Source organism: Zingiber officinale, chromosome 2A, assembly GCF_018446385.1.
Source record: "Zingiber officinale cultivar Zhangliang chromosome 2A, Zo_v1.1, whole genome shotgun sequence".
In the NCBI taxonomy this organism is placed as follows: domain Eukaryota; kingdom Viridiplantae; phylum Streptophyta; class Magnoliopsida; order Zingiberales; family Zingiberaceae; genus Zingiber; species Zingiber officinale.
The window spans coordinates 145,802,434-145,874,522 of record NC_055988.1 but is presented as its reverse complement, the minus strand read 5'-3'; the positions used below and the strand labels follow the sequence as shown (position 1 = coordinate 145,874,522).

General features: G+C 38.5%; 3 protein-coding genes across 5 annotated transcripts in view; all 3 read left to right on the top strand.

Annotated features, from left to right (window-relative positions):
• Nucleotides 1-32,780: 32,780 nt before the first annotated feature.
• Nucleotides 32,781-36,550, top strand: LOC122042543 (COMPASS-like H3K4 histone methylase component WDR5B). 2 transcript variants are annotated; one of them, XM_042602710.1, is made up of 2 exons: nt 32,781-33,519; nt 36,076-36,550. In XM_042602710.1, exons 1-2 carry the CDS (start codon nt 32,842-32,844, stop codon nt 36,358-36,360), a joined length of 963 nt encoding a protein of 320 aa, XP_042458644.1. In that variant the 5' UTR covers nt 32,781-32,841; the 3' UTR covers nt 36,361-36,550. The 2 variants fall into 2 exon arrangements, with proteins under 2 accessions (XP_042458644.1, XP_042458645.1); XM_042602711.1 differs by lacking the exon at nt 36,076-36,550 and adding an exon at nt 33,736-33,936.
• A 10,668-nt stretch (nt 36,551-47,218) lies between these two features.
• Nucleotides 47,219-51,805, top strand: LOC122042541 (COMPASS-like H3K4 histone methylase component WDR5B). 2 transcript variants are annotated; one of them, XM_042602708.1, is made up of 3 exons: nt 47,219-47,962; nt 48,179-48,398; nt 51,326-51,541. In XM_042602708.1, the coding sequence occupies exons 1-2, from the start codon at nt 47,285-47,287 to the stop codon at nt 48,362-48,364; spliced, it is 864 nt and encodes a 287-aa protein (XP_042458642.1). In that variant the 5' UTR covers nt 47,219-47,284; the 3' UTR covers nt 48,365-48,398; nt 51,326-51,541. The 2 variants fall into 2 exon arrangements, with proteins under 2 accessions (XP_042458642.1, XP_042458641.1); XM_042602707.1 differs by lacking the exon at nt 48,179-48,398 and having other exon boundaries at nt 51,326-51,805.
• A 20,073-nt stretch (nt 51,806-71,878) lies between these two features.
• LOC122042542 (COMPASS-like H3K4 histone methylase component WDR5B) overlaps nt 71,879-72,089 on the top strand; it is a 3,070-nt gene continuing 2,859 nt past the window's right edge. The window contains exon 1 of the mRNA XM_042602709.1: nt 71,879-72,089. This exon is cut by the window's right edge and continues 520 nt beyond it. Coding sequence (XP_042458643.1) covers nt 71,932-72,089 — 158 coding nt within the window. The 5' untranslated portion in view covers nt 71,879-71,931.

Below are 72,089 nucleotides of genomic sequence, written 5' to 3'. Positions count from 1 at the left end.
ATCAATATAGATTGATCCGAAATCTGATTCAAATATATGGGTACATAAAATGTATCTAATCGATTCTTTTAATGAATAGATCTGATTACACATTCGTCTGAGATTTTTCACTACTTAGAATTACCTCTCCTTAGGATTTTTTTCTTACCTAACATCCAGTTAGAACTAATCAATCAATAGACTTCTCACCCTTCCCTTGCCTAATCTTTAGTTAGGATGACTAATCACTCGGTAAACTTCTCACCCTTGTCTAACCTCCAGTTAAGACTTTCCACTTGATTAGGTCAATCTTGACTAAACTCCATTAAACATGTTGACAAATATCAAAACCCTGAAAGTCGATTGCACCAACAAATAAAGCTTTGACATCATTGTCCTCTAGTGCGAGGTGGATTTCTACCATTGTATTTGTTGATGCAATCGACCTTAGGTCAAAGTTGATTAAGTTGACCAAGGTTGGGTTGACTCGAATTTGAGTTTTGATATTTGATTAATATGTTTGTAAGAAGTCAAGTAGGTCAAGGTTGACCAAATACTTGATAGAAATCAAAAGTCCAATAAAAAGTTGGCAAGAGAAAAGTCCAAGTGGATTACGGAGGACCGGACACTTGCTGATCGAAAGTTTAATGGAAAATTGATAAGGAAAAAATCCAAGTGGATCATAGAAGGCTGAACACTTAAAGATCAGAAGTCCAACATAAAGTTGGCAAGAGAAAAGTTCAAGTGGATCACGGAGGACTAAACACTTGATGATTGAAAGTTCAATGGGAAATTGGCAAGAGGGAAGTCTAAGTGGGTCAAGATTGATCGGACACTTGGTGATCAAAAGTTCAAGTAGGATAGGACACTTGACATGGGTGAGAAAGTCCTGGCAAGTCAAGTTTGACCAAATGTTAGGCAACAGCGAAGTCTTGGTAGATTGAGGTTAATCGGATACTAGGAAACGAAAAAATCTCAATAGGTCAAAATTGATCAGATATTGGACAACAAGAAGTCCGAGTAGGTCATGAATGACAGGATGTTAGACAGAGGAAATCCTGATAGGTTGAGGTTAACTGGATACCAAGTAAGAAACGAATTCAACCTTGAAAAAGCTAAAATTAATGTTGACAATCGAGTGGTTGGTAAACCCTAAACCTGACATTCCGAGTTTGTTGCTTGAGCAATCGATTGGTTCAATAGATTCAAGTAATCGGTTGAAGCAATCAATTGATAGCTTATTTCGAGCGGACAAAACACCGTGGGGCAATCTATTGGTGGCTAGCAATCGATTAACAAAAGGTGGTCGGGGAACAGAAAGCTTAGAAATCATTAGCCTAAACCAATCAATTGCAAGAAGGTGTCCAGTGAACAAAAAGTAATTGACTTAAAACAATCAATTAGTAGAAGGTGGCTAGCGAATAGAAAGCTTGGGAATCAATTGGCCTAAAATAATCGATTGGAAGAAGGTGGTCAGCGAACAGAAAGTGATTGACTTAAAGCAATCAATTGGAATGGTTAAGCAAATTAATCATTTTACAAGTTTAAACGATCGGATCTGACATGACAATCGATTGGTGAGTAAACCCAATCGATTGGAGGTAAATTTCAGCCCAATTGCAACCTTAGAAAAGGGACTTGTATTTTGATTTGAAGTTATCAATTTTTGGAAGTTAAGGACAAAGCGTTGCTACATTTCCAGACTAACAAGAGATATTCCAAAGCTACCAACAAAAATCAAATTGAAGTTATCATCTTATAAAGTTGTTTTGCTTTCATTTGTAAGTTATATTCATTTTCATTATTGTATTATTGTGAATTTGTTGTAAGAGACTTTTTCGCCTCTGGAATATATCTGAAACGAAGAAGTTCATAGTAAAGGGATATCACTAGGATTATGCCATAGATTAGTCGCCTAAAAGAGATAGATACCAAGTAAAAATTTGACGTTATGAATGTGAAATCAAGTTTGAATCATGGTTTTCGTTGCACATTCAAATGGCTAACACAAGTGATCCTGTCCGAACCAGGGGTCAACGAACGCTGGGGATGTGGCGCTCCCTGCTGGATCCTCGAGTGCTCCGGCGAACCTGCAACAAAACCGAGCCGGGGGGGGGGGGGGGGTCCCGACGACGGCCCTCCGACGCTCAAGTCAGGCAAGAAATAGATGAAGAAGGTGGCTGCAAGATGAAGACTCGCGCGTACCTGCGGCGAAGTAAGAGGCTCTATTTATAGAGCGAGGAGAGAACTAATGCACGTTCACCGAGGTGTAGACGTTGTTAGGGTGTATACTAAATGCCTAGCTTTTGGTATAAACATTTATTTAGTAATAAGAATCACATTGGTCAAATGTCTACATTTATGATAAATGTAGTTGTTCAATTAATTTATATTGTAGATAACATGTTGTGTGGTGTCACACACAGAGGATCATGTTATCAGTACCTTATAAATTATAAACAGTAGCTCACGACCAAAATGGAAAGGAACAAACCATTAGAAGGTCGTAGTGTAATTAGGTATCAGTTTATTTTGACTGTATAATTACACTAGTACACTTAGAGTGTATTGAGTAGGACCATTTGAGGTCGTTTCTTTTATACTGATTTTATAAAGAAACAAAGACCTCGGTTATTATGGAAGTGTGTGCTCTTAATCCTAATATAATAACAAGCACATATATTTGATATTTATTTCTTTAATTTATCAATGGGTGAGATTTAGTTCGATGAATCAATAAGCCCGATAAGTTGGGAAATGGTATCACTTATAGTGTGTGTTGTTGATTATAGAAGGAAACTGTGTCCTAGAGATACTAGGTTGGTAATGTCCTCAAGAGGAGCTCATAAGGATTGTCATGTTAAACCCTGCCGGTGGACCTAGTCCGACATGATGATAAGGTTGAGTGGTACTACTCTTGGACTAAGATATTAATTAAATGAGTTGTCAGTAACTCACTTAATTAGTGGACATTCGATATCTTAAACACAGGAGACTAACACACTCATGATAAGAAGGAGCCCAAAATGTAATTTGGGATTGGTGCGTAGTTCAATAATAGTTCTCTAGTGGAATGAATTATTATTGATAAAATTAAGTTGTGTGTTCGGGGCGACACGGGATGCTTAATTTTATCGGAGACCAAAACCAATTCCTCCTCTCGGTCCCTATCGTAGCCTCTTGTATATAGAGATTTATACCCACCACATACCCACCTTCTTACCCAACCAATAGGGGTCACCAAGCTAAGCTTGAAGCTCGAGCTTAGGGCCGCCAAGCCTAAAGGTTGGCCTTAAAGGTGGTGGCCATAAGCTTGGAGCCCAAGCTTGGGTGGCCACATCATATTAAAAGGATTTTTATTAAAATTATTTCTTATGTGGATATCATAGTTTTAAAGAGAGTTTAAAAATTAAATCTTTCCTTTTAAAGCTTTCTAAAAGATTAAGAAAAGATTTGAAATCTTTCCTTATTTGTAGATTGAAAGGAGATTTTATTTTTAAGAAAAACTTTCCTTTTAACCATGATAATAATTTAAAAGAGAAGTTTAAAAATTAAATATTCTCTTTTATTAGTTTCTACAAAAGATTAAGAAAAGATTTGATATCTTTCCTTATTTGTAGATTAAGAGATATTTTAATTTTTAGAGATAACTTTCTTTTTATCCACATGTTTAAAAGAAAGATTTTAATTTATTAAATTTCCTTTTATTAACCACCATGAAGGGAAAAATTATTTGAGAAATTTTTATAAATTTTGAAGCAAATAAGGAAGTTTTAATTCTTGTGTGAATTAAAATTTCCTTGATTAAAGGGATTAAGGTGGCGGACCATTACAAATAGAAAAGAAAATTTATTTTTAATTAAATAAAATTTCCTTTTAATGGCAAAAGAATTAAGGAAGTTTTAATTAAATTTCCTTATTTGCCAAGACCAAGGATTATAAAAGAGGGGGTAGAGGTGCCTTCATGGGTGATCAACTCTATTTTATTCTTCCTCTCTTTTCCTCCTTGGTGGCCGGCCCTAGCTTCTTTCTCTTCTCTTCTTCTTGTGGCTGGTGGCAATCCCTCTTGGAGCTCTTGATGGTGGCCGGTTCTAGCTAGAAGAAGAAAGAGAGAAAGGAGGTTTTGTTTCTTGCATCCCTTGGAGCTTGGTGGTGGTGGCCGGACCTCTACTTCTCTTGGAGAATTTTGGTGGCCGAAACCTAGAAGGAAGAAGAAGGTGCTTGGTGGTTCTCATCTCGGAAGATCGTTGCCCACACAACGTCCGAGGTTAGAAGAGGAATACGGTAGAAGATCAAGAGGTCTTTCTAGAAGGTATAACTAGTATTTTTTCTTTCCGCATCATACTAGTTATTTTTGGAAATAATACCAAATACAAGAGGCTTACGTTCTAGTATTTCGAATATGTTTTTCGAAGTTGTGTTCTTTTGTTTTCTTTCTTTTCCTTGTGATTTGATTGTTCTCTTTGGTTAACCTAAAGTTATTTTAGGAAATTAAATATTAGCTTTCTATTAAAGGTTTTGTCTAGTCGGTGGTGGTTGCTCCCATATCCAAGAAGGCCATGTGCCTCGCCACGTCAGTACTGGGAACCGATTATGGAAATTAATATTTAATGGAGTTAATAACTTAAGGTGACTTGGGTCGAACGTGTTAAGTTCCGCAGGAGATCCAAGTCAAAACCTAAAAGAACAAATAGATTAAGTTTTGGATCAAACGTGTTAAGTTCCGCAGGCGATCCAAAATTTAATTTAAAAGAACACATGGTAGCTAGGAAAAGGTTCAGACCTTTGTACAAAATTTTTTGTACAGTGGAACCTCTAGGCTTTCCGAGTAGCAACCAACAATTGGTATCAGAGCTAGGGTTTAGCCTCTGTGTATTTGGTATTAGTTTAATTATGCACATGTCATACATAATTTAGGCAGGATAATAGTAGGATGTGCTAACTTTGTGGATGCAGGATCCAACTATTATGGCTTATAGTTTTATGTGTGTGATTGGACCCTTGGACATGTCAAGGGCATTTATATGTGTGCATGATTGTATTAAAATACAGCAGGAGCTGTATTTAGTTTTATTAGGATTTTATTTTGATCTAGATACATGTACATTCCTTTTATGGAATATAGGATCAAAATTGTAAAATTCTATTTATGTCGCGGATCGAATCTTGCAAAGCGTGGAACCTTCTAAGGACCAGAGGCGCAGCGGAACAAGGAGCAAGATAGAGGCGACAGTTAGACCCGGTGGCGGTGGCCAAATATGGCAGCAGCTTGGGATGACAACACACGGAGGACAACTAGAGATAAAAGTCATAATAGTTGAAAATTAGATTTTCTATTTATTGCTTTTATATTGTGCTGTGTGTGCATGTTAGTTTACAAGTTTAGTAGGCTAGCATAGTTAAAATTCCTCATTAATAAATAACTAAGTGGGAGAGGGATTTTTAAGTAAATCCCATGGTCTCCATTACTGGTTTGTAAGTGATGCAAAAAGCTTGCGTTGGCTCTGAGTGCCTTCCTCCATAACGGATGAGCTTGTTTGCGGATCACTAGAACAGACTTCCATTTTGGATGACTATAGGAAGTTAATTAAGGCGTGTGATCTTCCCAACGGAAGGGGCATAATCTTATTAATGGACTTAGTGTCAAGTAATGGTATACACTTAGACACATCTAATAGTATCCTGCCCATCGGAGTCACTGCTATTATTTGTGTGACCAAATGAAACCAACTATTAATTTGTCATAAAACTAGGTTGATAAGATAATAAAATTAAAGGGTTAAAACCCCTCTTACAAATGATTGATTTTGTATACGTCCACACTAACGTGGCATACAAAATTAACGGTGTTTGAGATAATTTTATTTGTCATAAAGTTACGTTGACAAGATAGTTAATGGGTAAAACCCTCCTCTTACAAATGTTGATTTTGTATACGTCCACACTAACGTGGCATGCAAAATTCACGGTGTTTTGAGGTGTTGGTAAATTTAAATAGTATTGTTAGAGGAATCAATATTATTTTAAATTTAGAGTCTTGACCAAATATTTGATTAAAGATAGACCAACTATTAATTTTATTCGTCATAAAGTAAGGTTGACGAGATAATAAAATTAAATGATAAAATTTCCTCTTTGAATTTGTATACGTCCACACTAACGTGGCATACAAAATTCATGGGGATTTTTAAGGAGTTGGTCTTAACCAAATATTTTTGTGATTCTTATAAAGATGGTCAATCCCTAGCTGATATACTTTAGGATAGACTTAGTGGTCCCAATTATAATTAATTGGAAATAGAATTTGGACATTAAGGTAGACTGTCCTCTTAGAACTAAGAACAATATAGGTGTATTTTATTCATTAGTTGATACATGTTTAGTGGAGTTATCTACCGGTACCTAGTGTGTAGATATGGGAGCCACTGATCATGTCTGCAATTCATTGCAGGGTTCCAGGAAACCCGACAACTAAATGAAAATAAAAAACACCGTCCACATGGGCACTACTGCAAAAGTAGCAGCTGTTGCAGTGGGAGAGGTTTATTCTCTAATAGGAATAAAATTTGGATTATTAGGAATTGTCTTTACATACTAAGTTTAGAAAGAACCTGATTTCAGTTTCTAAACTATTATAGAATAGATATTGTGTCTATTTTGATAACAAAGTTGTTATCAAGAAAAATAGGCAAGTTATCTATTCTGGTATGTTGGTTGACAATTTATAATCCAATAACTCCCATGATGCAACAAATGGAAATTAATAACACATCTTCTAACTTAAGAGAAAGCAACCTTCGAAAATGAACCAATTATATCTTTAACATCTAAGGCTAGGTTATATTAACTTAAGTAGGATTCATTGGTAGTTGATGAACTTTTGGGTTCATTAGTAGTGGAAATCTTTCCAACCTGCGAGTCTTACTGGGAAGGAAAATAACCAAGAAGCTTTTAAGTCCAAGGGGTATGGAGTCAAAGATATGTTGAAATCGGTTCATTCTGATTTATGTGATCCTATGACTATCCAGACAAGAGGTAGTATTGAATATTTCATCTATTTTATAGACAACTATTCAAGATACAAATAAATTTACTTAATGTACCGCAAGACTAAGTACTTTGATTAGTTCAAAGAGTACAAGGCTGATGCGGAGAAATGTTAAAGTAAATGTCACTATGGTAAGATCATAGTGGCAAGTACCTCTTGAGAGATTTTAGGAGTCACTTATCAGTAGTTGGATTTCAACCCCAACTAACTGCACCTGGTACACCCCAACAAGGATGGTGTAGTAGAAAGAAGGTAAAAGACTCTTATGAAATAATTAGATAGATGATGAGTTATTCAGAAAATTACCAAATTTGTTTTAAGGATAAACTCTGATAACAAAAGTGAACATAGTACCTTCCAAGTTAGAACTCTCTACTCATATAGAATTGCTGAATAGGTGAAAACCTATTTTGAAGCATATTCGGATTCGGGTAATCCATCACATATGTTAAAGAGAGACAATGATAAGTTGGATAGGAGTTCACTTGTTTGTAAGTTATCCTAGATAAACAAAAGTAGGTTTATAGTCTTAAAAATCAGAAGGTCATTGTTAGCATCAATGACTGATTTTTTAGAAAAAGACTATATAATGAACCACGCGCTCATAAGTAAATTTGTTCTTAAGGAAATAATAAAGGACATGTCTAACCTAGTACCAACTGTACAAGATGAGATACCACAAGAAAACTGCAACACGTATCACAAATTGATACACAATTACAGAAAGTGTCTTGTTGTAGTGGGAGGATTGTTATGCAACTTAAATAGGTTCATGTTTTGGGAGAGTTTTTGGACTCGATCCCTGGAGGACATGAACCTGATCTCCGGTCATATGATGAAGCACTCCAAGATAAAGATGCAGCATCTTGGCAAAGAGTAATGAATAAAAGAATTAGAATATATGTATTCTAATAAAATCTGGAAGCTTGTAGAATCACCAAATGGTGTAAAAGCCGTTGGGTGTAAAAAGGTCTATAATAGGAAAAGAGGGATAGACAGGAAGGTAGTAACTTTCAAAGCAAGGCTTGATGAAAAAGGAAACTTTTTCACTGGTAGTCATGCTTAAGTCTATCCGGATTCTTTTATCTATTTGGCAAGTGGATGTCAAGACAGCATTCCTTAATGGAAGTCTTGAAGAAAACATCCATATAAAGCAACCAGAAGGGTTCATTGCAAAGGGCTAAGAGCATCTTGTGTGTAAGCTCAATCAGTCTATGGATTGAGGCAAAGCTTCAAGGTCTTGGAATATCCGGTTTATCAAAGTAATCCAGATCTATGGATTTAGTAACCAGATAAGTCTTGTGTATACAAAAGATGTGATGGAAACGTGGTGGTATTTCTTGTACTATACTTAGATAACATTTTTGGTAGTTGGAAACAATATCAAAATATTGTCAGAAGTAAGGGTATGGTTGTCCAAACAATTCGATATAAAGGACTTGGGAGAATGTATATATTCTTGAGATCAAAGTAATAAAGGATCGCAAGAAAAGAATATTTTACTTATCCCAAGCTTCATACATCGGAAAAATCCTTGTTCGTTTTAAGCATACAAAACTCCAAGAAAGGTTTCTTACCTTTTCAGGATGGAGTAACTTTATCTAAAGATATGTCTCTGTAGACATCAAAGGAGATAAAGGAAATATAGGCAGTTCTTTATGCTACGGCTGTTGAAAGCCTAATGTATGCTATGCACGAGATCAGAAATCTGTTTTGCCAAAGGCATAGTTAGCAGATATCAAAGTAACCCTGGACAAGGACAGTGGACTGCAGTAAAGCATATATTGTAGTACCTTAGAGGCACTAGAGATTATATGCTAGCTTACAAGACAGTTAATTTGGTCCTTGTGGGTTGCATGGATTTTGACTTCCAATCGGATAGGGACAATAATAAGTCAACCTCGGGGTTTTGTGTTTACTTTAGGAGGTAAAGTCATAACTATGGAAGAGTGATAAGCATAGGTGTTTTTCTGGACTCTACCATAGAAGCTTAGTATATGGCAAGCCTCTGAGGTAGCTATAAAAGCTGAATGACTCAATAATCTCAAGATAGACTTAGATATGATTTCTTGTTTGTCCAAAGATTATTACAATTTATTGTAATAATATTGGTGTAGTAGCAAACTCGAAGAAACCATAAGTCTATAAAGACAAGTAAACACAAAAGAGCGCAAGTACCACCCAATACGAGAAATCGTATAAACGAGGAGAAGTTGTTGCTGCCTAGATTGCATCAGGTGATGACCTATAGATCCTTCCACCGAGGTCCTTAAGGTAAGAGCTTTTGATGGACATGTTGAAGGGTTAGGAATCAGATGTATGGCAGCAGATATGGCAGCTTAGTCTTTTAGTATAAGTGGAAGATTGTTAGGGTGTATACTAAATGCCTAGCTTTTGGTATAAACATTTATTTAGTAATAAGAATCACATTGGTCAAATGTCTACATTTATGATAAATGTAGTTGTTCAATTAATTTATATTGTAGATAACATGGTGTGTGGTGTCACACAGAGGATCATGTTATCAGTATCTTTATAAACAGTAGCTCACGACCAAAATGGAAAGGAACAAACCATTAGAAGGTCGTAGTGTAATTAGGTATCGGTTTATTTTGACTGTATAATTACACTAGTACACTTAGAGTGTATTGAGTAGGACCATTTGAGGTCGTTTCTTTTATACTGATTTTATAAAGAAACAAAGACCTCGGTTATTATGGAAGTGTGTGCTCTTAATCCTAATATAATAACAAGCACATATATTTGATATTTATTTCTTTAATTTATCAATGGGTGATATTTAGTTCGATGAATCAATAAGCCCGATAAGTTGGGAAATGGTATCACTTATAGTGTGTGTTGTTGATTATAGAAGGAAACTGTGTCCTAGAGATACTAGGTTGGTAATGTCCTCAAGAGGAGCTCATAAGGATTGTCATGTTAAACCCTGCAGGTGGACCTAGTCCGACATGATGATAAGGTTGAGTGGTACTACTCTTGGACTAAGATATTAATTAAATGAGTTGTCAGTAACTCACTTAATTAGTGGACATTCGATATCTTAAACAGGGAGACTAACACACTCATGATAAGAAGGAGCCCAAAATGTAATTTGGGATTGGTGCGTAGTTCAATAATAGTTCTCTAGTGGAATGAATTATTATTGATAAAATTAAGTTGTGTGTTAGGGCGAGCACGGGATGCTTAATTTTATCGGAGACCAAAACCAATTCCTCCTCTCGGTCCCTATCGTAGCCTCTTGTATATAGAGATTTATACCCACCACATACCCACCTTCTTACCCAACCAATAGGGTCGGCCAAGCTAAGCTTGAAGCTCAAGCTTAGGGCCGGCCAAGCCTAAGCTTAAGGTCGGCCAATAGCTTGGAGCCCAAGCTTAGGTGGCCGACCACATCATATTAAAAAGGATTTTTATTAAAATTATTTCTTATGTGGATATCATAGTTTTAAAAGAGAGTTTAAAATTAAATCTTTCCTTTTAAAGCTTTCTACAAAAGATTAAGAAAAGATTTGAAATCTTTCCTTATTTGTAGATTGAAAGGAGATTTTATTTTTAAGAAAACTTTCCTTTTTAACCATGATAATAATTTAAAAGAGAAGTTTAAAATTAAATATTCTCTTTTATTAGTTTCTATAAAAGATTAAGAAAAGATTTGATATCTTTCCTTATTTGTAGATTAAGAGAGATTTTAATTTTTAGAGATAACTTTCTTTTTATCCACATGTTTAAAAGAAAGATTTTAATTTATTAAATTTCCTTTTATTAACCACCATGAAGGGAAAATTATTTGAGAAATTTTTATAAATTTCCGAAAGCAAATAAGGAAGTTTTAATTGTTGTGGGAATTAAAATTTCTTTGAGTAAAGGGGTTAAGGGGGCCGGCCATTACAAATAGAAAAAAATTTTTTTTAATTAAATAAAATTTCCTTTTAATGGCAAAAGAATTAAGGAAGTTTTAATTAAATTTCCTTATTTGCCAAGACCAAGGATTATAAAAGAGGGGGTAGAGGTGCCTTCATGGGTGATCAACTCTATTTTATTCTTCCTCTCTTTTCCTCCTTGGTGGTCGGCCCTAGCTTCTTTCTCTTCTCTTCTTCTTGTGGCCGGTGGCAATCCCTCTTGGAGCTCTTGATGGTGGCCGGTTCTAGCTAGAAGAAGAAAGAGAGAAAGGAGGTTTTGTTTCTTGCATCCCTTGGAGCTTGGTGGTGGTGGCCGGACCTCTACTTCTCTTGGAGAATTTTGGTGGCCGAAACCTAGAAGGAAGAAGAAGGTGCTTGGTGGTTCTCATCCCGGAAGATCGTTGCCCACACAACATCCGAGGTTAGAAGAGGAATACGGTAGAAGATCAAGAGGTCTTTCTAGAAGGTATAACTAGTATTTTTTCTTTCCGCATCATACTAGTTATTTTTGGAAATAATACCAAATACAAGAGGCTTACGTTCTAGTATTTCGAATATGTTTTTCGAAGTTGTGTTCTTTTGTTTTCTTTCTTTTCCTTGTGATTTGATTGTTCTCTTTGGTTAACCTAAAGTTATTTTAGGAAATTAAATATTAGCTTTCTATTAAAGGTTTTGTCTAGTCGGTGGTGGTTGCTCCCATATCCAAGAAGGCCATGTGCCTCGCCACGTCAGTACTGGGAACCTTTTATGGAAATTAATATTTAATGGAATTAATAACTTAAGGAGACTTGGGTCGAACGTGTTAAGTTCCGCAGGAGATCCAAGTCAAAACCTAAAAGAACAAATAGATTAAGTTTTGGATCAAACGTGTTAAGTTCCGCAGGCGATCCAAAATTTAATTTAAAAGAACACATGGTAGCTAGGAAAAGGTTCAGACCTTTGTACAAAATTTTTGTACAGTGGAACCTCTAGGTTTTCCGAGTAGCAACCAACAGACGTGTCAGCAACCCATACTTTGGTATGCGATTGTCAAATAGCTTACCTGACACCATACTGCTACAGTCCGAGCATGTCTTCGATGGGACAACAGGACACCCCGTTACCAGAGTAGGAGTATGATGTAGCCATGCGACTTAACGATTGTCAGAGGGTGTTCCCTTCCTTTACCCACCGCCCGGCTAGGACATCCGTCCGGCCGACCGGGCAAAGAACGGCGTCCGGACGGCCTTAACTCCCTTCGTCGGCCGGGCGGCGCATCCCTCCGCTCGGTGATTATGTACTGTTTCGTTGAGCGTCGGAACCCTGGTCCTTACCAGGGTGCTTTTTACTATCAGATGTCCCTTTCTTCTAAATCCGGTCGGCTCGTCCTTCTCCAGCGAGCCACTGGGCCTTTTGACCTCCTCGTGGCATTGACCCCTCGTTATGGGGTTCCGGATTCTTACCACCGGATCACTTGCCTCCCCCTCGAGTCTAGTCGAAAGAGGCGAAGTCCGACTGACTGGACTGCCGATCTGACTGAGAAATGATCCGCTCGGCCAGGCATAAGGATACTTATCCGTTCGGCAGTGTCTTGCCCGTGCCTTGTGCTTCTCTCGGAATCCATGTCCCATGCTCCCCCCCCACTATTTATCACGTGCCCTGCACACGATAAGGGGAGCTCATTAAATGCGGCCAGTAAGCAGTTGACACGTGGCGATCGTGCGCTTGACAGTGTATGGCGGTGGCGTCACTTCCAATGGGACAACCGCCGTTCGAAATGAACGGCTGGATGATGATCTGGGTATCCGTGACCTGGATCGGACGGTGGACAATAATGGCGGCCGTCCATATAAAGCTCCGACCCATGTTCCTCGCCGCATTTCACCCTCCTCATTTCCAGACACCTTGCTGCTCCTTCTTTCGCCGGCCACCTTGTGCTCAGGCTTTCCGGCGACCACACGGCTTATTCTGACCATCTCCCTCGCTTGTAAGACCCTTTTTCTTACTCTCGACGTTTTCTTCTTCCTGTTATTCGTCCCCTTCAGTCGGTTTCCTTCCATTCTCTGCTTGAACCCTCCTTTTTTATCCCGCATTCTCGTCTTTTGATCATGACCAGCACCTCGCAGTCGGCCGGCGGCGCTCTGGGTCTGTGGTATACGACCATGGAGAGCCGTTTTGACGAGGAAGACGCATTGCGTCTCGTTCGAACTTACGACCTGCCGACCGACCATCAAATAGTGCTAGCCACGCCGGCCGATCGGCCTAGCCGGCACTGTTCTTTTCTTCCGAGACCAATTCCTGGCCGGACTGCGTTTTCCACCCCCTAAGTTTTTCTTAGAAATTTGCAACTATTTTCGCATTCCGCTCGGCCAAGTGGTTCCTAACTCTATTAGGCTGCTGAGCAGAGTGATAGTTTTGTTCAAACTGAACGGCATCCCCTTAACTCCAAAAATTTTCCACTACTTCTACTATCCCAAGCAAGCCGAGTGGGGTACCTTTGTTTTCCAATCTAGGATAGGCTTCATCCTTTTTTACCACATGCCGAGCTCCAACAAACATTGGAAGGAGCATTTTTTCTATATACGTTTCCCAGAGCGGCCAACTTTCCGCACCAAGTGGCAGACGGCCATGCCCGCGCAAACGGAGCTCGGCGAGTTTAGAGGTGACACGGACTATCTCTATGCAGCCGAACGACTAGTCGGTCAGCGCTATCATATTGACAAGATGCTCCTTCCGGGAGTAATGCATATATTCGGCTTGTCTTCTACCCCAGCCGATCTGCCCTGTAGCATGAGTAAGTCCCCTTATCTCCCCCTTTATTATGTTCTAACTGATTTATTTTCTGCTTCTGTAGCTGAAGTCATGTGGCGCGCCAAAGCTACCGAGAGGCTCAAATTGAAGGCCGCTCAGATTGAGGCGGTGATGAGCAAGGAGGCCGCCGAACGGGGCATTAATCCGGTTGATCCGGCCGGCGAAGAAAGTGCTGGGACACCAACTGTCCCTGAAGCTTCAGACGTCCCCGCCCCTCCTGATGAGGCCGCGGGCGGCATAGAACCTCCTACCGAAGCTGTGGTGGAGGACCGCTCGGCCGATGATGTGCCGCTACGCACTCGGAAACGTCGACGCCCGGATTCCACACCCGCCTCTACATTTGACGAGCCACTGTTAGGACCAAAAGTAGCTAGAGGGGGGGGGGTGAATAGCTCGTCGTGCTTCGTTCGGTGCTCGGCGTTGCTTGTTTCTTCAAGAATATGCAGCGGAAAATACAGAAACAAATACAACAACGCTAACACGGTTGGTTTACTTGGTATCCACCTCACAAGAGGTGACTAGTCCAAGGATCCACACCACGCACGCACCCTCCACTATGAAAACACTCCTTTTCGGTAACTACCGAGGGCGGAGAAGCCCTACAAGACTCTCAGTACAAGAAGAAAGGAAAGGGAAACAAAATACAAGCTTACAAGCTTACAATGAGTACAAAACCCTAACCCTAGCTTCTCTTCTTGCCTTTGATCCGCCTCTTGACTTGGAAAGCTTCCAAGATCCTTCAAGAACTGGCGATCTGATCTTTGAGAGCGCTGTGGAGGAGCTGCCGAGTAATCTGGAGTGAATCGGTGAAGTTCTTTCGCAGCCATCGAACGCCTGCAGCTATAAACGACGCCAACGGTCGGATCCCGATCGATTCGAATGTTCCCAATCGATCGGGGAGGCTTTGGATCGATCCACGGATCGATCCAGAGCGCCTCTGTGCTCTGGAAAGCGCTGGATCGATCCACGGATCGATCCAGCGCTTATCGCAGCGTCCCAATCGATCCATCGATCGATTGGGACATCTGGATCGATCCACGGATCGATCCGAAGCTCGATTGGGGCAGTCGGATCGATCCAGCGATCGATCCAGACCTCGGATCGATCCACGGATCGATCCGACGTGGTTTTGTCCAAAACCAAGTCCCAAATATCCCAAACCAACATCCGGTCAACCTTGACCTGTTGATATGTCATGCCTAGCATCTAGTCACTCCCTTGACCGCTAGGACTCCCTTACCAAGTGTCGGTCAATCCTTTGACCCACTTGGACTTTTCTCTGTGCCAAGTATCCATCAATCCCTTTGACCTACTTGGACTTTTCTTTCATGCCAAGTATCCAACAATCCTTTGACCTACTTGGACTTCCCAACACCGATGTCCGATCATCCTTGATCCATCTGGATTTTCCTTGCCCGGCTTCACTCACGGGACTTTCACCTAGCTTCACTCACTAGGGTTTTCCATCCGCCTAGCTTCACCACTAGGACTTTCACCGGCTTCTCACCGGGTTTTCCATCCGCCTAGCTTCACTCACTAGGACTTTCACCGGCTTCACTCACCAGATTTCCATCCGCCTAGCTTCACTCACTAGGACTTCCTTCACCGGCTTCACTCACCAAGACTTTTCTTCTGGCTTCACTCACCAGACTTTCTTTCTGCCTCACACCAGGACTTTTCTTCCTGGCTTCACTCACCGGGACTTTCATTTTGCCTAACATCCCGGTTAGGACTTCCTCAATATCCAACAACCTTGACCTACTTGACTCTTCTTCAATCAATATCTTATTGTCAAACATCTAAACCCAAACCAAGACTCAGCTTGATTACCAGGTCAACCTTGACTGAGGGATATTGCACCAACAATCTCCTCCTTTTGATGTTTGACAATACCACAATAACACTTACAATCCCATATGTAAGTTAGGCTAATCCCATAGCCTCCTTCTTCATGCCACTAGGTAATGAAAGCATAAATTAAGCTCTTCATTCTCCCCAAGAGGGCAAACTCCCTCTAGGTAATGAAAGCCTAACTTACTCCCTTTCATGAGTCCTTTCATTCTCCCCTATGACCTTCCCATAGGTAATGAAGGACTAAGCTTAACCATACATTCTCCCCCTATTGGCACACATCAACCCATCGTTGGACACACATCAACCTATGCTCCAATTCTGGGCACACTTCAACAAATCCATTTGTTGAAGACTCTCCCCCTGAAGAGTTGCTCATCGTTGTTCACAACATCACTCGTTGTGATCAACACGATAATGAAGGTCCCATACCCTTCATTTATCCTTAACTTCTCCCTCAATGTAGACAACTACCCAACCTTGAGCATTATCTACCACATGAGTGTCCACTTGAAATAATGAGGATATCCACTCCCCATTTCTCCCCATTTCAAGTTTAAATGCTCAACCTTGAGCAAGTTCACAACAGAAGGTTAACCACCTTCCAAGGTTCATGAAAATAATTTTCATGTCTTTAAAGAGTCCCTCCCCCTAAAGACATGGTGGTAACTTCTGTCATTGCACCAACAATGACTTGGAATCCCTAAAACATTAGGAAACCCAAATTTGGAAGTTTTGAGGTTCAAATATTCAAAATTTGAAACATCCTCAACCTAAACTTCTACTTAGTCTTCGTTAACCAATCCATCCTTGTTTTCAACATGAAAACACCCTTTGTATGTATACAAATGTATTTAAGGGGTTTGGAATGGTTACCTAGACTCAAAGAGGTTCAAAGATGCTGAAATCAGGCCTTCCCAGCCAAAATCAGCAACTTGGATCGATTGGAGTTGGGTTCCAATCGATTGAACCTTTCTGAATCGATCCACGGATCGATTCAGACTCCCTGGATCGATCGGCTGATCGATCCAGCGAGCTTTTGCTCGCGGGAATTGCCGTTTGAATCGATCCATGGATCGATTCAGGAACTCCAATCGATCCATGGATCGATCGGAGCTCTGATAGTTGCTGAAATTCCATTTCAGTCAACTTCAGAAACCCCTAGAAAATTCTACAAAAATCCAAAAATTATAAAATTTCGTGTAGACATTATTTAGGGCATACTTAATCATGGAAAAATAGCTTTCTATGAAAATACATCATATTTTCAAAGATTGACACAAACTTGAAAACTTGCAAAAACTTTAGTGTTTTTCTTCAAGTTTGTGTCTAACTATTCAATGATGATTACTATCAAAAGATAGCCTTCACCAAGGTTTTCCAAAAACATTTTAAAAACATTTTCAAAACCAATATCCCATCATGTTCCTTGGGCATAATGCACATGACTTGTACATTAGCTTTCCCAATGATGGGAAAACACATAACTATGTGTTTTGATGAATTTAAAACTCAAAGGAATGCACTAAATCAACATCTTGAGCTTTGTTCATCATCCTAACATCTCACTTGTATATAATATGCACTAAAACACATACAAGTCACCTTATAGTCTTTGTGAGATGTAGATTTTGGTTTTTGCCCTAATCTAGGGATCATGCATATTTATCTAGGCATTTTAGAAATGTTAGACATCCACTTAGGATGTCACTTGTCAATAAGTGTCGTTAACTGCCATTTGTCCTTAATTACAAGGAATTAAACTTAATGCATGACTATGTTATGGCATACATCAAAAGAAAATAATTTTCAAAAGAAAATATCCTATTGCTACATGATGTATGAATGTCATGACATGGTATTTTTTGGATTTTTCATAATAAAACATGAATGTAAAAATAGACATGATGTCATGGCATATGATGGGCAAACAATCATGGCAAGATTTAGCATAAATAAAATATACCTAGATTAACTATCTAAGTATCCTTAAAGTCTTAGCTAAACTTACACCTTAAACCTAGATTGCCCTAAAGTGCTTCAAGAAAATGCCAAAGCCTAAGTTTGCATTTCTTATTCCCTTGATTAATTTATGCCAATTAAAATAAACATGTCCTCAAATGTTGGCATATTTCATTTCATTTTCAAAGGTTAACAAAAACCTTGAAAATGCTCCTTGAGTGTCAATTTCCTCAAAGTTGGGTTAACTACCCTTCTAATTGGAGTTGACACTCTCTAACCCATCTATGGGGTAGAGAAGATGCTCCTAGGAACCCAACACCTATTGGTGCTCCTTGGATGCTCTAGGTACTCACTAGGGATAACTTCCCTAGATACCTTCCTGGTGACCTTGTTGGGCTTCTTAGAAGCCTTGGTCACATTTTCTAGGTCAACTCTAGGGATAACCTCCCTTGTGACCTTGTTTGTGACTTTCTTAGACTTCTTAGAAGTCTTAGTCACATTTATTGCAAAAATACTCTTAGGGATGACTTCCCTAGCATTTTTGGCTTGACCTCTAGACTTAGGGTTCGTTCCATAACTATATGGAACTCTATGGTAAGAGGACACATCCTTCTTAGCCTTTGGTTTGTATCCCAAACCTCTATGGCCATTGGATGGCTTTTGTACCCCTAAACCTAGGTTATGCTCATTTTGCCCTAATAGGATATTTTCCATCCTTTTTAGGGTCTTTTCCATTTTATCAAGTCTTGACCTCAAGACTTGATTTTCTATCACTAAGTCCTTAGTTTTAGGTTTTTCATTTGATCCATGAGCATTTTTGTTTCTAGGCTTGTATCTTACATCCTTAGGGTTATTGCCTAGGTTTTTACCTACATTCCTAGCCTTAAGGATAGTAGTTTTGGCATGTAGGGCCACATGCTTTTCCTTAAAGCCCTCATGCTTCCTATTCTTATGGTAAATCACATTAAAATGATAAAAATTTGACCTAGCATGCTTTTTACCATTTTGCAAGGGAATAGGCTCAATGAAAGTTACCTTCCTTTTTACCTTGGAGGCTCCCCCTTGACTAGTGCCTCCTTGAGCCTTGACCATCTTCTTCCCCTTGGGGCATTGACTTCGGTAATGCCCTTTTTGTTGACACAAGAAGCACACAATGTGCTCCTTGCTCTTCTTTGTCCCGGGGGTGGTCTCCTTGGGCTTCTCCTTGCCCTTTTGTGCCACTTGGCCCTTCTTCTTGGCCAAGTTGGGACACTTGCTCTTATAGTGCCCATGTTCCCTACACTCAAAACATATTATATGATTTTTATTATTAATTGAAACATTTATACCTTCTTGTATAGGGATGGCACTTGCTCCTCCATTTGATATTTCTTGAATTTCGGAGGTGGCACAATCTTCTTCTTCTTCACTTGACCCGGATGTAGAAGCTTCTCCTTCTTCTTGATCCGGCGTCACCAAGAATTGCTCCCCCTCAATCCTAGAGGTGGAGGCTTCATCATCTTGAACATGAAACAAGGAGTATGCTCCCTCCTTGTTCCCTTCGGTGCATTCCCTTGAGGATGAAGCTTCTTGGATTTCCTCTTCTTCGGAGGTTGAGTATCTCTCAACCTCGGGGTCCTCCTCTTGGTCTTGCTCCAAAGAGTCACCCTCTTTGGATTCTTCATGATCTTGTACAGTGGAGGGGATCTCTTCATGAAGCTTGGCCAATTTGCTCCAAAGCTCCTTGGCATCTTCGAACTCTCCAACTTGAGCCAAGATGTGGCTAGGCAATAAGTTGACCAGAAGCTTGGTCACTTTGTCATTTGCCTCGCCCCTTTGAATTTGCTCTGAGCTCCATCTGCTTTTCTTTAGAAGCTTGCCCTTGGAGTTTGTTGGAGCTTCAAAACCTTCCATGAGAGCAAATCATTGCTCTATCTCCAACATAAGAAAATTTTCGATTCTTGATTTCCAAGAATCGAAGCTTGTAGATGAATATGGTGGAGCCACCCTTGTGTCAAATCCAAGTCCATCTTGGAATTGCATCTTGAAGTTGAGCTTGATAGAATCTTGAACTTGAAGAATTTGCTCCAACTTCTTCACCCTCTAGCTTTTCTTGTTGTACTTGACCCTTCCGGCGATGATTCCGGTGAAGAGCGGCCTTGCTCTGATACCACTTGTTAGGACCAAAAGTAGCTAGAGGGGGGGGGTGAATAGCTCGTCGTGCTTCGTTCGGTGCTCGGCGTTGCTTGTTTCTTCAAGAATATGCAGCGGAAAATACAGAAACAAATACAACAACGCTAACACGGTTGGTTTACTTGGTATCCACCTCACAAGAGGTGACTAGTCCAAGGATCCACACCACGCACGCACCCTCCACTATGAAAACACTCCTTTTCGGTAACTACCGAGGGCGGAGAAGCCCTACAAGACTCTCAGTACAAGAAGAAAGGAAAGGGAAACAAAATACAAGCTTACAAGCTTACAATGAGTACAAAACCCTAACCCTAGCTTCTCTTCTTGCCTTTGATCCGCCTCTTGACTTGGAAAGCTTCCAAGATCCTTCAAGAACTGGCGATCTGATCTTTGAGAGCGCTGTGGAGGAGCTGGCAAGTAATCTGGAGTGAATCGGAGAAGCGCTTGCGCAGCCATCGAACGTCTGCAGCTATAAACGACGCCAACGGTCGGATCCCGATCGATTCGAATGTTCCCAATCGATCGGGGAGGCTTTGGATCGATCCACGGATCGATCCAGAGCGCTCTGCTCGAAAGCGCTGGATCGATCCACGGATCGATCCGGCGCTTATCGCAGCAGCGGCGTCCCAATCGATCCACCGATCGATTGGGACATCTGATCGATCCACGGATCGATCCGAGCTGCTCGATCCAGAGCGGATCGGTGCTCCGGAAAGCTCGGATCGATCCACGGATCGATCCAGACTTGGTTTTTGTCCAAAACCAAGTCCCAAATATCCAAACCAACATCCGGTCAACCTTGACTGTTGATATGTCATGCCAGCATCTAGTCACTCCCTTGACTGCTAGGACTCCCTTACCAAGTGTCCGGTCAATCCTTTGACCCACTTGGACTTTTCTCTGTGCCAAGTATCCGGTCAATCCCTTTGACCTACTTGGACTTTTCTTTCATGCCAAGTATCCAGTCAATCCTTTGACCTACTTGGACTTCCCAACACCAGATGTCCGATCATCCTTGATCCATCTGGATTTTCCCTTGCCTGGCTTCACTCACCAGGACTTTCACCTAGCTTCACTCACTAGGGTTTTCCATCTGCCTAGCTTCACTCACTAGGACTTTCACCTGGCTTCACTCACCAGGGTTTTCCATCTGCCTAGTTTCACTCACTAGGACTTTCACCTGGCTTCACTCACCAGGATTTCCATCTGCCTAGCTTCACTCACTAGGACTTCCTTCTGCCTGGCTTCACTCACCAGGACTTTTCTTCTGCCTGGCTTCACTCACCAGGACTTTCTTCTGCCTGGCTTCACTCACCAGGACTTTTCTTCTGCCTGGCTTCACTCACCAGGACTTTCATTTTGCCTAACATCCCAGTTAGGACTTCCCAGTCAAGTATCCAGTCAACCTTGACCTACTTGACTCTTCTTCAATCAATATCTTATTGTCAAACATCTAAACCCAAACCAAGACTCAGCTTGGTTACCCAGGTCAACCTTGACCTGAGGGATATTGCACCAACAGCCACAACCCGAGTGGGGCGTGGATGTACCGGTGCTGTCCGGTACGGTTTCCCTCGAGAGTGCCCCGACCCCTCAGGGTTCTCCGAGGGCCAGCTCGGAGGTGCCGCCCCCCAGCCCTTCAAGAACTTTGCGCCGTATCAGGCGTTTGGGCGAGCTTCCTTCTTCGTCCACCGGCAAAGCCGATACTTCCCAGAGCGAGCCGAGCGGCCAGAATTTAATAAAGACCGTTCTGCGCCTCCCCTCAGAGGCGTACATGGCTGCTGCCGATCGGCCAATGGTCCCCGAGCAGCAGATTACTCTGACGGGCCCTCTTGCACAAGCTTGGATAGATGCTCGGCGTCGAATAGCCAAGATGACTCCCGGGCAGCTTGGTGACAGCAACCTACTGTTGGTTGCTACTCGGAAAACCTAGAGGTTCCACTGTACAAAAATTTGTACAAAGGTCTGAACCTTTTCCTAGCTACCATGTGTTCTTTTAAATTAAATTTTGGATCGCCTGCGGAACTTAACACGTTTGATCCAAAACTTAATCTATTTGTTCTTTTAGGTTTTGACTTGGATCTCCTGCGGAACTTAACACGTTCGACCCAAGTCTCCTTAAGTTATTAATTCCATTAAATATTAATTTCCATAAAAGGTTCCCAGTACTGACGTGGCGAGGCACATGGCCTTCTTGGATATGGGAGCAACCACCACCGACTAGACAAAACCTTTAATAGAAAGCTAATATTTAATTTCCTAAAATAACTTTAGGTTAACCAAAAAGAACAATCAAATCACAAGGAAAAGAAAGAAACAAAAAAACACAACTTCGAAAAAACATATTCGAAATACTAGAACGTAAGCCTCTTGTATTTGGTATTATTTCCATAAATAACTAGCATGATGCGGAAATAAAATTTACTAGTTATACCTTGTAGAAAAACCTCTTGATCTTCTACCGTATTCCTCTTCTAACCTCGGACGTTGTGTGGGCAACGATCTTCCGAGATGAGAAACCACCAATCACCTTCTTCTCCTCCTAGCTAGGTTCGGCCAACAAAGAGGAAGCTTCACCAAGGAAGAAAAACAAAATACTAACCAAGCTCCAAGAGATGCTAGCTTTCTCTCCTTCTTCTTCTTCTTCTCCGAGTAGTATCCGGCCACCACAAGAGCTCCAATAGAGAGGGAGAGGTTCGGCCACCACAAGAGGAAGAGATGGAGAGGTTGGCCGGCCACACCAAGGAACAAAAGAGGGAGAGGAATAATAGATGTTGTGTCTTGTGAAGGCACCCTCACCCCTTCTTTTATATTCCTTGGCCTAGGCAAATTAGGAAATTTAATTACAATAAATTTTCCTTAATTTCCTTGACATGATTTAATTGAGAGAAATAAAATAAAATTTCCCAATTAATTTCAAGTGGCCGGCCATCATTGGATAACAAAAGAGGACAAGTTTTAATCAACAATTAAAACTTCCTAATTTGTTTCCGGAAATTTTAAAAAATAAAATTTCTCTTTAAAATCTCTTCATGGTTGATAAAAGGAAATTTCTATAATTTTAATTTTATCAACATGTGAATAATTTTTAAAGAAAAAATAAAACATCTCTCCAATCTACAAATAAGGAAAGAGATCTAATCTCTTTCTTTAATCTTTTGTAGATTTTTTACAAGAGTGATATTTTAATTTTTAATTCTCTTTAAAATATATCTTCCACATAATAATAAAAATTAAAATTAAATTTCTTTTTAAATTTATTTGGCCGGCCCTACTTAGCTTGGGTTCAAGCTAGGGCCGGCCACCCAATCTCATACCTAGGCCGGCCCTAGCTTGATCCCAAGCTAGCTTGGCCGGCCCCTATTGGGTGGGTATAGAAGGTGGGTATAGGTGGGTATAGAACTCTATAAATAAGAGGCTACGATAGGGACCGAGAGGAGGAATTGGTTTTGGTCTCCCGATAAAATTAAGCATCCCGTGTTCGCCCCGAACACACAACTTAATTTTATCAATGATAATTCATTCCACTAGAGAACTATCATTGAACCATCGCACCAATCCCAAATTACATTTTGGGCTCCTTCTTATTATGAGTGTGTTAGTCTCCTGTGTTTAAGATATCGAATGTCCACTAATTAAGTGAGTTATCGACAACTCATTTAATTAATGTCTAAGTCCAAGAGTAGTACCACTCAACTTTATCGTCATGTCGGACTAAGTCCACTGCAGGGTTTAACATGACAATCCTTATGAGCTCCTCTTGGGGACATTATCAACCTAGTATCTCTAGGACACGTTTCCTTCTATAATCAACAACACACACTATAAGTGATAGCATTTCCCAACTTATCGGGTTTATTGATTCATCGAACTAAATCTCACCCATTGATAAATTAAAGAAATAAATATCAAATATATGTGCTTGTTATTATATTAGGATTAAGAGCACACACTTCCATAATAACTGAGGTCTTTGTTCCTTTATAAAGTCAGTATAAAAGGAACGACCTCGAATGGTCCTACTCAATACACTCTGAGTGTACTAGTGTAATTATATAGTCAAGATAAACTAATACCTAATTACACTACGACCTTCTAATGGTTTGTTCCTTTCCATTCTGGTCGTGAGCTACTGTTTATAATTTATAAGGTACTGATAACATCATCTTCTGTATGTGACACCACATACTATGTTATCTACAATATAAATTAAATGAACAACTACAAACAAATGTAGATAATTAGACCAAATGTGATTCTTTTATTCATAATGAATGTTTACAAAGCTTAGGCTTTCAGTATACACTCCAACACCTACAACAGGCCATCGGGGTATGTTCTCCTTTTCTTGGTTGACCTATTCGAATTATGTTTTTAACCTGCGCACATTTGCTGGCAGAACTGGGTGGAGCAGATCGCTATTAGCGATCGATTGGCCGAACTAGAGGACGAGTTGAAAAAAGCTGTGGGGGGCAACGGGCAGTCGACGGCCGCTCTGGAGAATGCCAAAAAACTACTGGACGCCGAACGGAAGAGGGCTACCGATTTGGCGAGCAAGGTCGTCCGGCTTGAAGCGATGATCAAGCAACGAGATAAAGATATCAAGACGGCGATCACCCGGAAGCTCCAGGCCATCGATGATATGGATCGGATGAAGGTGGAGATCAGGGGGCTGGAGCAATGCATCAAAGACTTGGACGCCTTGCTGACCACCGAGAAGGAGAGCCGCTCGGCGGATCTCCAAAGATTCGATGGAGACTTGAAAGAGCTCCAAGCCGCCAGTGACGCCGCTCACGCCACGCTCAAGGAATACAAAGAGGGGGAGTTGGCCCGCTCGGCAGAAGTGAGGAAGGCGTTCCTCCGCTCGGAAGACTTCGGAGAGAAGTTCACCGACAAGATATCCCTCACGTTCGAGGAGGCGATCAAGGCGGCGGTGGGCTATCTGAAGACCAAAGGTCACTTGCCTGCCGAGCTGACTATCCCCTCCGAGGATCTAGCGAGCGTGATGGACACCATCCCCGACGCTCTTTTTGATTTTGATGTGTGAAGCGCGTTTTTATAAACTTTTTTATATTCCCGCCGTTCGGCCCGGCTTATCTCTGTAATGACTTTTTTGGCTTGCATAATAAATAATCTTCTGTTCCTTTCACTTTTTATTTTAGCAAGAAACTATTCCCCATCACGACTGTGTTCCTTAAAACTCTTCCGCTCGGAATCCGCCATGCCAGACATGATCTGTCTTTAATGTCTTTCATCATGCGACTGAGCAGCCGCTCAGCGCGCAGACGTCGCTTGTTTGTCTTTTCCATTCCGATTAACCATCTTTTGCTTCGCGCCTCACCTCAAAGGGGTTTTCGCTGGATTTTCGCATGCGAGCCGCTCGGACGTTATAGACGCCGGCTCGTCTCTCGATTTTTAACGTCGGAGCTCGACGGCGCGGATATTTATAGCCGGTCGGTGCGGCACTCGATTTTTAACGACGGGACTCGTCGGCCTTCCGCTCGGACGTTTATAGACGCCGACTCGTCTCTCGATTTTTAACGTCGGAGCTCGACGGCGCGGATATTTATACCCGGTCGGCGCAGCTCTCGATTTTTAACGACGGGACTCGTCGGCCTTCCGCTCGGACGTTTATAGACGCCGGCTCGTCTCTCGATTTTTAACGTCGGAGCTCGACGGCGCGGATATTTATAGTCGGGCGGCGCGGCTCTCGATCTTTAACGACGGGACTCGTCGGCCTTCCGCTCGGACGTTTATAGACGCCGGCTCGTCTCTCGATTTTTAACGTCGGAGCTCGACGGCGCAGATATTTATAGCCGGTCGGCGCGGCTCTACGGTTTAACGTCTGGGCTAGACGGCCGTTAAGGCTAATTTTAACGCTCCCGTTCGACGTAGCTTAAAATATATAGAATTAGCGCCATATTACACCACTTTGCTTCCCGCACGTGGCCTTCGGTTTTTGTGTCGATGCTTGGGTATCGTACGCCCGGCCGAACGGCACGGGGTCTTCAGCATTGAGCATTTTGGCTCGGATAATTTACCTCCGTCCAAACGGTACGGGGCCTTCGATTCTCAAGCTCCTGACTCAACCAATTTACCTCCGGCCGAACGGCGCGGGGCCTTCGTTTCTCAAGCTCCTGACTCAACCAATTTACCTCCGGCCGAACGGCGCGGGGCCTTCGTTCTTTCTTGACGATGCCTTATATTTATTCTCTAGATTTTTTGTTTCTGCATTTCAAACATTCAGTCGAAAAAAGTATACAGGCTGATTTACATTGGCACACCTTTCACCCCGCCCGGTAAGGCTGGAGGTGATTTGCGCTCCACGGCCTATCTAGCTGCCGACCGTCCTCGTCCTCCAAATAATACGCGCCTGAGCGGAGCTTTTCGATGATTTTGAAGGGACCTGCCCACGGAGCTTCAAGCTTTCCAACGTCGCCGACCGGCTTGATTTTCTTCCAGACGAGGTCGTCGACCTGGAAGGATCGGGGAATGACGCGCCGGTTGTAGTTTTGCTTCATCCGTTGACGGTACGCCATCAGCCGAACGGCTGCCTTGGCTCGCTCTTCGTCAATCAAATCCAGCTCCATATTCCTCCGCTCGGCGTTGCCTTCATCGTAACATTGGACCCGGACGGACTCGACGCCGACTTCAACCGGAATGACCGCTTCGACGCCGTATACCAGATGAAAAGGTGTGACGCCCGTTCCTTCCTTAGGAGTCGTTCGGATGGCCCATAAAACGCCCGGTACTTCATCCGGCCAACTTCCTCCCAAGTGGTCAAGCCGAGCGCGCAGAATACGGAGAATTTCCCGATTGGCTACTTCAGCTTGACCGTTGCTTTGGGGGTAAGCCACGGATGTAAAGTGTTGCTCGATGCCGTAGCTTTTGCACCAATCTTCTAGCACTTTCCCTGTGAATTGTCGCCCATTGTCGGAAACCAATCGGCGAGGGATACCGAACCTGCAGATGATGTGTTGCCATATGAATTTTTTGACCATCTGTTCGGTGATCCTGGCTAGTGGCTCGGCCTCCACCCACTTGGAAAAATAATCGACCGCCACCAGCAAAAATTTCCTCTGCCCGGTCGCCATCGAAAATAGACCCACAATATCCATCCCCCATTGATCGAACGGACACGAAACGGTTGATGCCTTCATCTCCTCTGCCGGTCGGTGGGAGAAGTTGTGATACTTCTGACACGAAAGGCACATAGATACTGTCCGAGCGGCGTCAATTTGCAAGGTCGACCAAAAGTATCCAGCTAGCAGGATCTTCTTAGCTAGTGATCGTCCGCCCGGATGTCCCCCGCACGATCCTTGATGTACCTCTTGGAGGATGTAAGCCGAGTCTTCCGAGCTCACGCATTTTTACAACGGGTGAGAGAAAGCCTTCTTGTAGAGCTGATCGCCGATGAGTGTGAACCGACCGGCCCTCCTCCCGAGTAGCTGGGCTTCATCACGATCGGCCGGTGAGGCTCCCGAGCGGAGGAATTCTATGATGGGTGCCCTCCAATCGCTTGGAAATGTGAGGCCTTCCATCCGGTCAACGTGCGCCACAAGCAATACTTTTTCAATTGGTTGCTGAATGGCGACTGGCGTTATAGAACTTGCTAGTTTGGCCAACTCATCGGCTGCCTGGTTCTCCGTTCGGGGAATCTTCTGAATAAGAACCTCTCGGAAAGTAGCTTTAAGTTTTTCAAAGGTCTCAACGTAGAGTTTAAGCCGAACGCTGTTGATTTCAAAGGTGCCAGAAAGTTGCTGAGCGGCCAACTGTGAATCCGAATAGAGAGTCACCCGACCGGCTCCCACATGCCGTGCTGCCTGCAATCCGGCTATGAGGGCCTCATACTCTGCTTCATTGTTGGTGGCTTTGTAGTCCAGCCGGACGGATAGGTGCATCTTTTCTTCTTGAGGTGAGAGCAGCAATATTCCAATCCCACTTCCGAGTCGAGTGGAGGACCCATCCACATATATTCTCCACATAGCTTCCGGCTCTGGCCTTTGCACTTCGGTCACAAAATCAGCCAAGGACTGCGCTTTGATCGCCGAGCGGGGATGGTATTGGATATCGAATTCACTTAGTTCTGTCGTCCACTTGATGAGCCGTCCGGACGCTTCTGGATTCAACAGGACTCTTCCTAGTGGACTATTCGTCCGGACAATGATGGTGTGAGCCAAGAAATATGGTCGGAGGCGCCGAGCGACTAGAACCAAAGCAAAGGCTAACTTCTCGAGCCCAGTGTAACGAGATTCGGCATCTTTTAAAATGTGGCTCAGAAAATACACCGGCTGTTCCTCGCCGCTGGACCTTACAAGTGCCGAGCCTACAGCATGCTCGGTTGAAGACAGGTAAATATAAAGTGACTCACCCCCGATCGGCTTGGCTAGTATAGGCATAGAATTAAGATATGTCTTCAATTCTTCAAATGCTCGGTCGCATTCCTCGTCCCAGTGAAATTTAGTGGCCTTGCGCAAAATTTTGAAGAATGGTAGGCCCCGGTCGGCGGTTTTGGAGATGAATCTGGACAAAGCAGTTATCCGACCGGTCAACCGATGCACTTCCCTTGTATTTCTTGGAGACGGCATGTCTTGCAGAGCTTTCACCTTGCTGGGATTAGCTTCGATTCCTCGCTCGGTCACTATGTACCCCAAGAAACGTCCTCCTTTTGCCCCGAACAGGCACTTTTGGGGATTTAGCTTGACTCCATATTTGCGCAGCGTTCGGAAGGTTTCTTCCATGTCCTTGAAGAGATCGGCCGCTCGGACGGACTTGATAAGGATGTCGTCCACATAAACTTCCAGATTCCGCCCGATCTGCTCCCTGAACACTTTGTTCATCAAGCGCTGATAAGTGACCCCGGCATTCTTCAATCCGAACGGCATCACATTATAGCAATATGTGCCATTGGCCGTTACGAAGCTTACTTTTTCTTGATCTTCCCGGGCGAGTAGCACTTGATGATAGCCTTGGTAGGCGTCGAGCATACAAATTAATTCGCAGCCGGCCGTAGAGTCTACCAGCTGATCTATCCGGGGCAGGGGATAAAAATCTTTGGGGCATGTTTTGTTTAAGTCCCGAAAGTCGATACAGACTCTCCACTTGCCGCCCGGCTTGGAGACTAATACTACATTAGCTAGCCAGCTCGGGAACTACACTTCGCGTATATGGCCGGCCTCCAGAAGTTTCTCTACTTCCGCCCGGATGATAGAGTTCTGTTTTGCACTGAAGTCTCTTTTTCTCTGCTTTATCGGCCGAGCGTCCGGTCGGACATGCAACTCATGCTGCGCTATGCTTGGCGAAATTCCAGGCAGCTCATGTGTCGACCAGACGAAGACATCATGATTCCTTCGGAGGCATTGGATCAGCTCCTCCTTCTGCTTCTCCTCCAGATCAGAGGCAATAAAGCTTGTAGCCTCCGCTCGGGTCGGGTGGATCTGCACTTCCTCCTTTTCTTCATAAATTAGAGATGGTGGCTTTTCAGTGATGGCATTTACCTCGATTCGAGGCGCCTTCCGAGCGGAGTTGGATTCTGCTCGGATCATCTCGATGTAGCATCGCTGAGCTGCTAACTGGTCTCCCCGTACTTCTCCCACCTTGTCTTTGACGGGGAACTTGATCTTCTGATGGAAGGTTGAGACTACCGCCCGGAATTCGCTGAGCGCCGGTCGTCCCAAAATGACGTTGTAGGATGAGGGAGAGTCGACCACCACAAAGTTTATTGTCCTGGTCCTCCTGAGTGGCTCTTCTCCCAGCGAGATAGCCAGCCGGATCTGTCCGATCGGCTGAACTTCGTTGCCCGTAAACCCGTAGAGCGGGGTCGTCATGGACAGCAGCTCGGCTCGATCAATTTGCAGCTGATCGAACACCTTCTTGAATATGATGTTGACCGAGCTCCCTGTGTCAACAAATACGCGGTGAATAGTATAATTTGCTATTACCGCTTTAATGAGCAGAGCATCGTCGTGGGGCACTTCAACTCCTTCTAAGTCCCCGGGCCCGAAAGTGATTTCCGATCCACTTGCCCGCTCTTGGCTGCAACCGACTGCGTGGATTTGGAGCTGCCGGACGCTCGCCTTTCTGGCTCGGTTAGAGTTTCCTCCTGTCGGCCCGCCAGCAATAACATTGATCTCGCCGCGGGAAGTATTGCTTTTATTTTCCTCTTCCCGAGTGGACGGTCGGGACCATTCTCTGGATGCTCGGCGATTCTCCTGTCCTGGAGATCGGTGCCGATCGGACGTCTGTTGATGTCGCCTCTCTGTGCGGGTCCGGTCGGTTTCATGGGTCCTTTGTCTCCTGTCGATGGAAGGAGACCGTCGTTCGGCATTTCTGGGAACGGGATTAGCCACGAAGGGAAGACTTCGACAATCCCTCGTGTTGTGCGTATCCGTCCGGTGGAAGGAGCAGAACATAGGGGTCCATCTCTTCTTTGGCTTGGGCCGAGCGGCAGCTACCTCTTGTACTTGGGACCTCACACGAGGAGAGCGGATTGCTTCGGCCCTTGGTCCTCTCGGCGGTTGATGAGCGGCCAAGGATCTCCGCTCGGCAGGAGGAGCCCGTTCGGTTGGTGTTTCTTTTTTCCTGGCTGCATGCGCTTCCTCCACGTTGATATATTCATTGGCCCGGTGCAGCATATGATCATAATCTTGGGGCGGCTTTCGGATGAGCGACCGGAAGAAGTCCCCATCCACAAGGCCTTGCGTGAAGGCATTCATCATCGTCTCCGATGTGGCCGTTGGAATATCCATCGCCACTTGGTTAAATCGCTGGATGTAAGCTCGAAGCGATTCTCTCGGCTCTTGCTTGATGGCGAACAAGCTGACACTTGTCTTCTAATAACGCCGACTGCTGGCGAAGTGGTGGAGGAAGGCCATTCGGAAGTCCTTGAAGCTAGTGATGGATCCGTCCGGCAGCCTCCGAAACCACCGTTGAGCCGATCCCGAGAGAGTGGTAAGAAAGACTCGGCACTTTACTTCATCTGTATATTAATGGAGCGTAGCTGTGTTATCGAACTTACCCAGATGATCATCCGGGTCTGTTGTTCCATTGTACTCGCCGATCGTCGGAGGCACGTAGTGCTTGGGCAGAGGGTCTCGTAGAATAACCTCCGAAAATTGGCGATTGATCCGCTCGGGAGATGAGTCCGCTCGGGGAGCTTTCCCCTTTCTGTCGTCTCGCCTAGGCATTTCGTCAGAAGAAGATCCTCTATCTCTCCGAGCTGGTACGACTTCAGGGGTGCGGAATAAGGCCCGATGGAATGCGACGGTGGCTTGAGGTGCTTTCGCTCGGCCACCTGACGCAGATGTTGCTTGTTGCTCCGCCCGCTCGGCTGATGCTTTTTGTTTTTGCTCCACAAGTTTGGCGGCCCTCATCTCGACCAGAGCGTCGAGTTCTTCTGTTGAAAGCGCCGCCGTGTGTTGTCGTCCAGCCTCGTCCATCGTTCCCGTTCGGATGCAGGAACGTTCCCACAGACGGCGCCAATTTGATCCTGTCCGAACCAGGGGTCAACGAACGCTGGGGATGTGGCGCTCCCTGCTGGATCCTCGAGTGCTTCGGCGAACCTGCAACAAAACCGAGCCGGGGGGGGGGGGGGGTCCCGGCGACGACCCTCCGACGCTCAAGTCAGGCAAGAAATAGATGAAGAAGGTGGCTGCAAGATGAAGACTCGCGCGTACCTGCGGCGAAGTAAGAGGCTCTATTTATAGAGCGAGGAGAGAACTAATGCACGTTCACCGAGGTGTAGACGTGTCAGCAACCCATACTTTGGTATGCGATTGTCAAAGAGCTTACCTGACACCATACTGCTACAGTCCGAGCATGTCTTCGATGGGACAACAGGACACCCCGTTACCAGAGTAGGAGTATGACGTAGTCATGCGACTTGACGGCTGTCAGAGGGTGTTCCCTTCCTTTACCCACCGCCCGGCTAGGACATCCGTCCGGCCGACCGGACAAAGAACGGCGTCCAGACGGCCTTAATTCCCTTCGTCGGCCGGGCGGCGCATCCCTCCGCTCGATGATTATGTACTGTTTCATTGAGCGTCGGAACCCTGGTCCTTACCAGGGTGCTTTTTACTATCAGATGTCCCTTTCTTCCAAATCCGGTCGGCTCGTCCTTCTCCAACGAGCCACTGGGCCCTTTGACCTCCTCGTGGCGTTGACCCCTCGTTATGGGGTTCCGGATTCTTAGCACCGGATCAACAAGATTGAGATGAAATGATTAGAGCTATTCATCCTCTCCTCCTTTAAGTTGCACAGGTCCTAACAATATCATCACAATGAGATTTTTGACCACATCAATACCTTATTAGCAATCTATACTGGTAGTGCTGACAATTATGATCCTTGATAGCGGACAATTATGTCCATCATGGTCGCGAGCTACAATTCTAGGTAGTGGTATTCATGGCCTTAATTTTTTTAAAAATATTTTAGGATAGAAATTAAATTGATACTTCATTTTATCGAAAATAATTAAAACTAGAGCTTCTGTAGAATTAGATCGGTCGTCCCAGATTCAATGACTATACGATCCGATTAATTATATTTTTTATATTATTAGTTTCTATCATATATATTAAATCTTAAACTGATCTCATCAGTTAGTTATGAACAAGTGTACATTATAATCGTTATAAAATTATAGTCGTCATACCTTAATATTCTTAAATAAGATAAGTTGTATTATAATTATTATAAAATTATAATTGTTACAAAGTAAATATTGTTAAAGCAAATAAATCTGTATTATAATAATTATAAAATTATAATTACTATATTATTTTAATAGTAGTTACGATTTTATTATTACTATAATATTACAGTAGATACGGTTTTTTACCGTTTGAATTTTTTCAATAGTTAAATTTGCTGATTGATTTATAATTTAATATATGTGACAAATAATACGGTACTATTTATATTTTATATTTTTAAAGAAAGAAAGTATATTAGGAAATAAATAATTAAAATACAGTTCGTTAGGGCTTTTGTTAATGTACAATTTTGGCAAATCGAGATAATCCCTACTATAAATTCTAAAATCGAGTGCTGAAAAGCCGACATTGCTCGCTCGGTCTTCAGAAGTACGAAATTTGTCGAGGGCATCGAAAGGGCAACATGTCCGCCACCGTCCCTGGCGGTGCCTCCTCCACGGCGGCAGAGCCGCCTCCCTATCGGCCTTACACTCTCGCGCACGTTCTCACCGGACATTCGCGCGCCGTCTCATGCGTGAAGTTCTCCAACGATGGCCTCTTGCTGGCTTCTGCCTCTCTCGACAAGACCGTCATCATCTGGTCCGCCAAAACCTTCGCCGCAGTCTCTACCTTGTTCGGCCATGCTGAAGGCATATCTGACGTCGCCTGGTCCTCTGATTCCCACTACATCTGCTCTGCCTCCGACGACCGCACGCTCCGCGTCTGGGACGTTCGGCCCCCAACCGACTGCGTCAGGATCCTCCGCGGTCACCTCTCCTTGGTTTTCTGCGTCGACTTCAACCCCCCTTCCGATCGCATCGCCTCCGGCTCGTTCGACCAGACTGTGCGGGTCTGGGATGTCAAGAGTGGCAAATGCGTCAAGACAATTGAGGCGCACGACGAACCAGTAACCTCTGTCCATTTTATTCGGGATGGATCGATCATCGTCTCAGGTAGCCGTGACGGGTCGTGTAAGATCTGGGACGCGGTGTCAGGGGCGTGCCTCAAGGTGCTTATCGACGACAAGACGCCTGCTGTGTCCTTCGCCAAGTTCGCCCCCAATGGAAAGTTTATTCTTATTGCTACCCTCGATGACACCCTGGTAAGATCAATTTTCTTCTTTCATTTCTTTATTTGGGATTGGATTGCTTATCATCGATTTTACTGTATATGACCTTGGAAGAATTAGGCATTAACCATGTTATTTAATTGACATAGGGCTAAGGTTAAGGGTTTCATCTTCAATTTGTTTTTTTTTATAAGATAGAGATAGGGCTCTGTCTGGATTTAATTGAAGAAGCCCATATTTTTTTATCAGGCTCATCACAATGCGTATCCATTTGGAGAACAGATGATCAGTCTTTTGGTGACATATATGCTTATAGTAGTTTTAGAGGAACATAATAGTGAGGAGGATAACGATGTTAAATCACGGCCAAATATTGAGGATGAACATGACATAGTTCTTTATTTCTATATAGCGAACACTTCAATGGCGTTATAGGTCTGGATGTTGATGGTGAACATATTGAAGAAATCCTGTTAAACTATGGAGCATATCACACTTGCCCACACATAAAGATTCATGCTAAAGTTTTTCTAGACAACCATAACTACTATCCAATATCTGAACTCTATTCACTCACTTGGATATGTGTGAAGCGATCACACGTTAACACATTATGTTAATGACTCTTGCAAACTAACTTGACCAGGAGGGAAATTCTTTTGGGTGACAATGCCATTGAATTTTTTGAGTGGAGAGCAAGAGGAAGGGAAGCAAACATTAGATCATTCAGGGTATAGAATTAGTATGTGTCCTTCATGTATTCCCTTTGACTGGGCTGGTTGTGCTTACTTGGCTGTTGGTTCAATTAATTATCACCATCTCAACTCATCTAAGTATAAAGAATGGGTAGCCCATCACCTATATCTTGAAGAGCTCCATCTCGATTCACATCAAGACACATCTTGTAGATATTATTCTTTTTTTCTTCCTTTTACTTCATGTGAAGCATTGTTGTTTAACATTGCTTAGTCCACTAGTCCTATCAGTCACTGAGGCTTTATTATTTAATATGCACAAGCAGCCATTATGTTGTAGAGACTTCGCAAAATGTATAAATTCGCACATATGCAATTCACATTAAGTAGTATTTTGTCAATTATATTGCTAACAATGCATCATGATATATTGTGTCTACAAAAGGAAAAAAATTACATATTTTCCATATATCACATTCATTAACCTCAGAAATCCTTACAGAAAGTTCTGTTTGTCACTTAGCATGTCAAATTAATGAAATCCATAAATCCATGCAAGAATTTTACATATGAATTAAAGTAACTCATATAACATAAAATACATAAATATAATAATAAATGTTAATTAGCCTAAGTAATTCTTGATTTCAATCTATGTCATCCATTTATAATTGTTTGTTTCTTAGCTTGAAATTAGTTTAACAAATTAGCCCATCAGTTAGAGTTGACATGGACCATCACACCTGATGCACCATCTAATTTGTGCATTAGGGCATTATAGTAATTGCCATCCACATCAAAATAATGTCAACATCCTGCGTCGTATCCCACTGGGTGGAGTCAGCTAAGTACTATGTAAGACATTCCTATTTGCCCAGTGTGTCTGGCCAATTTACTTAAAACACTATGTAGTAGAATAAGTAATGAGAACAATAATACAGATATCATATTAGATGTTGACAACAATTAATGTGGGTAAAGTTAATTTTAAGCCATAGTATATGTCTTCAGATCCCTTTGACACAACATTGCACAAGGTTCAGTAGCCACACACTTGCATGCAATATCAAGAAAATTAATATGGAGATTAAAAAAAATAATACAACTAAAATACATGAGAAATTGATGGCTTACTTAAACTAAAGTTAACCCTCAACCCAAATGTAGCTTCATGATAAATGCCACAAAGGGAATTGGTCTCAGTGTGATGGATTTCCTCTTTAATCCTCAGTAACGTTCTAACACAATTTAAGCCTTCACTAGCTATAAACAAGACTTCCCAGGTACGTTCATCAAGGAAATGGTTGAAAAAGCTGTTAGAAAGTAGTGAGAAGAAGTATTGTTATAATATTCTTGTATTTGTCCCCTCCACAACCAATGACTGACCAATAAGGTTGTCAATCAACTGACTAGTTGATGGATTGATCCACCACTTAGTTATGGTGGCCTAAGCTTTGAGGTCCAGTTCGAAGTTGTTTTGAGGCTCATTTAAATAATTGTTTCAAGTTTCGTCTGACTGTTTTCTTCATGTTTAGGTGTATGATTTAAGATGTTTTTAGCAGTTAAAAATGTAACTAAATTACAACATAAAGAGACCTCAAGTGTTAAATTAGAAAAAATAAAGTAAAAGTGAAACAGGGCTTCCAAATGAGAAAAATTAAATCCGAAAAGAAACTTCCTAAGAGTAAGAAGATTGGCTTATATTTTTTTTTTTAATATTGTGATTTCTTTACATATGCTTGTAAGATGAATAATACTGGTCTTTATTCCCATGTGCAAGCTCGTCAAATTTAACATAACTCAACATTATAGCACTATCTGAAATCTGAAATTGATTTTTTTTAGATCGTCTCCTATTTTTATCTTGTTTCAACCGTTGATTCTCTTTTTGCAGAAGTTATGCAATTATGCATTGGGGAAGTTCTTAAAGGTTTATACAGGCCATGTCAACCGACAATACTGCATCACGTCTACGTTTTCTGTCACAAATGGTAAATATATAGTCAGCGGCTCAGAAGATAACTGCGTCTATATATGGGACCTTCAAAGTAAACAGATAATTCAAAAAATGGAAGGCCACACCGACACAGTCATCTCGGTTACTTGTCATCCCATGGAAAACAAAATTGCTTCTGCTGGCCTTCATAATGATAGAACAGTCAGGATTTGGGTTCAATAGTCCGTTCGAAGGTAACAATAGCTACATCAATTAGATACCAGTGTATCTGTTGCTCTGTGAGAACTTGTTTAAAGGTAACAATAACTGTATCATTTATGTATCAGTGTATATGTTGCTCTGTGAGGAATGTGTTGGTTTGGACAGTTTTGTGAAGTCTATATAAATGTTGAGTTAATGAGGAATTATTTTACGTTTGCTAATGGAATGCAATGGCAATGAGAATAGAAAAAAAGAGAATTGAAATGCTATTTTTCTTTTCAGCAATTGACTGAAGGACAGTTGCGGAATTTCTTAAAGGCGCACGTATTTATTTCTCATTGTCTTTTGTTATCAATCATTGTGGTGTTGCATTGGATTTCAACGCTGTAGCAATTAGGAATCAGCTGCTGTGGAGGCAGGGGAATTAAGAATAAAAAAAAATAATTAAAAAAAATAAGACATTCTCCCAACTCCCCCACCGCTCCCTTAAGAATTTTTAATGTAAGTTTTAAATAATTTTTTCCCCTTCAAATAAAATTAAAAAATAATAAAAAGTTAAGAATAATAATTAATTACAAATGTGAGATTGTGAGCAGTCTTGATAGAAGCGACGAAAATCTTAAATCAAATATTGATAAAGCTGATAATATTATAATTGAATAGGATCTAAATTAATATGGAGTTTTCTGTATGAGAAAATAGATGAAAATAGACCTGCTTATTTGATTGCCGATTCTTATCAAGTAATCTTAGATAAGTATACTAAATTTATTGACAAAAATCAAAAGAAATTTTTTTCAGGCTTGGTATAAGTTATTTCCTTATTTGTTTGAATATTCTTTGTAAAAAAATGTAGTTTATTGTCTTCCATGCTTTCTTATTGTCAAGCTAAATACACATTTTGGATCAATGTAGCTTATTGAAGGATTCAATCTTGGAAAAAAAGTGAACAGTTAATAAAAGCGGTTTATTTTTTATTGAAGGGATTGACCCTAATTCTATAAAAAAATGTTATAAAAAGTTTTCATGATTAAATAAACTCATTGCAACATATTAATAATATTATGAATAAATAATCTGTAGAGTTTGTTGTAAAAATAGTTTATGACTTAAAGTTTCAATTGATCATGCAAAGTTATGTGTATTCCAAAATTTAACTTTTAGAGCTCACGGTGAATCCCAAGACACATAATTGTGATAATTTTATAGAAATCATAAAATACACAGCCTCTTATAACGATGATATAAAATTTGTTATTTTAGAAAATACACCTAAAAATACTTATTATACTTCTTCTCAAATCTAGAAGGAGATTTATGACTCTGCGAGTATAATTCAAAGGTTTATCATAAAAGAAATTGGTAATGCCAAATATTATTTCATTGTGGATGAATCCCAGGATGAGTCAAAAAAAAAAAGGAGCAAATAACTATTGTTTTAGGATTTGTTGATAATGAGGATTTTATTAGTAAATGATTCTTTGACATTGTCAATGTGGAAGATATAGAATTATCTACTTTGAAAAGGAAAATTTGTGGTATTCTATCTCATAATAATCTTCTCATACAAAATATCCGAGGACAATGTTATGATAGTGCTTGTACTATGCGAGAAGAATGGAATGATTTTCAAGCTCTCATTTTGAATGAATGCCCATATGCATATTTTGTTCATTGCTTTGCATGTCGTCTACAATTGACATTGGTAATAATAGCCCAAAGTGTTATTCTTATTGAATATTTCTTTTCATACTCAATAGTTATAGTGAAATTTATTGGATTCTTCTTCCAAATATTATGATTAATTGTGAATTGCTCGTGTTACTCAAATTTCAGAATTGATATCTACTAATGAGCTTGAATCTGGAAGAGGAGGAAAAAAAATTGGGGATCTCACTTGAGGGCACTTTGTGATTTGCTTGTTTTTATTTGATCTCGTTCTACATGTTTTAAATGATGTTATCAATGGTAAAAATAGTTTATTCGGTAGAGCAACGACTGACGAAGCTTATGGTATAATGTTATCATTTGACTTTGTTTTATATTGCATTTTATTCTTTAGTTGTTAGAAATGATTGAAGATATTTGTCAAATTATGCAATACAAGTCTCAAGATATTATAAATGTTGTGGATGCAGAGAGAATAATGAGATCAATTATTTTATAAGGTGGAAAGTTTTTGTGATAAATATGAGATAGATGTATTGGACATGAAAGCTCCTTGTCAATCAAGTAGAGGATGACTGAGTAAAAGAATGTTATCTTAAAGCATTATTATCAAATTCTAGCACCATCGATTCAATATTACAAGAGATGAATTATCAATAATGAAAATACAATAGAAATACTCAGCTTTTTATCCAAAAGATGATACAAATCATTCAATATCAATTACATTTACAAACTTATTGAAAAATTTTATTTGGATGATTTTACAAGTCAAGAAAGGTTACATATAGAGTACCAATTGGAGTTTTTTGAGATTAATATTTGACACAATCAATATTTCAGAATGTGTCAATACTTTCAAAATTATATCACTTATTGTCAAATATAAAAGAAAAAAAAATTACTATCCTTTGAATCAATTGATTATATTTATTTTGACTCTTCCAGTTTCTACTTCAACTATGAAACATACATTTTCATCCATGAAGATTGTCAATACGTGATTACGAAATAAGATGGAAGATGATTTTTTTAACTAGTTAACTTGGATGGAAGATTGTTAAGACACGACTGTAGAAGAAGATGGAAAATGAATTTTTTTTACTAGTTCAATGCTAATTTATATTGAAAAAGAGACTACACAAACTTTCAATGTTAAATTATCAATTATTGATAAATTTAAAATTATAAAATAAACATCAAGTACCACTTAAAATGGATAAACATAATAAATAAATTGGTAAATAATAATTTTTATATCTATGTTTTATCTTACTTATTATATTATATTGATTAAAGTTTTTTAAATATAGTTTTGTAAGTTTTATTGCTATAAGATGAAAATAAAAAAAAATTAAAATTGTAGAGGTTGCTCCTAATTTTTTTTTAAAGTTATTATGATTTTTTATTATAGTAAGTTAAAGACCGGTTCTTATAGTTATATCTTTTTTTGAACATATGTGTCTAAATAAAAAGAGTTATTATTTCGTGTATTCATATCAATTACTATATTTATTTTTTGATAATGAATTATCTAAAAAATATTTTGCCCTCTCCGTATTATTTTCAATGGAACAAAACTTGTAACTTTAGCGGCTTCTCCAAAACTACCTCATACTCTCTAAAAAGGAATAAATCACGAGAGACATTTAAATGTATACCGTCATCTTAGAAGGGTTGTCCTAAAAGGACCACGAAGATTATAATATCATCTTTTACCATCAGATATACAACTATTTGGATGCACAATTCAGCCACAAAACTTCTTTCGAACTTGAAATGAATTCAACAAAACTTCTTAATCACCGCTCTAATTTTTGATGCGAGCGCAAGGCAAACAAGTTAAATCTCTCTCAATTTCAACTTAAACAACTAAAAGAATGTAGTACATAAAAATCAAAGTAATAAGCTATCACTACAAGCATCAGGCAATTTTAGGAACAAGTTAAGTTATTAATAATCTACGGTATTTTAATTGACGTATAATTTTTCAATCCGGTAAGCAAACTACCATCCAGCATGATAGTTTTTTTTTATAATGGTATCTAATTTTCTGAATCATTAATTTAGAAGATGATAAATTTAATATTATAATTTTTTTAACAACTACTAGAATAAATTCAAAACTAAAAACACTATCGCATAATAGTTAAAGCTCTAAAGTTATCTTTCCTCCATCTATACTTCCGTATAATCTTTCATCAAAGTGAGATTCCTCCCTCAATATCCGTGAGGCTGACACTAAGGGAAAAAACTAAGATAACGGATCTATTTTTTTTTTTTTTTTTATCAAAGTGAGATTAAAAAATATGTATTTTATTTATTGAAGTCAAATTCAATTTCAAAAAGGGTAATTTAATAAAAAAAACACTTGATTTTTAAAAATAATTTAAAATACAACTAATTTTTATTTATCAAATCATGAATGTTTGTTAAAATACATAGTAGGTGGACATGACAGTCATACGGTAGATTTATAACCCCAATCAATGTAAATGTCATTAGTATTTGACTTGCCGAGTTAGCCCAACCTCCTGACTTGAGTTGGTTAACTTATCAACATGACAACTTCCTGACCATCTGACTTATAGACCTCTTGACCTGTCACTAGTCTGACCTCCTTGCATGTCAATAGACATGATAATTACCATAATGTGAAGGGACATGATAATTACCATAATGAGAAGAGACACGGTGGTTACAATGACCCTCTTTAGTGAGGTGCGCCCTTGGACTTTTTTCCCCGAAGATAATGTAGGTTTGAAAGGAACGTGACTTTTCTTTTACACCGTTTAAATTTTTTTGGAAAATCAAATACGAAGTGGAAAATAAAAACATGTTGCTTTTTTACTTGGTTTGTAGTCCCGCGATTATTACTCTAAGTCTCATGATGTCTTGGACCATTTTGATTAGGCAATTCAAGAAATTCTCTCCCGAAGAACCTTTGGACAAAGAAGTCGAATAGAGAAACGAAGAGAGTGTAACAACCTACCCTCTCTTATGCAAGTATAATAAGAATAATAAAAAGGAACAATCTTTTACTAACAATACTTTTGATTGAAGATCGAAACTTGAAGTTGGCATCGTTCTTACTGTAGCAGTTAGGCGTAGCAGAGTCATACCAAGTAGTTGGGCGTAAGTAGCACAATAGAATCAACTTGAAAGCTCGTACAGGAATTGGTGAAGAAAGCACTGACCAAACACTCCTTTTATACTGCATTGGTGGCGCTTCTAATGTACCAGGGTGCCTCTATGAATGTTGATTTGATCTATGCATTATCATCTTGATAACTTTTTTGATCCAGAGTGTCTCTGATTGACCTATGATGCCTCATTTCCAAGCGTCTCCAAATGATTCAGGATGCCTCTAATCCACTGGTTTGACACAACAATCTTTAAGAAACCACAACTTTTGATTCGAGACTTTAATCAAGCTCTGTCAATGGCTACACGTGCAAAATTCAAAGATCTATGTATGTCTCTGCAACATAAAGTTAGAAAGATAAATGTACGAACAATTTAAATATTTATGAATTAAAACTTATCTTTCTAAGACCAAGATTTAGTCTTGGTCTGAACTTTGATTTCCACGTTGGCTTTAAGTTGGACCCGTGCCTATTGTCCTACTTAGATTCGTCCACACTAGAAATCTTTTCTCCAGTTGCTTACCTGACTTACCCGCCAAACATCTGGTCCTCTCGACCTGTTTGGACTTTCTTTTATCCTGCACGGTGTCTGATCAACCTAATTGACTAAAAATTTCCTACAATACTAAGTTAACACGATTAATATAAAATAGTAAAGTAAAGCAGTGTTAGCAGCATTCAAAATTCGATGGTCCTATCAACCATATGCGGTTGACCGGAAATCTTCTGGTCACACTTGCTTGGAGTTCACTCCTCCAAGATATCTCATTACCTAGAGTTACCCCTAGATTTTTTCTTTGCTTAGAGTTCACTCCTCTGAGACTTCTTATTATTTAGAGTTATATCCCCCTATGGTTTTCTCTTGCTTAGAGTTCACTCCTCTAAGATTTTTCACTACCTAGGGTTACCTCTCTTTAGGGGTTTCACTTGCCTAACCTCCAGTTAGAAATAATCACTCAGTAGACTTCTCAGTCTTCCTTTACCTAACCTCTAGTTTGGATGATTAGTCACTCGGTAAACTCCGCACTCTTGTCTAACCTCCAGTTAGGACTTTACACTTGGCTAGGTTAAGCTTGACCAAACTCTATTAAATATATTAATAAATATCAAAACTCTGAAGGTCGATTGCACCAATAAATAAAACTTTGATATCATTGCTCTCTAGTGTGAGGTGGATTTTTGTCGTCGCATTTGTTAGTGCAATCGACCTCAGGTCAAGGTGTTGGTACAATCAACCTCCAAGGTTGTAATGTCCGACAAATATGTTTAAGTATGATATATAGAGCTTGATCATGGGAAGTTCTAGTCGTGGCTAGGCAAGGGTGGGAAGTCAACCGAGTGACTAGTCCTAACTGCGGTTAGGCAAGTGAAGTCCTAGTTGCAGGCTAGGCAAGGGAAATCTCGGTAGATCATGGAAGACAGATGAATTTGGTAGGTTTGGAGGACTTGATCCCTGGGTAGTTGAATACTGAGGCAAAGGAAATCTCGGTAGATTATGGAAGCCAGGTGGATTTGATAGGTCTAGAGGACCTGATCCCTGGGTAGCCGAATACTAAGGCAAGGGAAATCTTGGTAGATCGTGGAAGCCATGTGGATTTGATAGGTCTGGAGGATCTGATCCCTGGGTAGCCGAATACTAAGTCCTGGTGAGTGAAGCCAGGTGGAGAAAACCCTAACGGGTGGTAACCTTAGGTTCTGGTGAGTGAAGTCAGATGGTGAAAATTCTAGGGTGAGATAACCTTAGGTAACGAGAAGTCTTGGAAGAGTGAACTCCAAGCAAGTATTCTGTATTACTATTATTGCTATTGGCTAGTGTAGTATTACAGGAAAAGTCCTAATGGATCAGGCGATCAGACATTGAGTAGGCAAAGTTCAAACAGGTCTGGAGGACCAATGTTTGACAGATAAATTGAGGTAAGCAACTGAAGGAACGACAGTGAAATCATGTTCTTGAAAGGAACAACCTAAGATCGCTGATCCAACTGAAGAAATCGGGAAAATTTCTAAGTTGAGATGAAGACAGTTGAACTGTCTATTATTACACATGTATTAGATATATTATTACTGTGTTAATATCTATTTTGCAGGATTATTGTCTAACACTGTTTTGCAGGTTCTTCCTGTTCGGTCGACCGAACCTGATGATTGGTCGATAGAACAAGACCAACTCAGAGCAGATATCAGTTCAAACCAAAACAGAGCAGGGTCTGATCAAAACTTGATCGGTCGACCGAACCAGAGGATCGGCCAATCGAACCCTAATGACTCGGCACAGTACATATCGAGCAGAAGCAAAGAAGGAAGAGCGATTGATCGGTCGACCGAATCAGGAATTGATTGATCAAACAATCATCACTTAATGGCGCACTAATTCCATATCTCGACGAACAGGGAAGGATCTCTGTTCGGTCAATCGAACAAAGGGATCGGTTGACCAAACACTTAATTGTCATTAAATGCCGAAAATTGAATCAGCATCATATCTCAGCAAAGATGGAAGGGAGCTGGTTCGGTCAACCGAACCCAATGATTGGTCGACCGAACATCTACGACTCTTATAAAAGTGAGCTCGAGGTCCGAGGCTGGGTGAACTAAATTTGTTTGGTTCAAAGTTCATCTCTGTGCTAGCTGCTACTGTTCGTTCTACTGCTCTACAACTTGTCTTCACGCAAGCAACTACTTCGTTCAAGTACTGACCAAACTTCATCTTCCATATAAGTGTCAGTATACTTTTATTTTAAAGCTTGCATTGTACTTAAACTCACATAAGAGAGTCGGTTGTTACTATCTTATATTCTTGCATATTATACGCATTGCTTCTTTCCGAGATTTTTGGAAAGAAGAGTTTTAGTGGATTGCCCAACGGTGCGATCAAGGATCGCGAGCCTTAGAGTAGGAGTCGACCTAGGCTTCGAACCAATTCCGAATATGTTATTTACTTTCCACTGCACGACTTTGATTTAAATGATTAAAAGAATTTTTTTAAAAGCGTGATATTCCCCCCCCCCCCCCCCCTCCTCCTCCTCTATCGCACTCTTTCGATCCTACACAAGGTTGATTAGGTTAACTAAGCTCTGGTCGACTCAAGTTTGAGTTTCAATATTTGATCAATATGTTAGTGAGAAGTCAAGTAAATCAAAATTGACCATATACTTAATTAGAAATCGAAAGTCAAACAGAAAGTTAGCAAGAGAAAAGTCCAAGTGGGTTACGGAGGACCGGACAATTGGTGATCGGAAGTCTAATGGAAAGTTGGTAAGAGAAAAATTCAAGTGAGTTATGGAGGACTGAACACTTGATGATCTGAAGTCCACCAGAAATTTGGCAAGAGAAAAGTTCAAGTGGGTCTCAGAGGACTGAACACTTGGTGATCGAAAGTTTAACGGGAGATTGGTAAGAGGAAAGTTTAAGTGGGTCAAGATGGATTAGATACTTGATGATTGGAAGTTCAACGAAAAGTTGGCCAAAGGAAAGTCCAAGTGAGTCAAAATTAATCTAACATTTGGTGATCGGAAGTCCAAGTGGATTATGCAAGACTGAACACTTGACATGAGTGAGGAAGTCCTGGTAGATCAAGTTTGACTGGATGTTAGGCAACAACGAAGTCCTGATAGATTGAGGTTAATCGAATACTAGGCAATAATAAAATCCCAATAGGTCAAAGTTGATCGGATATTGGACAACAAAAAGTCCCAGCAGGTCACGGATGGCAGGATATTGGATAGAAAAAGTCCTAATAGGTTGAGGTCAACCAAATACCAAGCAAGATGTGAATTCAGCCTTGAAAAAAAGCTAAAATTAGTGTTGACATTCAAGTGGTTGGCAAACCCTAAACTCAACATTCCGAATTTATTGCTTGTGTAATCGATTGGTTCAATAGATTCAGGCAATCAATTGGAGTAATTGATTAGTAGCATATTTCTAATGTACAGAACACGATGGGGCAATCAATTGGTGGCTAGTAATTGATTAGCAAAAGGTTCCCAGTGAACTGAAAGCTTGGGAATCAGTTAGCCTAAAGCAACCGATTGGAAGAAGGTGGCCAGCGAACCGAAAGTGATTGACTTAAAACAATCAATTAATAGAAGGTGGCCAACAAACAAAAAGCTTGGGAATTAATTGACCTAAAGCAATCGATTGGAAGAAGGTGGTCGAACAGAAAGTGATTGACTTAAAGCAATCAATTGGATTGGTCAAGCAAAATAGCCATTCTACAAGTTTAAACGATGGGATCTGATATGATAATCGATTGGTGAGTAAAGTCAATCGATTGGAGGCAAATTTCAGCCTGATTGCAACCTTAGAAAAGGTGGTGCGTGTTGATTTGAGTTGTTAGTTCTTGGAGGTTAAGGATGAAGTACTGCTGACATTTTGAAACTAACAAGAGGCATTCTAAAACTACCAACAACAATCAAATCGAAGTTCTCATCTTATAAAGTTGTTTTGCTTTTATTTGTAAGTTGTATTTATTTTCATTGTTGTATTATCGTAAATTTGTTGTAAGAGTCTTCTTCGCCTCCAGAAGGTATCTGAAACCGAAAAATTCATAGTAAAGGGATATCACTAGGATTATACCTTAGATTAGTCACCTAAAAGGATATATACCATGTAAAAAATGTAAAAATTAGGAGTTGTGCATATGAAGTCAAGTTTGAATCATGGTTTTCGTTGCACATTCAAATGACTAACACAAGATTAAGATGAAACGATTGGAGCAATTCACCCCCTCCTCCTTTAAGTTGCATTGGTCCTAACAGTATCATCACAGTGAGATTTTTGACCGCATCAATACCTTACTAGCAATCTCTACCGGTGGTGCTGACAATTATGATCCTTGATAGCGGACAGATTGTTCGTGACCTTTAGACATGAATTATGGCCAAGTTACTCACAACCTTTTGGCTTTGTAGCCAAGAGGTTGGTAGAGGCTTTTGGCTGTAATTTTACAACCAAGAGCTTAAGTTTGCCCTTACCTTACTAGCAATCTGTACCAGTGGTGCTGACAATTATGATCCTTGATAGCGGACAGATTGTTCGTGACCTTTAGACATGAATTATGGTCAAGTTACTCACAACCTTTTGGCTTTGTAGCCAGGAGGTTGGTAGAGGCTTTGGCTGTAATTTTACAACCAAGAGCTTAAGTTTACCCTTAACTTACTAGCAATCTCTACCGGTGGTGCTGACAATTATGATCCTTGATAGCGGATAGATTAGTCGTGGGCTTTAGACATGAATTATGGTCAAGTTAGTCGCAATCTTTTGACTTTGTGGCCAAGAGGTTGGTAGAGACTTTGGCTGCAATTTTACAACCAAAAGTTTAAGTTTGCCTTCCACAAAGAGGCTAACCTTGGTTAGTTATCATGGCCACCGATGCCTTGGATCATGCATGTATGCCAATAGCGTCCATCATGGAAGCGAACCACAATTCCAAGCAGTGACCTTCATGGTTTTAATTTTAAAAAAAATATTTTAGGATAAAAATTAAATTGACGCTTTATTGTATTGGAAATAATTAAAGGTGAGATTTTCGTGGAATCGGGTCGATCATCCCAGATTAGACAACGATACTTAAATTATTTAATTATTTTTTTATATTATTATTTTCTGTTATACATATTAAATCTTAAATTGATCTCATCCATAGGTGAAATGAAAAGGATAAGTCTATATTATAAACATTAAGAAATTATAGTAGTCATAATATTCTTAAATAAGATAAGTTGTATTATAATTATTATAAACTCATAATTATTACATCTTAAATAAAATAAGTCTGTATTATAATGGATATAAAATTATATTTATTATAATATTTTAGTAGTTATGGTTTTGTTATTACTATAATATTATGATATTATAGTAGATACGGTTTTTTACCTTATGATTTTTTTAACAGTTAAATTTGCTTATTGATTTATAATTTAATATATGTGGCAAATAATACGGTACTATTTATATTTTATAATTTTAAAGAAAAAAGTATTTTAGGAAATAAATAATTAAACATACAGTTCGTTATGGCAAATCGAGATAATCCCTACTATAAATTCTAAAATCGAGTGCTGAAAAGCCGACATTGCTCGCTCGGTCTCCAGAAGTACGAAATTTGACTAGGGCATCGAAAGGGCTACATGTCCGCCCCCGTCCCTGGTGGTGCCTCCTCCACCGCGGCGGAGCCGCCTCCCTATCGGCCTTACACTCTCGCGCACGTTCTCACCGGCCATTCGCGCGCCGTCTCATGCGTGAAGTTCTCCAACGATGGCCTCTTGCTGGCTTCTGCCTCTCTCGACAAGACCGTCATCATCTGGTCCGCCAAAACCTTCGCCGCTGTCTCTACCTTGATCGGCCATGCTGAAGGCATATCTGACGTCGCCTGGTCCTCTGACTCCCACTACATCTGCTCTGCCTCCGACGATCGCACGCTCCGCGTCTGGGACGTTCGGCCCCCAACCGACTGCGTCAGGATCCTCCGCGGTCACCTCTCCTTGGTTTTCTGCGTCGACTTCAACCCCCCTTCCGATCGCATCGCCTCCGGCTCGTTCGACCAGACTGTGCGGATCTGGGATGTCAAGAGTGGCAAGTGCGTCACGACAATTGAGGCGCACGACGAACCAGTAACCTCTGTCCATTTTATTCGGGATGGATCGATCATCGTCTCAGGTAGCCGTGACGGGTCGTGTAAGATCTGGGACGCGGTGTCAGGGGCGCGCCTCAAGGTGCTTATCGACGACAAGACGCCTGCTGTGTCCTTCGCCAAGTTCGCCCCCAATGGAAAGTTTATTCTTATTGCTACCCTCGATGACACCCTGGTAAGATCAAGTTTCTTCTTGCATTCATTTATTTGGGATTGGTTTTGCTTATCATCGATTTTACTGTATATGACCTTGGAAGAATTAGACATTAACCATGTTATTTAATTGAGATAGGGCTAAGGTTAAGGGTTTCATCTTCAATTTGTTTTTTTTATAAGATAGAGATAGGGCTCTGTCTGGATTTAATTGAAGAAGCCCATATTTTTTTATCAGGCTCATCACAATGCGTATCCATTTGGAGAACAGATGATCAGTCTTTTGGTGACATATATGCTTATAGTAGTTTTAGAGGAACATAATAGTGAGGAGGATAACGATGTTAAATCACGGGCAAATATTGAGGATGAACATGACATAGTTCTTTATTTCTATATAGCGAACACTTCAATGGCGTTATAGGTCTGGCTGTTAAAGGTGAACATATTGAAGTAAGGTATGTTGCATATCACACTTGCCCACACATAAAGATTCATGCTAAAGTTTTTTTGGACAACCATAACTACTTATCCAATATCTGAACTGTATTCACTCACTTCGATATATGTGAAGCAATCATACTTAAACACTTTATGTTAATGGCTCTTGCAAACTAACTTGACCAAGAGGGAAATTCTTTTGGGTGACAATGCCACTGGATTTTTTGAGTGAAGAGCAAGAGGAAGGAAAGCAAACATTAGATCATTCAGGGTATAGAATTAGTATCTGTCCTTCACCCTCTTAACTTAATTAGAAACCTTAAGTTGTAAACATTGCTATCAGTATCTTCATCAATTTCAGTTCTACAAAATGTTTCTTCACATTGACAAGCCTTATACTGCATGCTTAATGCGTGTCTAGCAGGACTATCATAGTCCTTTCTTTGAGTTTTGGAGTTGCAATCACCGTCCTAGCTAGTATCACTATTGTCAACAACTTATATGCATATACAATTTCTTGGACGCAAATGTGTGTCTCCAGTATTCTGTATCTAATAGTAATCCCATGCCGGGTTGAAATGAACAGCTATTTCTATTGTTTTTTAAAAATACAGAATGGCCTATGATCTAAATTAGGTGGCAGCATTTCACCATTGTCAACAACTTATATGCATATACAATTTCTTGGATGCAAATAATGGTCCATTATGCATTTTATCAATTGTGTGTGTCTAGTATTCTGTATCTAATAGTAGTCCCATGCCGGGTTGAAAGGAACAGCTATTTCTATTATTTTTTTAAAAATACAGAATGGTCTATGATCTAAAGTAGGATGACAGCATGTGCATTTTTAGGTGTCCGTGAATGATGTCTGTGTGGCTCATTTAAATGAGTTTGGGAGGGGTTTTAATATTGTAGTAGATAGTTGATGTGAAGTGAGTGGAGTTTGGGTTTAAAGGCTCAGGTTGTAGGTTCACAAATAAATTTAATTAATTTGATAATATATACATACATTTTTAAAATGTCAATTATCTCTTGGTTTTTTATTGCATGGTACAGTTGGGCCAAGTTTTGGCGAGCACCGGTGGTGCTTGACCCATTCAATTTGGCATGCACACCCATCTTAACATTTTGTGATGGGTGTGGATAAGGTAACAAATATCCATGTCTGGTATGAGACGTGCATGAGTGTTACGTGTATTAGATGGGCATGGATATAGGATTGCTCTCTATCACATGGATTCACTTTTACTCCGTCCTATACTAGTGCTTACATGACACAACATAGGTATGAGTATGAGGCCTATCTGTGGAATTAGAAACAGAAAAGTGGGAGGAAGAAGAAGATGCAAGCGAGGAAGTTCACTTCCTCGCAAGCAACTCACATTGTGTGGGGAGGAGCCTAGCAAGCAACTTGTTTAATAATCAGAGTTGGCTTGAGCTGCACATGAAGGCCCTAGTTGTAGTTAGTGCCTTGCAAGGACATTTATAACAGGGATAACAATGCTCAGGGAGGATGGTGTCTGACCGGGAGGGAGAGGAATAAGCTATGGAAAGGGCAGCATGGGGCAAATGTGAAGGATCAGTGTTATATAACATATATAATATAAGACATGTTATAACTTATATAATACTTTATTATGTAACTTATATAAACTTATTATACAACATACAATATAACTCCAACTCATAATATGTCTTAAATTCTTATAGGTTATAACTGAGGTTAGGGTATATAACTCATAACTTAAATATCAATTTAAATTATATTTCATTAAAGAAAATTATAAATAGATCAATTTTATTAGCTTAATTGTATTAACTAAGTTTATCTATTAACTTAAGTTATATTAGTAGATTAATTATTGTTTATGAAGAATTATTAAATAGATTAAGTTAATAGGTTTTTTTCCACGTGCCCCTATTTTGAAAAATTCATGTGGCCAACACTCTACTAAGTACTATGTAAGACATTCCTATTTGCCTAGTGCGTCTGGCCAATTTACTTAAAACACTATGTAGTGGAATAAGTAACGAGAACAATCATAAACACTAAGATATCATATTAGATGTTGACAACAATGAATGTGGGTAAAATTAAATTTAAGCCATAGTATATGTCTTCAGATCCCTTTGACACAACATTGCACAAGGTTCAGTAGCCACACACTTGCATGCAATATCAAGAAAATTAATATGAAGATTAAAAAAAAAATAATACAACTAAAGTACATGAGAAATTTATGGCTTACTTAAACTAAAGTTAGCCCTCAACCCAAATGTAGCTTTATGATAAATGTCACAAAGGGAATTGGTCTCGGTGTGATGGATTTGCTCTTTAAGCCTTCACTAGCTATAAACAAGACTTCCAAGTTACGTTCATCAAGAAAATGGTTGAAAAAGTTGAATGACTGACCAATAAGGTTGTCAATCAACTGACTAGTTGATGGATTGATCCACCACTTAGTTATGGTGGCCTAAGCTTTGAGGTCCAGTTCAAAGTTGTTTTGAGGCTCATTTAAATAATTGTTTCAAGTTTCCTCTGACTGTTTTCTTCATGTTTAGGGGTATGATTTAAGATGTTTTTAGCAGTTAAAGATGTAACAACTAAATTAAAACATAATGAGACCTCAAGTGTTAAATTAGAAAAAATAAAGTAAAAGTGAAACAGGGCTTCCAAATGAGAAAAATTAAATCCGAAAAGAAACTTCCTAAGAGTAAGAAGATGGCTGATATTTTTTTTTTTAATATTGTGATTTCTGTACATATGCTTGGTAAGATGAATAATAGTAGTCTTTATTCCCATGTGCAAACTCGTGAAATTTAACATAACTCAACATTATAGCACTATGTTAGTCTGAAATCTGAAATTGATTTTTTTAGATCGTCTCCTATTTTTATCTTGTTTCAACCGTTGATTCTCTTTCCAACATTATGCATGCAGAAGTTATGCAATTATGCATTGGGGAAGTTCTTGAAGGTCTATACAGGCCATGTCAACCGTCAATACTGCATCACTTCTACATTTTCTGTCACAAATGGTAAATATATAGTCAGCGGCTCAGAAGATAACTGCGTCTATATATGGGACCTTCAAAGTAAGCAGATAATTCAAAAACTGGAAGGCCACACCGACACAGTGATCTCGGTTACTTGTCATCCCATGGAAAACAAAATTGCTTCTGCTGGCCTTCATAATGATAGAACAGTCAGGATTTGGGTTCAATAGTCTGTTCGAAGGTAACAATAGCTACATCAATTAGATACCCGTGTATCTGTTGCTCTGTGAGTAACTTGCTTGTTTAAAGGTAACAATAACTGCATCATTTATGTATTAGTGTATCTGTTGCTCTGTGAGGAATGTGCTGGTTTGGACAGTTCTACAAAGTCTATATAAATGTTGAGTTAATGAGGAATTATTTTACGTTTGCTAATGGAATGCAATGACAATGAGAATAGAAAAAAAGTGAGTTGAAATGCTATTTTTTTTTTCAGCAATTGACTAAAGGGCAGTTGCAGAATTTCTTAAAGGCACACGTATTTATTTCTCATTTGCTTTTCTTATCAGTCATTGCGGTGTTGTATTGGATTTCAACAGTGTAGCAATTGCGAATCAGCTGCTAGAAGGCAGGGGAATTAAGAATAAAAAAAAAAAAAAGAGTAAGACATTGTCTGAACTCCCCCACCGCTCTCCCTTAAGAATTTTTAATGTAAGTTTTAAATAATTTTTTCTCCTTCAAATAAAATTAAAAATAACAAAAAGTTAAGAATAAAAAGTAATTAAAAATGTGAGATTGTGAGTTGTCCGAACCCTTAGTCTTTGCTGGAACCGGCGAAGAACCCAAATCTTAAATCAAAATTTCCATTTCTATTTCTTAGATTCTTCATCACGTAAGTAAGTTTTGATATTTTTTGCATGTAATTGTTTATCATATATGTGATATGCTCTAGATTAATTGATTACTTTCAAATATTTCTCATATGGATTTATTATGAGTAAGAAAAAATTGATTCCTACTTCAAATGCGTTCAAAAGATAGTCATTTAATATCGTCCATGATAATATTCAATTTGAGTTTTTCAAAGATCCAATTATAGAACCTTCTCCGACTAAATTTTGAAAGATTAATAAAGATGACAATATTATAATTGAATATGATCAAAATCCATATGGGGTTATCCATATGAGAAAATAGATAAAATTAGACGTGCTTGTTTGATTGTCGATTCTTATCAAGTAATCCCAGATATATCTACTGAATTTGTTGACAAAAATCAATAGAAATTTTTATCCGCTTGGTATAAGTTATTTCCTCATTTATTAGAATATTCTTAGTAAAAAAATGTAGCTTATTGGTTCCATGTTTTCTTATTGTCAAGCTAAATACACATTTTGGGTCAATGCATTTATTACTGAAGGATTCAATCTTGAAAAAAAAGAGAATAGTTATAAAAATTGTTTATTTTTTATTCATGAAAGGATTGATCCTAATTCTATACGTAAAAATGTTATATAAAGTTCTCATGATTAGATAAACTCATTGCAACATATTAATAATATTATGGACAAATAATCTTTGGAGTTAGTTATAAAAAATCGTTTACGACTTAAAGTGTCAATTGATGTGCATTCCAAGATTTAACTTTTAGAGCTCACGATGAATTCCAATATTCACATAATTGTGACAATTTTATAGAAATCATAAAATAGACAACTTCTTATAATGATGTAAGATTTGTTATTTTAGAAAATGCACTTCAAAATACTTCTTCTCAAATTTAGAAGAAGATATATCATTCTATGTGTGTATAATTCGAAGGTTTATCACAAAAGAAATTGGTAATACCAAATATTATTTTATTAGTGAAAGATTCTTTGACATTGTCAATGTGGAAGATATATAATTATCTACTTTGAAAAGGAAAATTTGTGATATTCTATTTCACAATAATCTTCTCATACAAAATATTCGAGGATAATGTTATGATGGTGCTAGTACTATACAAGGAGAATGGAATGGTTCTCAAGATCTCATTTTGAATGAATGCCCATATGTATATTTTGTTCATTGTTTTGCATGTGTCTACAATTGACATTGATAACAATAGCCCAAAGTGTTATTCCTATTGAATATTTCTTTTCATACTCAGTAGTTATAGTGAATTTAGTGATTCTTTTCCAAATATCATGATTAATTATGAATTTCTTATGTTACTCAAATTTTAGAATTGATCTCATTTTACATGTTTTAAGTGATATTATCAATAACAAAAATAGTTTATCCGGTAGTGCAACCACTGATGAAGCTTATAGTATAATGTTATCATTTGACTTTGTTTTATATATTACATTTTGTTCTTGAATTGTTAGTAATGATCAAAGATCTTTGTCAAATTCTATAATACAAGTTTCAAGATATTATAAATGTTGTGGATGCAGATAGAATAGATGAGATCAATTATTTGTTAAGGTGAATAGTTTTTTTTTGTAATAAATATGAGATAGATGTATTAGACATGAAAGCTCCTTGTAAATTAGGTAAAGAAAAAATGAGTAAAGGAATGTTATCTTAAAGCATCATTATCGAATTGATATATTCATTAGCACCATCAATTCAATATTACAAGAGATGAATTATCAATGATGAAAATACAATAGAAATACTTAGCTTTGGATCCAAAAGATGGATACAAATCATTGAATATCAATTACATTTGTAAATTTATTGAAAAGTTTTATCCTGATGATTTTACAAGTTAAGAAATGTTACATATAAAGAATAAAATATTAGTTGGAGCTTTTTGAGATTGATATTCGACACCATCATTATTTTAGAATGTGTCAATACTTTTAGAATTATGTTAATTATTGTCAAAGATAAGAGAGAAAAAAAATTACTATGAATCAATTGATTAAATTTATTTTGACTCTTTTAGTTTTTACTTCAACTATTAAACATGCATTTTCATCCATGAAGATTGTCAAGAGGCAATTATGGAATAAGATGGAAGATACATTTTTTTTTGACTAGTTCATTGCTAATTTGTATTGAAAAAGAGATTGCACAAACTTGGATGGAAGATTGTCAAGACGTGATTGTGGAATAAGATGGAAGATAATTTTTTAACTAGCTTATTGTTAATTTATATTGAAAAAGATATTGCACAAACTTTCAATGTTAAATTAATTATTGAAAATTTGAAATTATAAAATTACCACTTAAAATCGATAGACATAATAAATAAATTGGTAAATAATAATTATATATATATATGTGTGTTTTATTTTACTAATTATATTATATTGATTAAAGGTTTTTTTATATATTTTTGTATGTTTTATGGCTACACGTTGGAAATTAAAAATTTTAAATTGTATAGGTCGCTCCTATTTTTTTTTTTTTTTTTTTTTTTTTTGTAAGTTATTAAGATTTTTTTATTATAGTAAGTTAAAGACCTGTTCTTATGGTTTTCTTTTGGTTGAATATATGTGCATAAATATAAAGTGTTATTATTTTGTGCATTCATATAAATTACTATATTTATTTTTATTAATTGATTATCTAAAAAATATTTTACCCTCTCCATATTATTTTCATTGGAATAAAAAGGTGAAGTCATAATCTTAGCGACTCTTCCAGAATGACCCCACGCTCTTCGGAAGAAGATAAATCACGAGAGATATTTAAATATATAGACTACGTTTGGTAGGGTGTAATCTGCCTTGTAATGTAATCACGATTATATTATAAAACTGATTATTTTGTTTATTTTAACTTTAAACCTGTAATGTAACAGAATCTCGATTACAAAAGGTAGTGAAATTTTATAATCTGGATTAAAAAGTAAATACTATATAATCCGATTACATTACTAAAATTTGAATGTCGAATACACCCCTAGTTAGTCGACCGCCCGTTCGCCGACACGAGCGAATAGCATCAAGAGGCTAAAGCAAAGGATCATCATAATAGCCGGGCCAGCATCCGAGCCCTGTCACAGTCATCGCCGGCGTCGGCGCCGAGTTCCATCACAAGAGGGCATCCTGATCGCGACGAATCGCCGTGGAGGGATGAGCCGAGGTCGCCGATGGTTTGGTCCGCGCTAGAGGCCAATGCCACCGGAATCGGCCGGCTGTCGTCGCTGGTCGCGGTCGTGGGTCGTCAGTTGCCGGCTGCCGCCATCGGTTGCCGGCCGTCGTCGTCGGTCGTCGTCGCCGCCGGTCGTCGGCCGTCGTCGTCGTCGTCGGTCACCGGCCGCCGATCGTCGACCACCACTCGCCGACCGTCGATCGTCAGTCGGCCGTCATCGGCCATCGAACGCAAGCTCTGACAGAAATGCAACGGCCGTCGGTAGAAGTCGTAGGATATTTTTGTCATTTTATAATCATATGAATTACATTCCTTATAAAAAATAATGGATACCAAACAAAAAAATGTAATCATCCTTGTAATCAAAGATTACATACATTATATTACCAAACGTAGTAATATAATCAAGATTACATTACATTATAAATTTGATTACATTACAAGGTAGATTGTATTACACCCAACCAAACGTAGCTATAAGATCATCCTAGAAGGACCGCTAAAATTACAATTTCATCTTTTACCATAAAATATACAAATTTGGATGCACAATTCAACAACAAAACTTCTTTCGACGCCATACTTTTGGATGCGAGGGCCGAAGCAAACAAGGTAAATCTCTCACAATTTCAACTTAAACAACTAAAAGAATGTAGTACATAAATTTTTTAATCAAAGTAATAAGCTATCACTACAAGCATCAGACAATTTTTGGAACAAATTAAGTTATTAATAATCTAGGGTATTTTAATTGACGTATAATTTTTCAATCTGGCCAAGCAAACTACCATGCACGACCATATTATATATATATATAATATGGTCTCTAATTTTTTGAATGGGTTAATTTGGAAGCTAAGATGACAGATCCGATATCACAATTTTTTTTACCAACTATAAGAATAAATTCAAAATAAAAAACACGGTCTCATAATAGTTAGAGTTCCAAAGTTATCTTCCCTCGGTCTATACATAAGATCCGTAAAATCTTTCATCAAAGTAAGATTAAAAAAATATGTATTTTATTTATTGAAGTCAAATTCAATTTCAAAAAGGGTAATTTAGTAAAAACACTTAACTTTTAAAAATACTTTAAAAAAAGCAACTAATTTTTATTTACCAAATCATGTATTTGTTTCTTAAAATACATAGTAGGTGGAAATGACAAGGCATACGGTAGATTTAGGACTCGATCAATGTAAATATCATCAGTATTTGACTTATTGAGTTGTTCCAACCTCCTGACTTGAGCTGGTCTAACTTATCGACATGTCGACTTCCTGACCACGTCGCTGGTTTGATCTCCTTGCATGCCAATGGACAAGACAATTACTATAATGTGAAGGAACATGATAATTACCATAACGAGAAGGGGCACGATAGTTACAATGATCCTCTTTAGTGAGGTGTGTCTCTTTGACTTTTTCTCCATAAGGTACGTCTCTTGAGTTTCTATCCCTATATAAGGTAAGGGGAGCGGGACTCTCTCTAATATAATCCGATCTCATAGCCTTGACTCTATTTTTTTTACTTAATTTTTTCTTTCTATTATAATATTTTTGAGGTTCCATGATGACTTAGACTTTGGAGGGACCTCATCGAGGTAACTCGCGAGCCTTTTGACACATGTTATTCTTCGTAGAGTTGGCCATGTCACGAAGATAATGTAGGTTTGAAACGAACCGGGGGAGGGGGAGGGGGAGGGAGGGGGGTTAAAATCGTTTTAAAACTTTTCTTTTGCGCCTTTTAACACTTTTCAGAAAATCAAATACGTCGTGAAAAATAAAAACATGTTTGTTTTTACTTGGTTCGTAGTCCCACGACTACTACTACTACAAGGCCCATGATTTCTTGGACTGTTTCGATTAGGCAATTCAATAAATTCTCTCATGAAGAACCTTTGGACAGAGAAGTCGAATACAGAAATGAAGAAAGTGTAACAACCTACCCTCTCATGCAAGTATAATAAGAATAATAAAAAGAAACAATCTTTTACCAACAATAGTTTTGATTGAAGATTGAAACTCAAAGTCGGTATCGTTCTTATTGTAGTAGTTGGGCATAGCAGAATCACAGCAAGCAAGCAGTTAGGCGTAAGTAGCACAGCAGAATCAACTTGAAAGCTCATACAGGAATTGGTGAAGAAAATACTGACTGATCACTCATTTTATACTGCATTGGTGGCGTTTCCAATGTACCAGGGTGCCTCCATGAATGTTGATTTGATTTGTGTGTTATCATCTTGATAACTTTTCTGATCCAGGATGTCTTCGATTAACCCAGGATTATACCTCAATTTCAGGTGTCTCCAAACAATCCAAGCCGTCTCCAATCCACTGGTTCAACGAGACAATGTTCAGGAAGCCATAACTTTTGATTTGAGACTCTAATCAGACTCTATGATGGCTACTCTTGTAGAATTAGAAAATCTACGTATGACTATGCAACCTAGAATTAGAATGACGATAAAAATAACTATTTAGGAGATTCAGATATTGATTTCAATTATTGATAATTTACTATGTTTAGATTACAATCTAAACTATATTTATCATTATTTTTATTATTATCATATTTATCATTATTTCTATATTTATTATTACTATAATTATTACTATATTTATCATAATACTTTTCAATATATTAATTATTTTTTATTTCTTTTTCTCCTCTCCTCCTATTACTTCTTTTCTTTTACCTCAACGTCACCACCACTTGGATAGTCTTCTAATAATTATTCTCTCGTAACTTTATCTTCATCTTTTTCTTCTTTTAATTCTATCACTTCTCTCTTTCTTATTTTATTTTCTATCTCTTCTTTTTCTTCAGCCAATAGTAAGAGCTTCTGTCTCTTCTCCCAGCCAAAAGCGGCACGCACAGACTGTAGGTATTGTTGTTAATAACAGCCAACAACTTTTGCTCTCTTTTTACACTAACTAAGAAGGTTCATCGGTATTTTCCGTCTCTTTTTCTCTTTTGTTTAATTTACTCTTATTCCCTTTTTATTTCTTTCCTTAAAATAAAAACTCTTTTTCCAAGTTCCTATTTTCCACCGTATAACAGTTTTTTTTTCCTTTTACTTGTTTTCTTATGAGTTTTCTTAGTTTCTCTTCCCTTTTATTCCCTATAAAGCAAAAAAAAAAAACTAAAATTATTTCCATACTCCATGTTTTATTTTCTTCCACCGCAAGGCACACATCGAAGCTCCCCTTCTCCATTTCTCTGTTCTCTTATCTTTGTTCTTTCTCTTTTTATTCTCCTTCTTCTTCCCTACTTCTAGGTTCTTCTATCGCCTGAACACCCATGCTTTTCTTTTCTCCAATACAGAGCTTCTTCTCTTTTCTTTAAAATTGCAGTAGAAGCACCTTGCTGTCCTTTTCCAGCTGTCGGCGGCCTTCCACGAATTGTTGAGGTGCAACAACAACTCCCCACTAGCTTCTTATTATGGTTTGCCCCAAATCCATTGTCCTCCTTTCACCCGCGCACTGGCTTCACCACCCAACAATTATCCCTACTTTTTCTTCTTCCAAAAGCAGCAATAACAAATTGCTTTATAGCTCTCTTCTCTTCCTTCCCTCAATTCTTCTCCGTTGTATCTTCTTCTTTCTTTTTTCAAGAAATCCAACAATAGCGATGTTCAATTCCTCCTTTTTTCCTTTTTTTTTTTTCTAGTTTTTCTAATATCAAGAACAATATTATTATCCTTCTTAATTTCAAGGACATCAAATTTCATCCCTATTTATCTTCCTCTCCCTTTCTTCTCCTTCTCTCCCTCCTCTTCAACAACAACCACTTTGCAATAGTTTTTCTCCACGAGTGTTTTTTAGCCATCTTTTGATTGGCCAAATAGCAAACACTTTCTAGGTTTTACTCAGCACACAATAGCAGATATTCTTCCTCTGGTCTAGTATATTCCGTCATCAAAATACAATATTCTCTCTTTGCTACTTTGATTCCGGAGACATATCAAATTCCAGCCTTCAAACAACAACTCCTCATCACCTAGTTGTTGTATTCTTTCATCAAAGGCAAAGTCAATAGATTTGTCGTATCGTTGATCATACTGGTGATTTTTGCTCTAGAAGATTTAATTGGTTATTAGCAATCAAACTCAATATTCAATATGGGGGAAGGGTAATGACAACAAAAATATTAGAGAGATTGATTTCAATGATTTATCATATTTGGATTGCAATTCAAACCATATTTATCATTATTTCTATATTCATTATTATCATAGTTGTCATAATATATTACCATATTTATCATAATACTTTTACATATATTAGTTTGACCATCTATATAAATATACTTGTTAGCCTATGATAATTAATCAATAATAAAGAAGTAATTGTTTTCTCTATATTTGTATGTTTATTTTCTTTCGCATTATGTATTTTAACATAATTAGGCTTTGTCAATGGTCACGTGTGTAGAATTCGAAGATCTACGTATGTCTCTAAACATAGAGTTAGAAAGATATATGCATAAACAATTTATATATTTCTGAATTAAAACTTGTCTTATCAAGACCAGGATTTAGTCTTGATCTCAACTTAGATTTCCACATTGAGTTTAAGTTGGATTAGCGCTTACTAGGGGTGTAAATAAATCAAGCCGCGCTCATGAGCTATTCGTAGCTCGATTTGATAAAAGCTCGTTTAATGAGACTCGTTAAAATAAACAAACCAAGCTCAAACTTCACAATACTCAGCTCATTAGCTCGTAAACATGTTCGTTAGTAAGTTCATGAATCAACTTTTAAATAAAAAATAATAGTTTTGATATTGAATTTATAAATTTTACACCTTACTTATGAAAAATATAGACAAATATATTAAATTTATTTATTAGAATAAAATTGTAAACTTTAATAAAAATATTATAATTTTCTCTAAATATATAATTTAATTTTTAATGAATATTTAAATTTATAATTTATAATTTATTAACCTCGTTTAGGCTCGATAAAAGCTCGAATAAACTAGTGAACCATGAATATATTCGTTAAATCAAGCTCGAGCTCGGCTCAATTATAAACGAGACAAACTCAAACATTCAAGAGTTTAACTCGGCTCGGCTCGATTATACCCCCTGGCGCCTACAGTCCCATTAGGACTCATCCTCACTAGAAATCTCTTTTCAATTGCTTACCTTACTTACCCGTCAAATATTTGGTCCCCCATACCTATTTGGACTTTCTCTAGTCCTGTTTAATGTTTGATCAACCTAATGACTAAGACTTTCCTACAACAGTAAGTTAGCACAATTAATATAAAATAATAAAGTAAAATAGTGTTAGTAGCATTCAAAATTCGATAGTCCAGTCAACCATACGAGATCAATTGGAAACTTTTGGTCACACTTGCTTGGAGTTCACTCCTATAAGACTTCTCATTACCTAGAGTTACCCGCTAGAGTTTTCCCTTGCTTCGAGTTCACTGCTCTAAGACTTCTTATTACCTAGGGTTACCTCCCCCTAGGGGTTTTCCTTGCTTAGAGTTAATTCCTCTAAGATTTTTCACTACCTAGGGTTACCTTCCCCTAGGACTTTCCCTTGGCTAACCTCTAGTTAGAATTAATCAGCCGGTAGACTTCTCATCCTTCCCTTGTCTAACCTCTAATTAGGATGACTAGTCACTCGGTAAACTTCTCACCCTTGTCTAACCTCAAGTTAGGACTTCCCACTTGGCTAGGTCAAGCTTGACTAAACTCTATTAAACATATTGACAAACATCAAAACCCTGAAGGTCGATTGCACCAATAGATAAAACTTTGACATCATTGATCTCTAGCGCGAGGTGGATTTTTGCCGTCACATTTGTTGGTGAAATCAACCTCAGGTCAAGGTTGATTAGGATAACCAAGCTCAGGTTGACTCGAGTTTGAGTTTCAATATTTGATTAATATATTAGTAAGAAGTCGAGTGGTTGACCAGATACTTGATTAGAAATTGAAAGTCCAACGGGAAGTTGACAAGAGAAATGTCCAAATGGGTTATGAACGACTGAACACTTGGTGATCGGAAGTCTAATGGGAAGTTGGCAAGAGAAAAGTCTAAGTGGATTATAGAGGACTGAATACTCAGTGATCAGAAATCCAAAAGAAAAGTTAACAAGCGAAAAGTTCAAATGGGTCACGGAGGACTGAACACTTGGCAAGTGAAAGTTCAACAGGAGATTAGTAAGAGGAAAATCTAAGTGGGTTAAGATTGATTGGACACTTGGTGATTGAAAGTTCAATGAGAAGTTGACAAAAGGAAAGTCCAAGTGGATCAAGATTGATCGGACACTTGGTGAATGAAAGTCCAAGTGAATCATACAAGACTGAACACTTGACATGAGTGAGGAAGTCCTGTAGATCAAGTTTGACCAGATGTTAGGAAACAACAAAGTCCTAGTAAATTGAGGTTAATCGGATATTAGGCAACGATAAAGTCCTAATAGATTAAGGTTGATGGGATATTGGGCAACGAAAAATCCCAATAGGTCACGAATGACAGGATATTGGACAGAAAAAGTCCTGATAGATTGAGGTTAATTGAATACAAGGCAAGATGCGAATTCAGCCTTGAAAAGGCTTAAATTAGTGTTGACAATCGAGTGGTTGGCAAACCCTAAACTCAACATTCCGGGTTTGTTGCTTGAGTAATCAATTGGTTCAATAGATTCAAGCAATCAATTGGAGCAATTGATTGACAGCTTATTTCTAAGAGATAGAACACTGTGGTGTAATCGATTGGTGGCTAGCAATTGATTGGAAAAAGGTGGCCAGCGAATAGAAAACTTGGGAATCAATTAGCCTAAAGCAATCAATTGGAAGAAAGTGGCCAGTGAACAGAAAGTGATTGACTTAAAGTAATCGATTAGCTAAAGGTGGCCAACGAATAGAAAGCTTGGGAATCAATTGATCTAAAGCAATCAGTTGCGTGTTGATTTGAAATAGTCAGTTCTTGGAGGTTAAGGACGAAGCGCTGCTACACTTCTAGACTAACAAGAGGCATTCCAAAGCTACCAACAACAATCAAATCGAAGTTCTCATCTATAAAGTTGTTTTGCTTTCATTTGCAAGTTGTATTTATTTTCCTTGTTGTATTATCGTGAATTTGTTGTAAGAGTCTTCTTCGCCTCCAGAAGGTATCTGAAACAGAGAAGTTCATAGTAGGGGGGTATCATTAGGATTATCGCTTAGATTAGTCATCTAAAAGAGATAGATATCACATAAAAATTTGGAGTTGCCCATGTGAAGTCAAGTTTGAATCATGGTTTTCGTTGCACATTCAAATGACTAACACAAGATTGAGACGAAATGATTGAAACTAATTACCCCCTCCTCCTTTAAGTTGCACGGGTCCTAACAACATCATCATAGAGATTTTAGACGACATTAATACCTTACTAGCAGTCTCTACTAGTGGTGTTGACAATTATGATCCTTGATAGTAGAGAGATTAGTTGTGACCTCTAGACATGAATTATGGCTAAATTAGTCGCAACCTTTTGGCTTTGTAGCCAGGAGGTTGGTAGAGGCTTTGGCTGTAATTTTACAACCAAGAGCTTAAGTTTACTCTTACCTTACTAGCAATCTCTACCGGTGGTGCTGACAATTATAATCTTTGATAGCGGATAGATTGGTCACATGACCTTTAGACATGAATTATGGCCAAGTTAATCGCAACCTTTTGGCTTGGTCAGGAGGTTGGTAAAGTCTTTGGCTACAATTTCACAAGCAAGAGTTTAAGCTTGTCGTGCCCACAAAAAGGCTAACCATGGTTAGTCGTCATGGCCTCCGATGCCTTGGATCATGCATGTCTGCCATAGTGCTCATCATGTCTGCGGGCCACAATTCCAGGAAGTCAGTTCAGATCCTCTGGACTAGTTTCCCCTGGACCATCCCTGGACCACAAACAACCATTTAAAAGGTTAGCACGTGCATTGCACGTGCATGTGGAAACACAACTCACGCAGAAGCCAATCTCACGCAAAGCCCTAACCTCTCACCTTCGGCCACCTCCGCAATCTGCCGGTGCCATCTTCCACCTCGCCCAAGCCCTAACCTCTCGCCATCTTCCATCTCCGCTGTCCGCCAGCGCCGTCTTCCACCTTGCCGACAAATTTCGAAGCCCTAACCCCTCCCGACCTCCAGCGGATCCTACTCACGCAGAGACCCATCGAAATCCGACGGCGACGACCCAGTTCCCTGACTCCTTCGAGGCCCAGCCCTGCTCGCGACCGATGATGACCCAAGCTCTGCCGCCGTTTCTGCGTGAGTTCAACTATTGGTTTCATTCAACTTTGAGCTTTCCTGGTAGTCTGATTTCCCCTAAAACTGAAACTCTCCCTCTTGTTCCTCTTAAACTGAAACCAAAAGGCAGATTATTATAACTCCTAGTTTCACCCCTCCGACCTCCGGCGACGCCCAGCCCTGCCCTCGACCTCCGACGATGCCCATCCCTGCCCTCGACCTCTGGTGACTCCCAGCCCTGCCCTTCACTGTTGGTTGTAGCAAGTTTGAGTTTTCCTTTAATTTCTTCCTATTTAAAAGTTTGATTTCCAGATTTACAACAGCTTGAGGATCTTTACAATATCTATTTAAAACTATATTTTTGTCGATTTTGTTTCATTTGTAAGTTGCTAACTAAGTTTAAGAATTTGTATAATTTAGGTTTGCTATCAAATGTACTTACTGTAAAACCTTAAGAAAAACCTCTATGTATTTGCTCTTCACCAGACAATTTCATTTCAAACTCCTCCAATTATTTTTCTTGGTACAGAATGATTCAAAAGCAAAATTAATTTAGTCATGAGGTAGCTTAAAGCACTAAGTTTATGTTTTACTTATTCCTTATTAACAAAATGAGATAAGTTATGTGGTCACTTATTATTTATTTTCTATTTTTGAATTTATTTAGCATACAATCTATGAACATTAAAATATATTTGAATCTAAGTAATTCTCGTTTGCTTAATAGGTTGATATTTCATGGCATTATCAAGTTACAACTCCATCGACAATACGAAATTTGAAGATGTACCATGCAGGGACTGCGGACGAAGAACATTCGTATGTGTTTCTAGATCGACCAAAAATCCCAGAAGGAGGTATTATCAATGTAGGCAACATGGCTGGCAAAAGTAGGTGGTAGCCGATACTTTGTCTGATGAAGACAGTAGTGGAAGGTTAGGAAGGATAGAGTCAAGGTTAGGAAGTGAACTCATTACTTCTCGTGGACATAATCTAGGAAAATCAGATGTACCATCAGTAATCTGGATATTAGTTATAGTGAATCTGACTCTTTTGGCCGTATACCTTATTACTTTGTTAGTTTAGGTGATTAATTAGTGTTGACTAATGTTGGTATTGTGGAATATGTTATATAATGGATGTTATGATAGGATAATTAGTTTTTTTGTTAAGATGGATGTTGTGGAATATGTTATATAATGGTTTGAAAATTTTGTAATGATTTATTCTGTATTATTCTTCTTTCTGGACTTATATTGAAAGGAATGCGTGTTATGTTAACAAATTTGAGGTGTCGATGAGGTTGGTCATGTGTCTCTTTTGTTCTTCTTTATGAATTTATTGAGTTTCTTTAGTGTGTTATAACTTCCTTTTGACTTCTATTGTTCTGCCTAGTGTGTTCTTGTTAAAGTCTTAGGATGTGATATACTATTTATTTAAAAAAGTTTGATATTCATTTTCCTAGTTGATTTTGACATGGTTTTGAATTTTCTGAATTGTGTTTTCACCAAACAGTTTGACAACTATAATTTGGTGGATTGGAGTTTGACTACAAGTATCGTGCTACAATTGATCTAAATGGCATGCAAGCTTAAACTATACCAAAGATATCCCATTAGTGTAGCCGAGTTGTTTTATTACCTTAAACATGCACTCTAAGGTATTTACAGGAGCAAGAAATATGTTCAATAAGTATTCTCTATGTATCACTCTATGTATGTATTTGTTCGTTAAGTTGTTAAGTCATTGCATTCTTCTCTCATCAATTCTCCAGCAAAATAATCCTATACGATAGAAGATTACCAGTAACTATGAATTCGACAAGCAACAATTTTTCAATCTTCAGAAAATTAACAACATTTTTCAAACAAACAACATTTTTCAATCTTCACAAACTAACAACATTTTTCAAATTAATAGTAAACACATCTCCATTGCCAAAGGAGGGACACAACAATTTATAAAGTTATGTAAGAGTTTTCAGAAAATTTGTGAAAGCCTAAAATATTAAACAGATTCAATCTCAGCGCTGTCTTCCTTTTTCGGTCTAGATCTATAGTAACAAGCATGAGGACCAGTTGGGCAAAAACCAAAATGACTCCCAAAGCATTTGGAACCTATCAAAAAAGGAAATCATATCAATAGATTACCTAACATTTCATGCACATATAAATAGATAGACAAATACGAGATCGTTGATGTCTAAGAGGAGGAGACCGCAGGAGGTGGTCCAGCAAATTGCACAAATGGGAATTGCACCTATCACAGTAAACAATTGTAAACTATTAATGAATTCAGTTTGGGAACAAAGAATTTACATGTAGTTCAACAAAAAATGAATTCAGTTTGGGAACTCCATAAATACACTACTTTACAAGCAACATTAACCATTTAAGTCTATTACTGCAATGATATTGATATCATATTTACAAAAACAAACCCAGCACATTGGGAATGCCATATTTTGGATAAATCATTCATAAGAAATTATTATAATAACAAACCTTTCTTAAAACAACTACTGGAATATGAACTATAGTTTTGTTGTAGGGAGAAAGTATTAAAGATGAAGCAGAAAAGTTCAACAACAAAATCCAATAAATTTAGTTACATTCTCAGGTTTCGTATTATATACAGTTGCACTTACATTACCAGTTTTCAATATATCTTGAATTATCTTAGCTGCTCAACATGTGTTACAACTAAAAATTGACATGCACAACTATTTCAACATATGCATTTTTTAGAATTAAAAGTATTGACTGGTGCAATATATTAGTTTCCCCCTGTGGATTCATTTTTTTAATCTTGATGAGGTGTAGAACTAGAAACTTGTATATTAGTTTCCTATATACTTTGTACGTAAAAATCAGTATCCTTAACGTATGAACAAACATCTTGATGTTATTTGGTAATTTTAGATGAGAAGTAACAAAATATATTATGCAACCAAACACTATAGTTACAGATCAATATCCTGAAATACTAGATAAAACTGTACAAAAACTGAATCATTGTTGGAATTTTAATAGGTGGAAAGCAACAAACCAAAACACTAGTAGAAAACACTTCAAAGTAAACAATTAAAAGCTAAAATCAAATATGAAGCACAAAACAAGCACAAACAAATAGTACCAAAGAAAACAACATAGCAATTGAACTCGGTAACAAATTTCATCGGCATAACACTACTAGAATCTAATTTGTTTGGATTGCTAAATTCAGTTTTGAAACCCTAAAAGCAAATATGAAATACAAGTGGTAGATAGCATGTGACAGTATCAATCTTTAATAACATTGTGACTGAACATAAATCCTTGTTATGGATACTTTTGGCAGAGAAACATTAGTCCAAAAACTTCTGAGCAAAATGCAAAAGACTGAAAGGATAGATTGCAACTTCAGAGGCAACTTGAACAAGCTGTTTATCAAATTTTCAATTGTATAGGGTTCAACCCAACTAGATATTTAACTATCAGACCAAACTAATTATAGTTCTAAGATGTATATATATTTGAGAAAATTGTGATGCCAATAATGGTAGAAATTGAGTCTCAGTCATATTGAAACTACCAATAGAGCTACCAATTGTTGGCACAGAATTTATTGGCTAAAACAAAAAAATAAAATACAAAATGAGATGGTTATAACATAAATTATCTAACATAAGTAAAACAAATACCAACTTGATGATTGATCCAGTCACATTGTACGCTGGCCACGTTAGAAATATTTTGATCTACACCCTGTGTAAAAAAAAATAGAATGATTTAACTTATTCGAATGTAACAACAAATAATACCAAATAAACAAAATTTTGCTAAGTTATGGAATAGAAACCATTACAATTATTGAAGCTTGATTTGTTTTCCTCGCTGCTTTTCTTTTCCTTGAAATCTTCTCTAACCCACCTTTCAACCTTTTACCTGACACCATTTTTTTCTTCATTTTAATCCCTTTCACTCCAGTAGAGTTCCCTTCACCATAATCAATTTCCCAAGATGCTTGGCTCACATTTGATTGTTGACATTTGATTCATTACCTTGTAACTTATCATCCACCATCTTACACAAGCTCAACATAACATCTTTAACAAACATGTAAGTGTCATCCCTTTCTACTGCCTTGGTAACTAATTGAACATTCAACCCACACAACATTATAACGCATGTTTTGAAGTACTTTTGGATCCAAACTAGTATTGTTCATCATTGAATCATTAACTCCAAAATATCCATTTTTTTGCTTTTCTTGTCCACCTTTTCAATACATAATCACTTGGGATTTTCATGATGTTTTTCCACGTAAATATTTTCAGAATATGAGAACACAAAATTTCAGCAAATTCATATTTTCTATAGCTACACTCAATTTTTTCACACTTCTTATCAAGTGTAACAATATGATGGTTCCTCTTTTTGTGAGGGGTCACTTTATATTTTGTAAATGTATCAACATCCTCACAAATTTCTAGATTAGAATCATGAGATAAGCACCACTCATGTTAAAAATACTTGTATACCTCAAGAGTATAAATTTCACTAGTATGCTTCAAAATCTCAATTGGAAACATTAAATAGGGAACAGTTGTATTTGATTTGAAATCAGCTTTTAATTCCTCGTATCAATGATCATCAAGGAGTCTTTGGAAGTGACTGAAGAAGTCTAAAAACTTGTGTTTATAAGTGACATACTTTTTCACAATACTATTCATGCTCTCACTTCTTTGGGTTGTAGTCATATCCGCATAAAATATTTGTCGTCCATATACTAAAGCCCATTTTTCCTTGATGTTGTACATGCGCCTCAACCAATCATTGTCTTCAAGTGCATACTTGGCTAACATCATGTTCCATGCTGAAATAAAATCTTCCTCTTTATCAAAATCATATATACATGAGGCAAAATCTTTAGCAAAGTTTCTAAACATAGAAAAAACTCCATTCAAATGTATGGCAACATTTTTGATAAATATGTCAAATGCACAAACGATGATGTGTTTCAGGCCATCTGGAAGCTAACGCCTTTGCCATTGCTGCATCTTGATTGTAAGAATAGTAGTTGGCTTTTTCTCACCCATAGCTCTAGTAAATATATCAAATAACCACTCAAAAGTCAAACTAGTTTCATCATATAATAAAGTGGCACCAAAAAGTATGGATTGTTTATATGATGATTAACACCTACAAACAATGCAATTGACCGACTTTCATTGTTCTTTCTGTAGGTTGTGTCAAAGCAAACAACATCTCCAAAATTAGTATAATCAGCTCTCATCTTAGCATCAGACCAAAAAATATTAGTAATCAAATCATCTTCATCAACTTGGATAGCATAAAAAAATTAGGATCATCGAACTACATTTTCTGTAGATATTCTAATACACCCCCTGTATCCCCAACTCTCATATTTATTATTTTTTTGGATCGCAAGTAGTTTTTATAATCCTCAGGAATAAATCCTAAATTCTCCCTCCCACCTACTTGCCTCACCATAAGATCATGAGATGCTTTTGGGGGGATTCTCACATCACTTGTCATCTCAATTTGTATCGTTGTAGAAGAAGATATATTCCTATGACTTCTATAGAGGTGCGTTTTATTTGGACTTGAGAGATAATGATTATGCTCTTTAACAAACTGCACCACAGTGAGCTTGTTTTTTTTCCGATTACAAATCTTCATTTTAGCCTCACAACCACACCTTGTTTCATCACGACTTGCTTTGACATAAAGATCTCGTTTATCTTTTCCTCTTTTACCTTGGGTACAACAATAAAAAAAACTCTATCAAGTAATTTATTAGATTCATCCTTGTGGATTCTACCTCACCTTACACTAAACCCAACCTTTTTAGCATATGCCAAATAAAATTGATACGCATCTTCTTCTGTCTCAAATTCCAATCCCATTTGTAGTATATCCAAATCTGTTTCAATGTTCAAGCCTATACAATCAAACAAACAAAGCAAGATGGTTAAAAAGGAAAATTTGATATACTGAATCTCAATACATTCCCAATATGATTCTTATTACCTTCGTCAATAACATCAAAGCCACCTTCTAGAATATCTTCATTTCCTTCAAAATTCAAACGACGACAACTTATAGATTCACCCTCCATAATAATTACTTTGATCCTGTAAAAAAAATTATATTTAGGGGAAAAAACAGTCATAAAAGAAGCATCTAAAAAGAATAATATTTATGTCAAATTACTGTATGTTCAACTACTGCTACACTTTGAATTCAAATTATTCAATCTCTACTCAACATCAAGTTCTAATCTGTACTCAACATTAGAGTGCTCAAGAGTGTTCTTAATGCACTCTGAATTCTAATTCAACATCAAGTTCCAATCTGTTCTTATAACTTCAACATTAACATTAAAGAAATAAGATTGTTTATAACTTCAAAGTTCAAACAAAATTTAACTGCAAGATACACATAAGAGAACTGTAAGCTTATTTTTCTAAAATAAACATAAAAGAAGTTAATAGAATTGCAAAATGGTCATGTTCTAATTCAATCAACTTGCTATGTTTTCAAACATGGCCGAAGATGCAATGTAAATTTTATCCTAGTTAAAGATTTTTAAAAATTTGCTCATTTCATATGTGAGGAATCAATGAAGATTAAAACTATGTAGGTGGTATGGGCCCTTAATTTGTTGTTGATCGATCACATAACCAAGATCAGAATTTCCAATTTGTTGGAGTTATAATAATCTGCCTTTTGATTTCAGTTTAAGAGGAACAAGAGAGAGAGTTTCAGTTTTAGGGGAAATCAGACTACCAGGAAAGCTCAAAGTTGAATGAAACCAATAGTTGAACTCACGCAGAAACGACGACAGAGCTTGGGTCGTCACCGATCGCGGGTAGGGCTGGGCCTCGGAGGAGTCAGGGAACCGGGTCGTCGCCGTCGGATCGCGGTGGGTCTCTACGTGAGTAGGATCCGCTGGAGGCCGTCGAAGATATTCTGGAGGTCGTCGGGGAGGGGTTAGGACTCCGAAATTTGTCGGCGAGGTGGAAGACGGCGCCGGCAGACAGCGGAGGTGGAAGATGGCGTCGGCGGATAGTGGAAGTGGCCGAAGGTGAGAGGTTAGGGCTTCGCGTGAGATTGGCTTCTGCGTGAGTTGTGTTTGCATGTGCATGTGCAATGCACGTGCTAACCTTTTAAATGATTATTTGTGGTCCAGAGATGATCCAGGGGAAATTGGTCCAGAGGAATCGAACTGCCAAGAAATGGCTTTCATTGTCTTAATTTTTTAAAAATATATTAGGACAAAATTCAGATTGACGCTTCATTTTATCGAAAACAATCAAAATGTGTCCTTTTTTATTTTCAATCAGCCCCACCCAATCAATCTTCTTTGTTTGATATTATTATGCCCCCGGCTATAGTAATGCAAAAATCGCAAGATATCTATTGGAAGGTGTAAAGGTTGACATAGAAAGTCAGATAACCCAAAAATCACTGGCATTAAGCATCTTTCGTATGAAATACTACGATCCTCAAATTATCATCCAAGTATCATTGTTCGAGTTTTAATTATGACGAATTTATAAAAAAAAAAAATTCAAATGGGGTACACATTAAAAGATGTTAAGCTCCTGAGCTGCCCGCTGCAAGCGCTTCTCGATTTATCCTGGTGGCTGATGAAAACTTCCATGGGATTGAATCGATCATCCCAGATTCGACGTTACCTAGTAAGATTAATATTTTTTTTTGATATTATTATATTCTGTTATACATATTAAATCTTGAACCGGTCTCATAACGTATATATTTTTGAATAAGATAAGTTATATTATAACTCTTATAAAATCATAATTGTTATGGTATGAATACTGTTAAAGAAGACACATCTATATTATAATAAGTTAATAACTATAAAATCTTAACTACTAAAACAGTAGTTACGTGTTTTAATTAATATTATAGTAGATACGGTTTTTACCATACGAATTTTTTTAATAGTTAAATTTGCTGAATGATTTATAATTTAGTATATGTGACAAATAATACGGTATTATTAATATTTTATATTTTTAAAGAAAGAAAGTATTTTAGGAAATAAATAATTAAAAATACAGTTCGTTATGGCAAATCGAGATAATCCCCACTATAAATTCTAAAATCGAATGGTGAAAAGCCGACATTAATCGCTCGGTCTCCAGAAGTACGAAATTTGACTAGGGCATCGAAAGGGCTACATGTCCGCCCCCGTCCCTGGTGGTGCCTCCTCCACCACGGCGGAGCCGCCTCCCTATCGGCCTTACACTCTCGCGCACGTTCTCACCGGCCATTCGCGCGCCGTCTCATGCGTGAAGTTCTCCAACGATGGCCTCTTGCTGGCTTCTGCCTCTCTCGA

Excerpts from the sequence above, each read along its gene's own strand:
- LOC122042543 (XM_042602710.1), top strand. The coding sequence starts at position 32,842 with ATGTCCGCCACCGTCCCTGGCGGTGCCTCCTCCACGGCGGCAGAGCCG. Across the intron at positions 33,520-36,075 it reads CTACCCTCGATGACACCCTG|AAGTTATGCAATTATGCATT; the intron begins GTAAGATCAATT and ends CTCTTTTTGCAG.
- LOC122042541 (XM_042602707.1), top strand. The coding sequence starts at position 47,285 with ATGTCCGCCCCCGTCCCTGGTGGTGCCTCCTCCACCGCGGCGGAGCCG. Across the intron at positions 47,963-51,325 it reads CTACCCTCGATGACACCCTG|AAGTTATGCAATTATGCATT; the intron begins GTAAGATCAAGT and ends TTATGCATGCAG.